This window comes from Setaria italica, chromosome III, assembly GCF_000263155.2.
Source record: "Setaria italica strain Yugu1 chromosome III, Setaria_italica_v2.0, whole genome shotgun sequence".
NCBI lineage: Eukaryota > Viridiplantae > Streptophyta > Magnoliopsida > Poales > Poaceae > Setaria > Setaria italica.
In genome coordinates this window covers 25561780-25632144 of record NC_028452.1, presented here as the reverse complement: position 1 = coordinate 25632144, position 70365 = coordinate 25561780, and the positions used below count along the sequence as shown (strand labels likewise).

The 70365-nt window shown below is 47.5% G+C and overlaps 7 protein-coding genes across 8 annotated transcripts; 4 read left to right on the top strand and 3 right to left on the bottom strand.

Moving 5' to 3' along the window:
- The first annotated feature begins 14409 nt into the window (after window positions 1-14409).
- On the top strand, window positions 14410-15201 carry LOC101764313 (uncharacterized protein At5g39865). The gene has a single exon (XM_004963803.2). It carries the CDS (start codon window positions 14410-14412, stop codon window positions 15199-15201), a length of 792 nt encoding a protein of 263 aa, XP_004963860.2.
- Window positions 15202-27065: 11864 nt separating this feature from the next.
- On the top strand, window positions 27066-30486 carry LOC101767561 (probable inactive receptor-like protein kinase At3g56050). Of its 2 annotated transcripts, XM_004962339.4 has the most exons (7): window positions 27066-27603; window positions 27763-27808; window positions 28093-28269; window positions 28353-28918; window positions 29034-29224; window positions 29357-29489; window positions 29607-30486. In XM_004962339.4, exons 1-7 carry the CDS (start codon window positions 27501-27503, stop codon window positions 30188-30190), a joined length of 1800 nt encoding a protein of 599 aa, XP_004962396.1. In that variant the 5' UTR covers window positions 27066-27500; the 3' UTR covers window positions 30191-30486. The 2 variants fall into 2 exon arrangements, with proteins under 2 accessions (XP_004962396.1, XP_004962397.1); XM_004962340.4 differs by lacking the exon at window positions 28093-28269 and having other exon boundaries at window positions 27073-27603.
- A 336-nt stretch (window positions 30487-30822) lies between these two features.
- Window positions 30823-35003, bottom strand: LOC101766888 (importin subunit beta-1). The gene is made up of 3 exons (XM_004962337.3): window positions 34783-35003; window positions 31358-33789; window positions 30823-31273 (listed from the first exon to the last, which is right to left on the bottom strand). The coding sequence occupies exons 2-3, from the start codon at window positions 33766-33768 to the stop codon at window positions 31078-31080; spliced, it is 2607 nt and encodes an 868-aa protein (XP_004962394.1). The 5' UTR covers window positions 33769-33789; window positions 34783-35003; the 3' UTR covers window positions 30823-31077.
- Window positions 35004-36841: 1838 nt separating this feature from the next.
- On the bottom strand, window positions 36842-40820 carry LOC101766468 (pentatricopeptide repeat-containing protein At2g30100, chloroplastic). The gene is made up of 2 exons (XM_004962336.4): window positions 39906-40820; window positions 36842-38033 (listed from the first exon to the last, which is right to left on the bottom strand). The coding sequence occupies exons 1-2, from the start codon at window positions 40578-40580 to the stop codon at window positions 37260-37262; spliced, it is 1449 nt and encodes a 482-aa protein (XP_004962393.1). The 5' UTR covers window positions 40581-40820; the 3' UTR covers window positions 36842-37259.
- An 18807-nt stretch (window positions 40821-59627) lies between these two features.
- LOC101766065 lies at window positions 59628-63277 on the top strand. Its single transcript, XM_004962335.4, has 4 exons — window positions 59628-59896; window positions 60176-60240; window positions 61187-61300; window positions 62804-63277. Exons 2-4 carry the CDS (start codon window positions 60196-60198, stop codon window positions 62912-62914), a joined length of 270 nt encoding a protein of 89 aa, XP_004962392.1. The 5' UTR covers window positions 59628-59896; window positions 60176-60195; the 3' UTR covers window positions 62915-63277.
- A 1175-nt stretch (window positions 63278-64452) lies between these two features.
- Window positions 64453-65949, top strand: LOC101763905 (serpin-Z2A). Its single transcript, XM_022825264.1, is given in 4 exon segments — window positions 64453-64675; window positions 64678-64877; window positions 65045-65317; window positions 65362-65949. Coding segments are annotated over 4 exon segments (1284 nt in total).
- A 1032-nt stretch (window positions 65950-66981) lies between these two features.
- Window positions 66982-68960, bottom strand: LOC101765650. Its single transcript, XM_004962334.3, has 4 exons — window positions 68877-68960; window positions 68150-68458; window positions 67145-68083; window positions 66982-66986 (listed from the first exon to the last, which is right to left on the bottom strand). The coding sequence occupies exons 2-4, from the start codon at window positions 68454-68456 to the stop codon at window positions 66982-66984; spliced, it is 1251 nt and encodes a 416-aa protein (XP_004962391.2). The 5' UTR covers window positions 68457-68458; window positions 68877-68960.
- Between the last annotated feature and the right edge of the window lie 1405 nt (window positions 68961-70365).

Here is a 70365-nt window from a genome sequence, read left to right as displayed (position 1 = left end):
CAAAGTTTCCTCTCCGAACTAGTAGTCAGCGCTAGAGTGTGAAAGAAATAGTAGTAGCTTCGATCAAAATTTCTAGCATACTCGCAAGTCACGTGAGAACCAATATCACCATCAGAAGTGCTTACCTGAGATCCTGAAACTGAAAGTAGCTCTCGTCCTCGTAACCGTATATAAATAATATGATATCATCTGAGGTTGAAGAAAGCTATTTGAGCCACGTGTGCATGATGGACCACAAGTGCAAGCAAATTGGGATGCTAGTTCAGCCCTATTTTTACTCTCTTCTAGATCCGCCCTTTGCAGCGAGTACTTCCTCGTGTCAGAAAGGCAAGAAAATGGAGGCATTTGTGATGGAATAATAGTAGAAGACGAAGTACGAATGGGGCAACATCTACCCCTAACATTTGATGCACGTGTGTCTTCTTCTTATCCATGATTGCGCACCGGTTTGATCTAATCCCATTGCAGAACACTCTGTGGGCGTCTTGTTAGTACCCTCTACCTTGTGTTAAATGTAGTCAGAATTACCGGGCCTACTACTAAACATTATTCTCTATCCTAACCACGGGCTTGCCGCGCCACTCCACCTGGCGAAGCAGCAATGCGCCACTCTGCCGCGCCAATCGAAACAAAATTTCAGTAGGAGTCGCTCCTTGTCGCGCCAGGCGGAGTGGCACGGCAGGAGTGCGCTCCTGTGCCAAGAGAATCGACGTTTCAGTAGGTTTAGCCCCCGGGGGGGGCCTTGCCGCGCCACTCCGCCTGGCGCGGCAGGAGTGCGCTGCCGCGCCAAATGAACCAAAGTTTCAGTAGGTCCCCGGGGGGGCGGGGGGCCTTGCCGCGTCACGCCGCCTGGCGTGGCAGGAGTGCGCTGCCGCGCCAAATGAAACAAATTTTCAGTAGGTTTCGCCTGGGGGGGCGGGCCTTGCCGCACCACTCCGCCTGGCGCGGCAGGAGTGCGCTGCCGCACCAAACGAAACAAATTTTCAGTAGGTTTTGTCGGGGGGAGGCCTTGCCGCGCCACTCCGCCTGGCGCGGCAAGAGTGCGCTGCCGCGCCAAGCGAAACAAATTTTCAGTAGGTTTTGGGGGGGAGGGGTGCTAGACTTCCGCTGATGAAACTTAAATAGCTTTTTTTCTGATTTTTTTAAACTAGTTTGAACCACGAATACGCGATAGCCTACCAGTGCGAACATTTACGAAAAAATACACGAAACACAAGTAGGTCATGGAGCAAACATATAACATTGTACGGACAGAAATAAACCTAACATCCAACTTAGTCTTTTACACACGTGACAGAAATAAACCTAACAACCAACTTAGTCTTTTACACACGTGACGGTTCCAAAAGTCTTGCACACACATATAATATAAATTGCACACCTAGTGCATCACACTTGAGACATGCAACGTTCAGTGTCGTGACCACCGCTCATCCGGAGGGCTAAAAGGATCTCTTGGGCGACACTCCCTCCTTGGATGTGTGCGCAGCACATTGGCGCTGCCAACGTCGGTGTGGTCCCGGGAACGACGCCGCCGGCGTGGCATCCGGGTACGAGGTGCAGGTTCCTATGGAATAATTGGGCACAAAGCATAAAATTTGTATGACACTTCGGGAGTGAACATTAAAATCTAGAATTGAATTTGGGGAAACTTGTGAATGTACCTGGCTGGACTGTCCCTGCGTCTGAGTCACAGGTGGAGCATCGATTATGCCGGAAATCTCCAGTTCCTCACCATATGTAGGGTCGTCATCCTCGGACTGCTCATCTTCAGAGTCCTCGCTTGCCTGAGGGGATGCGGGTTCCTTGCCTCGTGATCTCCTGCTAGGACCTGCAGCAGTGGACGGTGTTGCAGCCCTGGGGGGGAGTCGCAAATGGAGTCCGACGTGATCTCGAAGAAGTACCCTGCGTTATCTCGATGGAAACCGACATGAAAGGGGCAATATACTATGCTGAGAAGCTCTTCGAGGCACTGGCTATGGCCGCACCCAACGACGACGATGAGCGCCCAAAACAGAACCCACACCCTCCAACCAAACAGCGCATCATCCCCGACGATGCCACGCTCACCAAGGAGGTTAATCTCAGGGATAGCCTTGGCAAAACCGTCAAGGTCGGGGCCAAACTGGGTGACAAATAGGAAGACGTGCTCATCACTTTCCTCTAGGCAAATGTCGATGTGTTCACATGGGAGCCATCGGACATGCCTGGGGTCCCCAGGAAGGTGATAGAGCACATACTTGCCGTGCATCCCGACGCGCGTCCCATACAACAAAAAGTGCGACGGCAAGCCCCCGAGAGGTAAGACTTCATCCTCGAGCAAGTTCGCAAGATGCTGGAGGCTAGGATCGTACAAGAAGTCCTCCACCCAGAGTGGTTGGCCAACCCAGTCATCGTGCCAAAGGTGAATGGGAAGCTCCGGATGTGCGTCGACTACACCGACCTCAACAAGGCTTACCCGAAGTATCCTTTTCCGCTACCCCGCATTGACCAAGTTGTCAATTCCATGGAGGGGTGCGACCTCCTTTGTTTTCAAGATGCGTACTCCGGGTACCAACAGATAAGTATGGCATGGGAGGACGAGGATAAAATGGTGTTCACCACCCCGGTGGGCACATATTGTTACGAGCGTATGCCTTTCGGCCTGAAAAATGCCGATCCCACCTTTCAGCGGACTATGCACATCACGCTGAGGGACCAGCAAGGCCAGAACATCGAAGTGTATGTCGATGATATTATCGTCAAGACCTGGGACCAAGCCACGCTACTAACAAATTTGTCCGAAACATTTCATAATTTGCGAGCAACGTGCATGAAGCCCAGCCTGGAGAAATGCATGTTCAGGATCCCGTCAGGGAAGCTCTTGTGTTTCCTTGTATCCAACCGAGGAATCATAGTAAACCCGAAGAAGCTGGAGGCCATCAAATGTATGCAGCCTCCCTCCTGCCTGAAGGACGTGCAGCACCTTACCTACTGCATGACAGCTCTGGGGAGGTTCATCATGAGGCTAGGGGAGCGGGGGCTCCCTCTCTTCTAGCTACTCAAGAGACAAGGCATTTTGAATGGACCGAAGAAGCAAGCGAAGCCCTAAAGCAGTTGAAGTCGTACCTCTCAACACCGCCGATGTTGGTCGCCCCCGGAGACAAGGAGCCCTTGCTCCTATACATTGCTATGACCCCCCAAGTGGTGAGCGCAGCTCTGGTGGTCGAAAGGAAAGAGCAGGACCTACCACCTGAGGGGAGCGACAACATGACTACCGACACCCCTTTCCCGGGAACACCTGATGATGGTCCCAGGGGCACGGCTCTAGCTGAGGCCCCTCCCGGGACTACCAAAACCCAGGAGGTTGGAGAGCAAGTGGAGGGCTCTTTCGGGAGCTCACCTTCCCGAGCTCCCGGCTCTACCATCCCGAGGAGAGCTAAGAAAGTACAGCGCCTGGTGTACTTCATCACCGAAGTACTACGGGATGCGAAGGAGCGATACCACCAAGCACAGAAGATGTTGTACACCATACTGATGGCATCCCAAAAGCTAAGGCACTACTTTCAGGCGCATCTGATCACGGCGGTCACATTATATCCCCTCGCCTAGATCCTCAGGAACCAGGAGGGTACCGGGTGAGCCGTGAAGTGGTACATTGAGCTGGCCATGTTCGAGCTGCAGTTCGCCCCTTGTCACGCAATCAAGAGCTAGGCTTTGGCCAACTTCATCGCCGAGTGGACTCCCGTACCTGAACTAGAAAAGGAAACCATTCCAGGGTCCATCAACACGGAAGATGGAGAGCCCTGGACATTGGAATATTGGACAAGGAACTTTGACAGGTCCCTCACCCTACACAGCATGGGGGCTGGTGCGGTCCTCACGTCACCCACAGGGGAGGTCCTCCGCTATTCGATACTACTCGATTTTCGAGCCACCAACAACATCGCGGAGTATGAGGGCCTTCTCGTCGGACTCCGGGCGGCCACCGAATTGGGGATCCGATGGCTTCTTGTCAAAGGGGACTTGCAGCTGGTGGTCAATTACGTCTCCAAGGAGTACCAATGCGTGGACCCCCAAATGGCTGCATACATTGAGAGGTCCAGAGGATGGAGCGGCACTTTGATGGGATGGAGCTTCGAAATGTCCCCAGGAAGGACAACATGGACGCCAATGAGCTATCCAGGATCGCCTCATCCTGGGCACCTCTGCCTCCCGTGGTCTTCGAGGAATGGCTCACACGACCTACTGCTATGGTAGCCGACCATAGTGAAGGGGAAGCCCCGCCACCGAGCGGGAGGAGCCAGGCCTTGCTACAAGAGGGAAGCTCTATGCTCCCTGTGTGTTCTCAAGAACCATCGTGGATGGATGACATCCGCGGCTTTCTGAAAGAAAACATCCTTCCCGAGGATGATGCCATTGCGGGGAGGATCGCGCGATAGTCCAAACACTACGTCATGGTAGATGGGGATCTATATCGGCGCAGCACGGAGGGGGTCCTCCTAAGGTGCATATCCCAGGAAGAAGGCGGCGAGCTCCTAACTGAGGTGCACGAGGGTGAGTGCGGGAGTCACTCCTCGTCCTGCATGCTAGACGGAAAGGCCTTACGGCAAGGTTTTTACTGGCCGATAGCCCTAGAGGATGCAGCCAAACTGGTTAAGCACTGCAGGACGTGTCAATTCCATGAAAAGTAGATACATCAACTAGCATAGGCACTCAACACCATCCCCCTCTCATGGCCATTCACGGTCTGGGGGCTCGACATTTTGGGACCATTCCCAAAGCCAGTCGGAGGATACGAGTGGCTATACATCATAGTGGACAAATTCACAAAGTGGCCAGAAGTGGTGCTAGTCGTCAAAGCAAACAGAGGTTCAGCCCTGAAATTTATAAAGGACCTGGTGGCCCATTTTGGCATGCCCAATAGAATCATCACCGACAAAGGGACGTAGTTCACCAGCACCCTCTTCAGCGATTATTGTGAAGACATGAACATCAAGCTGAGTTTTGCATCCGTCTCTCACCCCAGGAGCAATGGACAAGTGGAAAGGGCCAACACAGAGGTGCTTAAAGGGCTAAAGACCAGAACTTATAATGAGCTCAAGAAGCATGGCACCGGGTGGATCGACGAGTTGCCAGAGGTGGTATGGGCCAACCGAACCACTCCTAACAGGGCCATGGGAGAAACCCCTTTCTTCCTGGTCTATGGGGTAGAGCTATCCTCCCCTCCGAGCTAACTATAGGAAGCCCGACGGTACGCACTTACGAAGAAGAAGATCAAGAGCTTATGTGCCAACAAGATGTTTTATATCTCGAAGAAGTAAGATGCAGATCGGCATTACAGGTGGCCCGGTACCAGCAGGCTCTACACCGCTACCACCAGTGACATGTCCGACCACAATAGCTCTAGGTGGGAGACCTGGTCCTGCGATGCTTCCAGTCTTGGAAAGGCAAGAACAAACTATCCCCCATGTAGGAAGGGCCTTTCTGAGTGATGGAAGTATGGTGACCAGCGGTAGTCAAGTTCATCGATAGAGATGGCATCCTAGTGCCCAACGTGTGGAACATCGAACACCTCCATAAGTTTTATCTGTACATAGTGTGGGGGTCCCATTGCTCAGGCATCAAGGACAACTACCTTGGGACGTTCATCCTCGGGATAGTTGCCCGGGGGTTCCTACCTATGTATCGTTTATCCATGTATCAGTTTAATGTTATCAGTTCATTGTTAATTCCAGTCATATGTTAGCATCTGAACATATGCCCTTTTTTAATAACAATTTTAAAAACTTTTATGCTAAATCCTCTAATCACGACAAACAAACCTCGGGACGCACCCCCTCAAGAAAAGCATTTGTGTCCAGGATGATAGTAGCTGAGGCATCAGTGGGTCCCAACAGTCAGCGCCTAGCTCCTGGCCTGGTCCCCAGACCCCAGGCATGGCAACCACCTAGCAGCTCTCGGCCTCCACTATCCTATCTACTGGCACAAGCATAAGTACAAGAAATAGCGCCTTCCCGGGAAGAGAAAAACTAAAACAAACACCTTCTTTTATTTCATGCTTCATGCATGGCAACCTCCCACAACACAAGGAGGAAGCCAAGTGCCCTAAAAAAATAAGCTTCTTTTGGAGTAGTACATAGGAAAGTACATGGTCACAGTGACCTAAAAGAAAAAGTTCTACAAGGATTAAGGAAGATCTGCGGTGTAGGAACATGAAGTTCCACACCATAGAGAAGGGAAGTCCACGAGCACGGAGCACCACTTGAGGACAGAAGTGCCCCACTATAGCTCAAGATGAGAAAGAGGGTGAAGGAGACACCTCCGATCAGCAACGGCAGCAGCAGCAGACAAGGCCTCAGTCCCGTGCAGAAGGAGCGCCTCCATATCCACCATGGACGCTCTGCTCGCCCGGGAGGAAGGTGACCGATGAGGAGCAGCCATGCCAGGCACCTGCGAGACGCGTACCGGGTATCTTTCCCTGGTGCACAACCACAGCATGCCTGACATCTCAGCCGCTGCAGGCATAGCACATCAATAACATCCCCCGTGGATGGAGATCTGAAGATGGGCCAGCCCTTTTGACCATGGCATCCACCATGGCCAGCCGGAGGTGCACGGGGACGATGGCGTCACTGCAGTCCAAGAGGAGGCTAGGGGCTGCAGCGCTGGGCTGTTCTTAAATATCTACCGGAGGCTGGCCCTCCAATTAGAAACCCTACAAGCATCCCCCAACTCCATCTCAGCGGCTGGATCAGCGGCCTCTAGGAGAAGGAGGACGTCAAGCCCACGAAGCAGCAGAGCAACCCCACCAGGCACGCCCTCACCACCAGATAGACCCCGGGAGGCACCAAGCCGGCTAACGTGGGAGCAACAACATCCACATGAGCCCTATAAAGGGTCCCTATGGGAGGTAGGCATCGATGGATGCATACCGCACCTGCTTCTGGGACAGTCTCGCCCTGGTCACGGGTGGCAGCCTTCATTGACTTCTCCACCCCTTTGGGTGGCCTACCTCATCGGCGAGGAGGTGTGAGAGCCACCACAGGGGCAATAAAACCCACAAGCAACCCTACGATGGATCCAGGGAGGGCCACCCACGAGGTCACCCAGCCACGTACCTCCCCACCTTTCAACCCAGCTCTGCTATGCTAGGTGAGAAAGGGAAATGGAGGTAGGATAGGTGCACAGACCTGAAGGTCTACACACCGCAACCCTGCTTGTTGCCAGTCCGCCGCACCTCCACCTCCGCTCCTAGAGCGCCACAACTCCCCGAGGTTGTGGTGCCCTTTCAACTCAGCTCTCCTATGCTAAGAATGGCAGGCTGCACGTAGCAGCAGCCTTTCTTTCGGCTTCCTCACTAGGTGAAGCAGCATGACAAAGATCAGGTCCGAGGCTAAAGCCACCGGATGCCCCAAGAAGAACTAAGCGGGCTACAAGTTCTATGGCATTGGTGTGAACAAGGAAGGCAACCCTATGAGCTATTTATAGTCGAAGAGGTCACGCTACCTGATAAGGGTGACCTATTCATGAGGTAGCCATTTGACCGGAGACGGTGCATGACCCAGGGGTCCGAAGGACGCCCAAACAAGCAGTCGCTAGGTGTCGCTCGCCCTCAAAAGGCGCACAAAGTGGAGCCAGCAGTCAGATGCTTCCGCTCGTGAAACGAGGACCATAGCGGGCGACGCAAGCAAGGCTGGGGCAACACGCGAGTTTTCTTGATAGGATGCACTAGCATGGGGCCATCAGGAACTGCCACCTAGCCAAGAAGTCCCCCAACTGGGACAAAGGAAAGAAAAAATCCGAATAAAGGAACAATAGCCAAATCTGGAAGCCAAAAGTAGAACTCTTGATTATTACAAAAGTGGGGAGCACACACAGTAGCCCAAAAGTTCAGGTGCCACACTTGAAGCAAGACGACGCAAAAGACAAGACAAAATAAGACATGGGCCCCGCCGAGGGCTGCTGACGTGCGGCAGCCGCCGAGGAGCCGTCGGATGCCTCGCCTGCGGAGGCCGCGGGAGCAGTGCCTAGGTCTTCTTCCCCTTCACCATCGGCCCCTTCATCAATCGGAGCTGGGGCAAACTAGCCCATCACTTCGACGACTAGGTCGTGGAAGACGGCACGAGCAGCTTCCTCCTCCTCGATGGTCAGGCCCTCGCGCAGCGCCTCCACGGGCAGATCACCCGACCGAGCCCTCAGACAAGCAAGGATGTGCTCCACGATGTTCTGTGCGAAGTCACGCGCTCCTTGAAGCGCTGCGGCATCCATGGCCGACCAGAACACCTCCAAGTGCTCCGCCAACCTAGTGAAGGCGGGAAGACGATGCTCCAGCCCACAGTCAACTGATAGGCTGCGCAGAGGGAACCACTCCCAGCCACCATCCGAGAGCACGTTGTGGAAGTGAAGGCCGATGGTGCGAAAGCCTTCGGCGGCCGCCTGGGAGGAGAGCCGAAGCCGTTGGAGCTCCTCCATGAAGCCGTGCAAGAGAGAGAGAGAGCATGTCAGCAACCCTCTCCTTAGCCTTCTTCGCCCGCTTCTAGGCCACCGCACAGGCAGTCTCGGCCTCCCTAACCTGCCGTTGCGCATCGAGAAGTTGGGCGCTGATAGTGTTCGTAGCTCCGCCTGAATCGCCTTGTGGGCCTCCGCCCGCACCGCCACCACCTGCTGGCTGATGGCGGGCGCCTCATCCGCCTATTGGGTCATCTCGCGCTCACGGCGGTCCAGCGATTGCACGCGAGGCTCCAGGCTTCGTGCAAGAGCGTTGAGCTCGTTGGCACGATGAACCAGCTACGCCTCCTGCTCTTGGGCGGTTGTGTGGGTGGTGGCCACCGCCTGCCTATGCTCCTCACGGCACTAAAGCTGGGCGGCACGCTCTTGCAACTTGATCTCACAGACAGCCATGACCGTGTCATATGAGTCAAGCATCTAAACACACATGGTGGCCGCCTCCTCATGGGCCACCAGGTCCACCTCCTAGAGATGGGCTTGCTCCTCGCGGTGAGCAAAATCGAGCACCACAAAATAGAGCTCCTGCTCGTGCTCTTAGAGCTCTGCCACACGCCTCCCCGAAAGTTCCTCACCAGGATCCACGGCAGCCTACTGGACATCTTCAAGGGCAGACTCTAGGGTGTGTCGCACGCGGAGAAGAATGGCGGCCGGCCTATCACCACTGGCGGCACCCACCGTAGGCGGTGCAAGCGCTAGGGCGTAGATGCCACAGCGAGCTCCACCAGGGAAGGGGCGTTCGTCTCTGCCACGACAACAGCCGGGGCAGTGCCCGCCACCATCGATAGTGCACCGATAGCCCCTGTCACCTACACCGCTACCCCCGTCAGGATGTCAGGAACCTCGGCTGCTACCACTATCACCGCCGCAGCCAGCACGATGAGCACCTCGATGGCCGGCATCGCCACAACCAAAGCTCCATGAACTCCGGCTGCTCCTGCCGCTGTTGCCGACAGAGTCCTGGGGGACCCGGCCGCCGCCACTACTCCTGTGTCATCCCACTCGGGGGAACAAGTGGGGCAGGGGTCAGCTCGCACAACCTCTCAGTGGCGCTCATGGCCCCATCCACAGGAGACGACAACCCCACGGGTGGGGGACCACCCGCATGGGCGGATAATCGGACGGAAGGAGGCAAGGATGGCAAGACCCTCCCGCCAGATTCCCCGAGTGGGATCTGCCCTGGCGAATCACTCATGCCCATGAAGAAGAAGCGGTGTCAAAAAATGGGGGGATGAATCAAGAAAAAGAGGAGCATGAGTCAAACCTGTGCCTGGGCCCCATGTTGTGCCACCGATAGGCCAAGGCCACAACAGCCACCCTTGCCCTCGAGTGTTTGGGCAGGGCAGAGCGACCAATGGCCACACTTGATGGTCTCGCCGACAATGATTCTTGCCTCAGGGCAGGCAGAACGTGCAAAGGAGAGGGCGGCGGCAACGACAAAGGAGAAGAGCCAATCGGGACTGGAGAGGAGGGCCACCGACGCTTCCCGTCCCCTTTGGGGGCCACCATCCCTGAAGATCCATCTATTCCTCCCTCAATGCGAATGCCACCAGGGGGGCAAGCACGACGCACCACAAGTTCATGCGCATCGGTCTCAGGAATCATCAAGAGGATAGCGTGGCACGCTTGGTCCTCACACAGGGGCACGACGCGCCCTAGCAGGATCCCCATCACTAGGTCCTACACCTTCGCGATCAGCATCAACAGCTCTGAGATCTCCATCTCGGAGAGGTTCGTGCCCACCCCCCACCGCGTGCGGGTCGAGTTGTCATCACTGGTGTAGAACCACGCCGGGCAAACCCACGCATGTAAGGGGGCAAGACGGCAGTGGAGGAAGTCCACCACCACCATGGTTGGCGTGAGCCCTGCCTGCCTCAGCTAGACAATCTGGTCCAGCACCGGCCACCATCCTTCTCCAAGGATCGACGAGGCAGACCATGTGTCAGTGACTGCGACCAGAGGAGAGGCCGGGAGGCAGAGGCGCTGGTGGGACACGATGGCCTTCATGTGAAACCACCACCGCTTCCAATCTTCCCACTTATCATGGAGGATCATGGAAATGTACTCCCCCTCGCACGCAGCCTGGAGCTTGAATATGCACACCCCCACCATGCAGGGACTGCTACCAACTGGTACTCTCAGACATTGGAGGTAGAAGAAGTGGCAGAAAAGCTCGATAGAAGGCCACACACCAATGAACATCTCACGTAGATGGGCGAAGATGGCCAGTGTGAGGATGGCGTTGGGCGTGAGGTGCACCAGATGCACCTGGTACTCCTCCAGCACACGAAGGAAGGTGGAGAATGGGGGAATGAGCCCGCAGAAGAAGAAAGAGAGGAACATGACCACCTCCTTTGGCTCATCGGGGGTCACCGGATCCGTCGCCCCACAAATCGTCGTGCCACCATCCGGCCTGATTGGAGGTAGCATCGCTCGGATCTTCTCCAGGGCATCTACGGTTGTGATCGTGGAGCACCTAAGATGGGTGACCCGAGGATCACACTATGGCAGCGGAGGCACGCGACAGCTGGAGGGATCACTTCTGGCCATGGCGGTGAGTGGAGGAGCAGGCAGGAAGATTGTGGTTAAGGAGACAAAGAGATGCGGAAGGTGACAAGTGGAGAAGGAAGCCCTAAAAGCTCACCCATGCGACCTAATAAAGCCACGAGCATGGTGCCTCGACTTTGAGAAACGGCCGCCGAAAAATAAGTACGGGAGAGACCCAGAATTTAGGGAAATCCCAACAGAAACATAGGCGTTAGGGCGCGAGGTGAAGACGGAGCATCAAGAAGTGACCCCCTTTTATTCTACTAGGCCCCACGCTTGGCCTGAGGAAGATTGTCCAGCATAGGGTCGGGGGCAGCTGTCAGCGCCAAGGGAACGAGGGTCCCTCGAGGAGGCACTTACAGTTGGGGCCCGCCTGCAGAAAAAGGCTCCCTCTTCATGGAGCCCACTAAGGGGATGGGCCCCGAAATACAAAGCCTAGGAAGGACCAGGAAAATATCATCTCCACATTATGGGACCCACCGAGGGCCCACGTGGTAGGAAAAGAACGCGGGCGAGGAGGCCTCTCGAGAAGCCTCTCGGGAAGGCTCGCTTCGCAACTAAGAAAGCGGTAGCGTATCCCGGCATGAGAAGGGTGCGGCAGTCGAGGTAGGCCATCAGCAGGCGCCTCGTCCTCATAAAAATACCATCATTACAGTTGATAGGACGTGCCTGGGTGCCTCGGGGACTGGCAGCCCCACCCGTGTCGTCCAACAGGCGGCAGGCACCGCCCTCGTATCAAGAGCGTCCTGCCAAGCTCCCGGCCACCCTCTGCCAAATAGGCGGGCCCACATTGAGGATCCGAGAGGTGGCAAATGGCCCTCCGGGGACTCTGACAGAGGGGTGGGCCCCACACTGTGGACCTGAGAAGTGGCGAAGGGCTCCCGGGAAGATCCTCGGGACCCAGGTTCAACGCTCCTCATCTCGGGATGGTGGGGCTGGAGTGATAAAAGCGAGGATTACCAAAGTAAGATGGTAAAATATGAAATTGACATACAGAGGATTTGGACGAGGTGCTCCGACGCCATGCATACCAAGGTAAGGGAGTGGCAGGGCAAATGGATGGCGTGTCAGAGGAACTATAGCAAGGAGAGCAGCCATTGGGTAGCCGCGTTCACATGCACAATGTAAAGAGATGGATTGGGGTGTAAGACTCACTCCAATCAGTCCCCTCCAATGGGCGGCAAAGGCCGGCTCTTGTACAAACACAACAAACAACTCTATGTAACAGAACACATAGGACGTAGGGTATTACGCTTCCGAGCAGCTTAAACCTGTCTAAAAAACTCTCTAAGTGCAATCAGCCACACCAACTCCCCTCAACGCCTCTCGAATATCTACGCATGAACTAACCCCCAGGCTGGATCTCAAAAAGGAGGTCTCATCAGATCCCCGCTCTCGGTGCTTGACCACCGTCAACACCAATTACAACCTATGCTATGTGTACTCCGAAGCTGCAGAAAGGGGTGATTGAGGTGATAGATCGTGCTAGAAAACAATGTACCTGGAGAGGCAGTGACCTTACTAGTAAAGGTGGCAATTTGGTTGCATGGACAATGGTTATGCTCCCAAAAGCAAAAGGTCGATTGGGTGTTATAAACCTGAGACTTCAAAATGATGCCCTGCTCCTGAAACATTTGCATAAATTCTATACCAGCCAGGGCATTCCCTAGGTACATTTGATCTAGGACACCTACTATACAAATAGGGTACCTCATGCAAGCAGAGAGGTGGGCTCCTTCCGGTGGAAGGATGTTTTTAAACTCAACATCTTGTTCAGAGGTGTAGCTAGATGCACTGTTGGTAACGGCTCCTCAGTTTTGTTTTGGGAGGACCTATGGGGTTCGACTGTTTCAGCTGATAAATTCCCCGGGCTCATTTCCTTTGCTCTGGATAGCCAACTTTTGATCCAGAACATAATGGAGATAGAGGATTTGGCAACCATTTTCAATCTTCCTATTTCTGAGGAAGCTTTCTCTGAATTACAAGAACTTCAAGCCCTACTGCAAAATATTCCATATGATCAAAATGCTCTAGATCAGTAGTCTTACATTTGGGGGAACAATCTGTACACTGCCAAACGATTCTACAACTTGATCTTCTCAAGCTTGCATGTGGCACCGACTTTCAACTGGCTATGGAAATCTAAATGCACCCGGCGTCTCAAATTATTCTGCTGGCTGCTCTTGGTTGACCGTTTAAACACAAGGAATATGTTGAGCAGAAGACACCTCAATGTGCAATCATGAGTGCAATGTGTCCTCTATGACAACGGACTGGAAGAAACCAAAGATCATCTCTTTTTTTACTGCCCTTTTTCACAAGCATGCTGGCTCAAAGTGCAGATCATCTGGACAGACGCAGATGTGCATGAGCGAATTGCATCCACACGATCTCTTGGAAATGTTGCACACGTCATGGAAATCTTCGTCATCGCCTCCTGGAAAATTTGGAAGATGCGCAACGCCATTATCTTCGACTCAGCAAGGCCAAATCGGCAGCTTTGGACCGTATGGTTCAAAGAACAGGCTCTCCTTCAACTTCACCATTTCAAAGAGTCCCACAAATCTTCTTTTGTTCAATGGCTAGAATCTATCTAACTGTGTAACCCCATCGTCTTCCCCTCCTCCTCTCTTTCTACCCTCCTTTCTGTAAGTATCTCATGTAAGTATGCCCTTGTCTGTACCTTTGTGTTTCTGTTTTGTTTTAATATATTTGTTGTGGGGAACTCCCCCAAAGTTTTCCTTTCAAAAAAAATGACTTATGGGAGACAACGTCAAATTTGAAGTGGCTTATGGGAGTGTTTGTGCAATTTTAGCTTCACTCGTCAAGTACTCATTTTTGCAAGTATAGCCCAAACTAAAAACAATTGTAAGTATACCTACGCACCTAGGTGAGGTGATCAAATCATATGTTTAACGCAATATGTCTATCAATGATGCAGCTGTATATATTGAGAGGTTCGATATCTCGGAGGTGCTCATAGCAATAGAGCTGCGTGTGTATTCCTGTCTCCTAGAAATATTAATATGTGTGTTTATGCAAGTGTACTGTAAGCATGTTGGTGTATGGCTATACTGTATTTTTAAATAAAAAATAAGAATGAAATGTATCATGGATCCTTAAATGAGCCCTTAAAAGTAATCAAGGTTCTGCACAAGAGGTCCCGTGTGCCATCCTCGTGTGTCAACACCTTCTCAAAGAGAGTCAACGTGTCGAAGAAAAGAGTACGAAAAATGGATCAAAGCGAAGAAATGCGCACCAAATGAAGGGAGACGCCACAAGATTTGGGGGCAGTTAAAGCCTGGTTAAAATTAGCATGCCGAAGGCGGGGGCAGCCAGACAACTAGCCACCAAGGCCATCACGCGCGCGCGCGCATGCACGAGCTCCCGACGCCCCTGGCATCCTCTCCTCTTGGACGCGCGCGAATCGGAGCCAAGAAGCAGCCGCCGGCGATGTGGTCGCCGTGGGTCCGCCGGAGCAAGGCCTCCGGGCGGCTCACGCAGTCGCCGTCCTTCTCCTCGCCGACGGCGTCGTCGCCGACCTGCAAGGACTACCAGGGCATCAGCGCCGTTCTCGACGACGCGGCGCCCGACGCCGCCGGCGCCGGCTCGGCCGGCAAGAGCGTCCTTCACCGCGCGCGGTCGGCGTCCAGGCTGCGCACGTGCAAGTCATTCGCAGCGGCCGCGGAGGCCGCGGCGGCGGCGGTGGCCGGGGAGCGCCGCGTCGTGCTCTACTTCACCTCCCTCCGCGCCGTGCGCGCCACGTTCGAGGACTGCCGCGCCGTGCGCACCATCCTCCGGGGCCTCCGCGTCGCCGTCGACGAGCGGGACGTGTCCATGGACGCCGCCTACCTCGCCGAGCTCCGCGCGCTGATGCGGCGGGACCGCCCGACTCTGCCGCAGCTCTTCGTCGGCGGCAGGCTCGTCGGGGACGCCGAGGAGGTGCGCCTCCTGCACGAGAGCGGGGAGCTCCGGCGCGTCCTGGCCGGAGCCGCGCAGGCCGCGCCCACGCCGTGCGCGTCGTGCGGCGGCTCCCGGTTCGTCCCCTGCGGCGCCTGCTGCGGCAGCCACCGGCGGTTCAGCGAGAAGACCGGCGGCTTCCGCGTCTGCGCGTCGTGCAACGAGAATGGGCTCGTCCGGTGCGCCGCCTGCGGCTCCGTCAGCTGACGTGCACGTACGCGTCCTCATCTCGGCGTCGATTCGGGAGATGGAAGAGGAAATGCTGAGCTGCTGACGGATTCCTAGATCAATTGTGCTGCATTGGATTGTAACCCTCAAGGATGGGTGCATCAAGTCAGAGAAGTCTTCGGATTTGACATTGTTGGATCGGATTAATTGTGTGTTCTCAAGTGTAGCCAACGCTCATGAATAGAAAGATTAAAAGGAATAAGTCTATTTTTGGCTCCTCTGGATCTGTGTTTATCTTGCTTATACAATTGCACCTCCTAACTCTAGAACCGTAAAGTTTCTGCAACCTTACCAGTTTTAGATAGGTTCAAAATTTTGCCGAAATTTCACGAATTTCGGCAAAATTTCACGAATTTCGTGCTTTTCGGTGGAGAGCGAAAAATGTAATTTCAGTTAGAAAATTTCATAAAATTTGAATTATGTATGTTTTATATAGCATCTACAACTACATAATGTCAAGTAGCTAAAGGTGGCACAGTGGTTGAAACACCAACCTTCTCTTGGGAGGTCTAGAGGTTCAACCTCTGCTTCATTCTAATCTAATTTTTCTGCCACCAACCGATCGCTAGTGCTAGTGACCACTCCTGAAGTAAACTTAGCCAGCCGTACGGTTGCGGGTTTGATGTCCTTGTGGATCCTAGAAATTGTGCTTTGTACCATAGTGTTGCGAATTCGCTTAGGTGGTTTGTTGTGAAGCCTGTTGTGTGATTAAGATCTCTAATCCACTCGTTATTTTCTAGCCCTTCGCGCTCCGTCCTCTTCTTCTTCCTTGTTTTGGCATAGAGTTCAGGGGCGATGTCTTTCGGTCAGCGTCCTTGGATCCACACGTCTTGCCAGAAGCATGTCTTCTCTCCGTCTCCAAGGTGGATTGTTGTGCATGCAACGAAAAGCAGCCTATCGCGGTCATCGCACGGTGTTTCTATTCCGGCCCACGTCTTGTTGGGGGATACCCATTCATACCATAGCCATCTGATATGCAGCGCCCTTTCAAATTTGTCGAAGTTTAGGATCCCCACTCCCCTACGCTCCTTTGGCAAAGTGGTCCTTGTCCAGTTGACCTTGCATTTTCCTTCAGTGAGTCCCTTGTCTCCCGCCCATAGGAAGCGTTTTCTTATTGTCAATCTCTTCCGGTACTTCTTTAGGTGTTTTGAGCGCCATTAGCAGATATATGGGTTGTGAGGATAAAACTGCTTTGGTGAGGCATAGACGGCCGGCCTGTGTGAGGTTCCGTCCTTTCCAGTTTGATAGCTTACTCGCTGTTTTGTCCACCATTGGTTGGAAATCTATTCGTCTTAAGCGTGTGACCATTAGTGGTAGCCCTAGGTATTTTATCGGGAAGTTACGTCGCGCGATCGGGAGGTTGCGTAGAACTGCCTCGATGTGTATGTCGGAGCAGCTTATTGGCGTGACACTTTTTTTGCATGTTCGTTTTGAGGTCGGTTGCTTCTCCGCATTTGAGCAATAATTCCTTTATGTTTGTGACGTCTCGTGTAGTGGGTTTGATGAAAATTACCGCGTCGTCAGCATACATGGATATTATCATTCTTGCCGCTCGGCCGTTAAGCTTGATCAGCAGACCTTTCTCCGTGGCCACTGCCATGAGACGTTGTAGCAGGTCTATTCCCAGGATGAAGAGTAGCGGTGAGAGCGGGTCGCCTTGTCGAAGTCCTTTGCCATGATGTATGTGGTCCATGGGGATCCCGTTTAGCAAAATTCATGATGTTGATGTGGTGAGAATGGCCATGATCCAGTCCCTCCATTTTGGTGGGAAGCCTCGGTGCTGCATCATCATCAGTAGATAGTCCCACCGTACAGAGTCAAACGCATTGGATATATCGAGCTTCATGAGTAAGGTCGGCCATTTGTTTCTGTGGAAGTGGCGTGTTAGGTTGCGTACATAAAGGAAGTTGTCATGAATGCTCCTTCCTTTGATGAAGGCACTTTGGCATGGCGATATCAGTTCGTTCATAAATGGAGCTAGGCGTAGGGCTAGGATCTTAGTTATGATCTTCGGAATAGCGTGGATTAGGCTAGTTGGTCTGAAATCTGTAATGTCCTCCGCTTCGTCCTTTTTTGGATTAGAATGATTGTGGCCTTGTTTAGCAAGTTTAGGTCTGCGCAACGAGAGTTGTGGAAGGAGTTGATGGTCGCCAGTAGATCGTGCTTGATCGTCTCCTAACAGATGTTGAAGAAAATGCATGTGTAGCTGTCAGGTCTTGGCACTTTGTTTCGTGGCATCCGTTTGATCACCCGCCGGATTTCCTCCTCCATGAATGGGTTATTGAGTAATAAGAGGTCGACCGTGGGTAAATTAAGCGCTAGCCAGTTTAGGTCGATCGTTCGCGGTGGTTGTTCTCTCATAATGTTGTTGAAGTGATCTTGCACAACTCGTTGTTTGTCACTGTGGGAGAAAACCCATCCGTTTTCTTTACGTAGCCTATAAAGTTCTTTCTTCATCTTCCAATTGCCTTTAGGTGGAAGAACCTTGTGTTGGCGTCTCCTTCTTTTAGGTATGTTATCCTGGAGCATTATTTTCTCCTTGCCTTTTCGATGACTGCCCATCCTATGAGTCGTTGTTTTAATTTTGCCCTTAACCATGTTTCTGCCGTTGACAGTGTCCTGACTTCTTGTGCCTCATTTAGACACAAAATTACCTCCTGGCCATGTGCATCTTCATTCTTGCATTAGATAATGTTGACGTGCTCCACTCCTTCAGAGCCTTCAACGTTACGTGTAGCTTGTGACCTAATTTGTGGAAAGGTTCAGTGTGTTGCATCGGAGCATTCCAAGCAGTGGAGACCACTTGTTGAAAATGGGTAGGCGTACCTAGAAGTTTTCAAATTTGAATGATATAGGGCGCCTAAGGTCAACATGGTTAGTTAGGAGCAAAGGGCAGTGATTGGAGTGGAACGATGATAGCGCGTGAAGGAGGCAATTGTAGAACTGGAGATCCCAACTTTGGTTGCAGAATGCTCTGTCAAGACGAACTAGCGTCAGCGTCCTTCTCTCATTACTCCATGTAAATTTTCTATTTTGTAGGTTTATCTCCTTTAGGCCACAGTAGTTTATGGCATCTCTGAACCTATTCATTAGCCTCCGGTTGAGATTTCTGTTGTTCTTATCTCTTGCACGGTAGATTAGATTGAAGTCCCCTAGTATTAGCCATTTTGTGTCATCCAGGGGTTTGAGCGTATGCATGTGTCGTAGGAAAGATTCTTTTTTGGGTCGTCTCGTCAGGCCATATACCGTGGTTAGCGTGAAGATTGTCATGCAGTGTTTAATTATTACGTCTACCGAGATTGAGTATTGTCCAATCCTTATGTTCTCAATATGTACTGTCGGGTCATTCCATAACAGGAGTATTCCTCCTTTTGTGCCTGCCGCCGGTTTATACACAAAGCAATTTAGCATGTAAGCTCCCAGGAATCGAGCCAACGTGGAGTCTTCGTTTTGGAGTTTCGTCTCTTGGAGGCACGCAATTTGGCATGGTGTCAATTTCATCGTCTCCTAAACTAACTTTGGGTCCGAAATAAAGGGGGCTGCCTATGTAATAACAAGGTGGTTTAGGGGCTTGTAGCACTCCACATCTTCCCCATCAACTCCACCTTCTCAAAACACTTTAGCTTCTCCCAATACAATTCGTCTAATAAAGATAAGCAGTCAAACTTATAAAACTCGCACATATCTAGATATTTGAAATGGCGCACCATTTTTTTTATTTATTCTAAACCGGTTCAATCTCCTGGGGGTGATCATGCATAAACGTGCACGTCTATACTATGATTCGCTGAAGAAGAAAGTAACGTGTGCATTGCGGATGAATCACAGTGCTCAAATAATTTTTTTTTTGAGTTACACAGTGCTTAAATAATTGAATAAAAAACAAAGAAGGCCGTTGGCACTTGGAGGTATAGGATTTCAGGCCCATCAAGCCCAGAAACCACTCAGAGCACACGAAATCCAGCCCTCGAAAGTTCTTGGCCTAACCGGAATTCCTTTCTTCCGTAAGATTTGAGCTTACACACCTTCCAATGCTTTGGATTAGTATTATAGTGGCAAAGATGAGGTATAAGGATAATCCAAGCAGCCACCTACATGATATATGGCACAATTTGATTGTGGAGAATGGATGGGTGATAAACTATTTTGAACCTTAAACTTAAAATGCACTCCTCCGTCCCAAAAAATAAGTTATTCTGATATTCAAAATTTGTCAAAAAAAAACAAGTCATTTTATCCTATTTTGTATATGCATGTGCATGTGGTTGTCAATTAGTGTCAAATATAGCTTAATAAATAGGGGCAAACAAAACCATTTTACTTTTTTTGTTAATAGTATGTCCAAAAATTTGTAGAATGACCTATTTTTTTAAGGACGGAGGGAGTATTTTTTTTTCTCAAATAGAGTGAGTTTATTTTGATTTGGTTTGAACTATTGTGTTGTTCAGAATAAATGCAACACGGTGAGATGCAATATATGTACATTGTAAATATTTTCTTGTTTTAAAAATTAGCATTCAAAATGTACTGCTTTGGCATTTTGAATATACAGTTCAAAATTTTGCATTAATTCATAGATAAGGCTATACCACAAAACGGCCCTTATTTGCACGTACGAACCACTAAAGAAGATTAGGTGTGCTCATGCCGTCGCTTGCACGTTTAGGAACAACGTAATGGAGATGCCCGATGATAGTATATGATTTTTGTTGAATGCATGATTGATCGCGCAGCACAATTCCTAAGCAAAGATAACTGAAGTTGTCGTGTAAACGTGATGGCTTTTTTTTTAATACTCGAATTTTTCATGCATGGTTCCAGTTAACCCTTTTTAACTTTGATCAAAGAATATCCTCAAGCTATTAGATAGAGATATATGGAAATCATATGAATTTTATCTTGAAGAGTAGTTTCATAGTGTAATAGTTTTTTTATTTTTTTGAACACATTCGTATCAAAACCAGTAGCTAAAATTGCATCTTGAAGGCCGTCTTGTTGTCGAGCATTCCCTCTCTTCGTCTCTCACAACCAAAGGAAGTACTCCCTCTGTTCCAAATTAATATTTATTTTGATTTTTCTAGATACAAAACTTTTCATATGGATCTAGATATATGTATACGTAGCAAAAATTATGTATCTAGAAAAGTCAAAATGAATAGTAATTTGGGATGGAGGAAGTAATAATCTTTTCTCTCTTTTCAAATTAGAGTTCACTTTAAGTTTGTCTTGAATCAAATTTGTTCAGTTTTGACCAGGTTTATACAAAAGAGAAAAGAGAAGAGCTTTGTTACAATACTTTTAAAGTACCAGCGGTACTTGCAGTTACTTTCCTTTCTCATCCTTCTTACCAAAAAAATTAAATAGATTTACACATAATTAAAAAACATCATAATAATTTCTCACTATTTTTGGTACTTGATCCCACTAAATTGGTACTTCTTGGTACTTCTCGTTAGCTACTTCATGGTACTTCCTTTGTTTCAACCGTCGATTTTGCCGGATGGACGGCTCTTATTTTTTCAAGCACTCTTCTATAGAAAAATATAATAACATCTACAATACCAACTAAATGCATTACCAAGAGATATTTTATGGTGGATTCACTGAAACTAATTTGATGTTATAGATGGTTATGCTTTTTTCTATAAACTTAGTCAATACTGGAGGAATTTGGAGTAACTAACAGACATAGAGACGGAGGCTTCTTCACTGTTTTCTCATATGGAATGATGCTCTCGCATGGATGGCTGGACGCATAATCTCGAGTCGTACGTTGCATGTAAGTGATGTGCATCCCCAATCGTAAAGTAGAAACTTTAGTTAGCCGGCGAAAATTGACAACCGCGTCATCAATTTGCCTTTTGGTCCCCCTGGCAGATGAGTTTTGCCAAACAATCAATGGTTTCACGTCGATGCTCTATTCACAAATAAGAGAGGGGTCCTTGAAATTTGGCTTGTAATTCAGGGAACACATTCAAATAAGTCCAACAGTTCTAGAGAAAGCAGAGCACCGAACCACCAGTACTGGAATATCCACAAAACAAAATAACTTAAGGTGCAAACAAGTGGGAAATCCGAATGAGTTCACACAAAGCCATAGGGATAATTTGATTCTGGATTAAACTTCCTATTTGAGTTTCACATAATTGCGTTAACAGGTCAAATCCAATTCTCCAATGCTGACAAAAATGAGATTACAACACAGCAACTTATTAGGTAGGCTGGTACTGTCGATCCATCAATGTGCTTCTTCAAGAACATCACTGGTAGGCAAGGGCCACAGTGCCATTGTGTTTTGTAAGGCAGTGTCTGTACTGAAGAATCTGCTAGACTGACAGATCGATGATAGTATCACCGTCGGAAGATGAATTTCTGAAGGTCACTGTCTGAGTTTCAGGCAATTGGTAACGTCAGAGGCTGTCCTACGACTCTGCCCCAGAAGCACGTCAACAGAAACAACGGTTAACTGTTGACGAACGCGTTGCTCAGAGAAAACATTCTGATAATGCTGCTCATCAGGAATGATGAGGATGCATGAATGGAAGGTTAGAGTGCATAATGTCGTGGGGTACCTTACATGCAAGTGTCGCACAATGGTTTGGTGCACCGAACCGTACGTAAAGCAGAGGGAAGCTCCATTTAGGCTGGCAGAAATTGGCAACTGCATCAACTTGATTCCTGGTCTCTTAAACAAAGAGGTTAATGTCATAGCATTAGTTTTTCAACTGTTCACCAGAACCTAAACTATGTCTTCAGTTTACTATGAAAGCTACTTTATATTCATGTGCTAATCAAAGAAGAAAAACCTTCAAGATCTCATCAAATTACGTTTTTTTGCTCACCACAAGAGAAAAATGATAGGTTTTTCTTTTTTGCTAGTACAAGTCGGGCTAGACATGCCAAGGTTAATCTGGCACTCAAAGTAGGTCAGTGCAGAAAGAAGAAAGGATAAGAATGCAATTACATGTATGATCCTGGTCTATTGTAAACAGTAGGCAGAAAAAGAAAGTAGTTTTCTTCCCGCCTCCTTTGAACTAATGGCCGCCTCGTGCTACATAAATGGTTAGGCAATACAGCAATAGGTTCATTGTCTTTGCATTATTCTCTTGTTTTGCCTTCAATCCATGTCATGCGTGGTACACTATGAAGTTGGCAGCCAACCAAACGATGCATACATCAACGTGCATGCATGGGTCCGGCTACTAATTAAGGTTCATTGACATACTAATTAAGTTGGTTGCTGATCGGTTGGTAACCTTACACACCTTACTCAGGGAAAAGCATCTTCATGCACAAGCCATTTGTAACATTGTTAAAATTAAATGTTTCTAACCCATCAATTAATAAGGAAAATTGCACAAACATCCTCAGATTATGTGATTATGTTAAGCATATACCAAAACACATGTGGTAGAAGTAGAACAATTCCATGAAATGATAGGGGAGATATTGCAATATTTTCTTAAGACCAATTGACCAAGTTAAGGCCTCAAACCACACCCATATATGATGTGTCGATCCAATCCATGACAAGAGAGTAGAAGACAACAAGTTATTAGGTATGATGGTCTTGTCTACCGATCAATGTGCTTGCTTGGTGGTGTCGTCCGTGCACTGAAGATAGTATCATCGTCGTCCATGAATGTCGTAATGTCACTATCACTGAAGATAAGCCAATTTTTTTTTTGCGAGGATGGAGATAAGGCAATTGACAATGCAAGAGGAGGCCTTATATTCCTCCTTCGTAACACCAAAAATAAATTTTCAGCTCTTCACTGTCAAATTAAAAAAACTCTGAAAATAATGTCGGAAAAAAGAAACTCTGATATCGTCCGGTCATTGTTAAGGGCAGCTCCAGTAGTATAAAACCAGCCGCTAGCTCAAGAGCTCATGCTGTGATTTGTGAGAGGCAGAAGAAGCTTTGGCACAGTACGTACCCCGGCCATAAAAAGGTTGCAGCCACCTCTTGCGTTGTCTATGGTGCTGATGTACTTTACGTCTTGTGGTTCTGATGTCAAGTCGTTACGGCCAAGATGTACGTACGTACATGTTGCCCAGAGAGAAAACATCCTGTAGATGCAAGATGGCATGCAGTCACGCACAAAAGGATGAAATGACACGATCCAGTCGGATCCGCTTCAGTTTTCCGTTAGGTGAGCGACGCATTCCACAGAGTCAATCATTGACCGCGACGCCATATACATGTTGTTCCTTGTCAGATTGCCCCTTTTTTGGCCAAGAAAAACTAGTCAGCGTGCATGAACATACTGTCACTCTGTCAGTGGAGTGATCATCGTCTCTCCAAGTACAAGTACTCGAATATCTGATAAGTACCGACAGGTGCGGAGGTGCTTAGCTACGACTACGACCTCCTGCATGTGCGCTGGTTGCTTGCGATCCAATTATTGCATTGGCTACTGCGATCGTTGATGATGAGGAAGAAGACGACGACAGATCGGAGTCGGAGTTAACATGCGGCGGACCGGGCGGGTAGGCGGAGGGCGATGGCCGCCATCCTAATCGTTTCACCAGAAAGAGCCTACCCTACCGTCCCTTCCGTCCATCGACGATTGATATCTCCGCTCCGCAACGAGGGAGACCAATCACCCGTCGACCCATCGGCCCCCTCTCTCCCAGTCCCCACTCCCCAGAGACCTCTAGTCACAAATGATCCGTCTGAGGTCTGTACTGTCGGCAAGAGAAGTAAATTCGTTACGATGGATGACAAGGAGGCATACACGACGCGCGCACAGCACGAGTGCACTGTGCACGCATGCAGCTGTATCTCTCTCTTTGCTCGACAAGTCATCATCTCTCGATGACCTTGTCAGACCTCTGTAATTTTTTCCCCTTCCTCTTAATAAAATACGTGTCTTTAAAATACGTGCTAAGACACGATCACTAAAAAGCTATGTTTCTCTCCTCATGCTCACACGCCTACAAAACTTACCACTAGCATCGTTCACAAAACTTACCACTAGCATCGTTCGTTCAACTCAATAGACGATGAGCATAAGATTTGAGCGTTTGCCCATGGATAGAGCCATAAGTTCTGTGCATTGAGTTATGGTTGAGTTTTCAGTTATAGCTATGGTTTTTTAACGAACCGCACAAGACAGTGCGAGTTTCTATTGATAGAGTAGAAAAAATACGATCCTAGGAGGCTATATGCAGGAAAAGGAAAAGAAAAGAAAAACTAAACTAGATTCGCTCGGTTAGATTGGGACATCAACGTGGGAACCACTCAACTCAAAATCGTCAAACCCGACCAGTTGGATTGGGACATCAACACGACCACACCACTGCACTCGACAATGGCAGCCGAACCGAAGCCTAATCGCGGCATCCACCAACATTCTCACTCCCATATAGTCGTCGAAACCTCCAGGCGGGATCCCGCATTGATAGAGAATCAAGAGAAACAGACCGCGCTGCACCGAGAAGGCCAACACTATGCGAGACCCTTCGCCGTAGTGCCGCTGCAACATCGCACTCCATCCGACAAAGTGATATTACCAGATCCATACCTCTCGCAGGCTGCCTCGCAGTCGCCACCATGATAACACAAACACGCGAGGCCTCGCCACATTCGCCGTTGGACTCCACCTCGCTCTCGTCGCCTCGAAGAAAGGCCTCGCCACGCCCGCCACAGTACTCCATATCACGGATCCGTTTCTTTTCTCACCATCAGAATTGTGAGCAATATTGCCTTGCTTGCCAAGGTCCCCATATAACATCCAAGTCATCGCCGCAAGTCGGCTTCGCCTCGTTGCTCCACCCGCGCAAATGGCCTTCGCTGCCGTATCAGCAAGCCAAAGTAGTCGCTTGTGTCGTCTTTCGATGATGTACCGCACCGGAGTAGCCCAGCAAAGCTGAGCAACCCGACACAGTCCGCTGCAAGCCTAGTCGTCCCACGATGTCGTTGCTGCAAGCGCCATCCTTCGACGCAGTCCCAAGCCGCACTGACAGTTGCCCAGCAACACCAGCCACCGCGGTCCGCTGCAAGCAGCCAGCCCAACAACAATGCAAAAACCCCTAGGCACCGCCAGACCTGCAACCGCCTCCACGTGAGCTCAGCAACCCCCATCAATCTTACCGTCCTGCACCATGCCGCCTTGCCGCCACCGGCTGCAGCCTCCCATGATCAACGCGTCACCAGCAATACCACAAGCCAAGTTGGATCTCTAGAGACGACGCCTCCAAGGAGGGGATGACGCCAGTGGCGCCGCCGTCGCTCGTTTAGAATTTGGACAGGGTTTAAACCCAGCGAACCCCATGCAGCAAACAAGGATGGAGCTCCAAGATGACGCCCCAACGAGGAGAACGACGCCCTAGGGCGCCGCCGCCATCGCCACCAAAAAGATCGCTGGCAAAAGCTTTCGCCCAGAGCATCCCACTCTTAGCCATTGCACGTACACAACCCGGCACTCCCTGGACAACAACCATGGAAGCCCTCCCAAGAGCGGCGCCGCCATCGTGCCTCCTCACACCATGCGTAGACCACCTTCGGTTGCCCTACCACGACTCCTCACCGCATCATCGGCGCGTGCGCAGCTACTGCCACGCGCGGTCATCACCTCCCGCAACGGTCAGGACCGTCGAGGCGTCCCCATGCGCCACTGCCAATAGGCCACCTCCACCGCCGCAGCCCGGCCGCTTGCGCCCCGCGCCACAGGGCCTCCTTAGCGCGCGTCCTCTTTCTGGACACCGCCTCCCATGGCCACCGCACAGCCCAGCCACAGCAAGCCACCCCTACCTGAAATCCACGCGGACCACGACAGTGCGCCGGTTACCCCCGCCGATCAGGCCTCGGGCGCCACCGCTGCTCCGCACGGCCCTCCATGCACAGCTTCGCAACCCGCCGCACTAGCTGGCCGATGGAGCATCTGGCCATGGCCTCACCGAAAGCACACGTCGCTGCTGTTCTCAGGGCTGGGATTGACGCCGCCGTGAGGGGTGCCCCCGCGTAGATCCGGCCACGTAGGCACTGGATCCAACCTCGGAGCTACCGGATCTCGGCGTTGATGGACCGACGCCGGTGGCAGCCGCCATAGACCGCCGCGGCGCCGAGCTTCGGGAGAAGCCTCACTGCTGCCTTCCGTGCAGCCTGCTTAGGCAGCAGCGAGGGGGGCAGGGCGGTGGAGGGGCCTGGCGGCGCGGTAGCTCAGGCGCTGCCCAAGTCGCCCACAACGAGCGACGCGGGGGCGGCTTCCAATTGGATGCCTATCTATTTTACTGACAAAAGGCCGCCATAGCTATGGTTGAGTGTTTTTTTTTGATAAAACACATTTACATACGCGCGAAATACAGCGCGCATTTGAATACGAAATATTTAGTGAGTCTAACTAGTGGGGCCAAGGGTACAATAAGTTCAAATAAGAAGCGGTGGGTCTATAAGACAACAACCCTAAGCATCATGCATATGTAAAATTTACTCTAATTTTTTTAATATAGGAAAAGACAACTTTGGTCATCAATATGTTTTTCGATATTTGGGTTTAACTTTTAGAAATGTCATAGCTAGATTTTTCCTTGAAAGGTACTTTGATAAGGCTATATTTTCCTATATATTTACATACATTATATGCTTATTAGTAACCAGTGGTCGAATCAGTGCGTTGGCGACCATACTCTGTCGCGATATGGTTTTGAGTAGCTTCTTGTAAATCCAGAGTCAGAACATACCAACCGCAAAAACTACCTGGTCCAAGGCCAAATTTTACTCTGGTGCTATTGCCTCCTTTTGACCTCGCGGCTCTCGACGAAGCCGTTGCGTTGGGCGTGCCATACACAAAATCGACACGTCCGGGCATCGGGCCAAGCGGGAATTAATTGCGGTGCCGCGGCCGGTGAGGCTCTGCTCTACCTCTGCTATGTTCTTGTGCTCCTGCTCGCACTGCATTGCTGCGGTAGTGGCGAGTGGTCACAACTCACACCCGAGACCGGGGACCCGATCGACCCCAAATCATCTCCACCTCCGCGTGGCCGTCTTCCCCGGTCTGCTCCCCCACCATATCTGGTGCCCTTCCTCCCCGGTCTCCACTCTCCAGTCTCCACCGCGACGCTACTACCTAGCCGAGGTGGAGACGACCTGGTCTCCTCCCACGCCATTGCTACCTGATTAGCTCCTCCCACCCCTCCACGACTGCCACGCTACCCAAGTCGTCGCTTCCCTTTCTTGATCTCTCTGCCTTTGCATAAAGCTGCTGAAGCATGTGGCCTTCCACGATCAGTGAGTGAGCGTTCCCGTGTTGCTTCGTGGAGTTTCGTCGGCGTCCATGGAGAAGATGCGCCGCCGCCGGTGGATGGTGGGTGTCCTGCTGCTGGTGGCGCTGGTCTCCGTGCTCCCTCATCTCGGCAGCAGCAACGACGCCGGGCAAGGTGTGTCTCTCTCTGCTACTTCCTTTTCTTTCAATTTTCCTCTTCGTTTGTCGGTGTGTAATGTGAGAAGGTAATTGGGCATCAGGGCATGAATCTTTGATACTCGGTTCACGTCATGAGAAACTGATATATGTTTCGTCGGTGCTAAACTGGTTGTAGGAACTCTGAACCCGGAGGAAGATATCCGCTCCGACTCCGAAGCCAGGTGAGATCTCTGATCAACTGATCCTGATGAGCCACAGCAATTCTTGTTTTCTTGGACCATTCCGTTTTTCTCAACTGTTCGCGTGCCTCAAATAATTGTTCATGATTGATCTCAACTTCCAGAGTTTTAGTGCCATTAGGCAGAGGCCCTGATGCTTTTCTGATGCCAATAAAATAAAAAGGCGGTACCATATTAAGCTTGACTTCATCCATGTAACCGATTACGCATCTTCAGCACCAATCCTTCACTTTCCACCTGAAAACAGCAAGCAAAAATCCATGCAGATCACCTAACGTTGTCCACAAATATTTGGCACACGTATCTACCATTCTACCTTCCTGCACCGCGTTGCACGAATTGTACGTAGAGTGGTGGATAGAGCAAGTTGAGCTTGGAATCATGCATTGGCTGTCAGAAAGACGGAAACTGACAGCTGAACCACCAAAAGCAGAAGCCCCAGAGTATGACGGTACATCATCCCTTGTCCGATTGTTCTTCGCCTCTTCTGCTCACTCTCCTTTTATCTCCACCCAACTATTGGCAGGATAACCCATGGAGACCGTACAAGAAAAATCCTGCAGGAGCAGCAGAACAAGTACTGGTCCGGGCGTTTCGACAGCAACAAGGCGGCATGGCCGGATTTCACCAACAACAATCCTTCAGCTGGCGGAGGAGGTTTCCAGGGCCCGCCGTCGACGTTCACGCCAAACCGGCAGCCACAGTATCCGCAATGGCCACCGTGGCCGTGGACACCGAAGGCTACGCCGCCGATCAGCTTTCCTCCGTCGCCTGCTCCGGCACCTTCGCCGGCGGTGTTCGCCAAGCCTTTGCCGCTGCCGGCGCATGATAGCAATCCTTCACAGAGCATCGCACTGCCCCCACAGCCGGCCGACAACGGTAGTAGGCCGGTGATCGCCGGCGTTGCAACTGGAGGGAGACACTCCAATCATGTCGGTAGGCCTGTCTACGTCATCGCCGCGGCGGGGGCATCCCTGCTCGCGGCCGTGTCCGTGGCGGTCTTCCTCCTGTGCTACCGGTCCAGCAAGGTGGTCACCGTCAGACCGTGGGCGACCGGCCTCAGCGGGCAGCTGCAGAAAGCGTTTGTGACAGGTGGGCCCAGTTCGTCCCCGACATACTGTTAATTTGCTAAACAACGGCCAACCTTCATTTTGCAGTGCACATATACAGCTTCTTGGAGATGCTTGACAGATGCTTCGATCTGCAGGTGTGCCGTCGCTGAAGAGATCAGAGCTCGAGCTCGCCTGCGAGGACTTCAGCAACGTCATCGGCTCCCTGCCGGATTACATGGTGTACAAGGGGACGCTGTCCAGCGGCGTCGAGATCGCGGTGGTGTCGACGACCAAGAGCTCTGCCAAAGAATGGTCCAAGCACTGCGAAACACAGTTCAGGAAGAAGGTGAGAAATGCTACTCTGAAACTGTCCCGATTTTCTCTGAAGATTCACCATAGAACTTAACAAATTGACATTAAGGACAGGTAGTGGTGTACAGTAAATCTTTCCCTACTAATGGCCAATGTATTGCTTCAGATAACAAGCTTGTCCAGAGTCAACCACAAGAACTTCGTGAACCTGCTGGGCTACTGCCAGGAGGAACAGCCCTTCACCAGGATGATGGTGTTCGAGTACGCTCCAAACGGCACTCTCTTCGAGCATCTCCACGGTAATGGACTAGAATCACTGCACTAGAACAGTAAAATTTCACGATCATATAAGCATATATGCATAAAATTTCACTGTAAAAGTGTGACACTGATGGTTCTGGCTATCTGCACTGCAGTCAGAGAAGACGGCCACCTGGACTGGCCGACGCGCCTGCGCGTGGCGGTGGGCGTCGCCTACTGCCTGGAGCACATGCACCAGCTGAGCCCGCCGGAGATCCTGCGGACGCTGGACACGTCCACCATCTGCCTGACCGACGACTTCGCCGCCAAGATCTCCGACGTCTTCTTCTGCGACGAGCCCCGGGAGGAGGAGTCCTTGCCCCCTTCCCCGGCGCTGGCGGACAGGGAGGGCGTCGTGTACAGCTACGGGATGGTGTTGCTGGAGACCATGGCCGGCCGGTTCACGGCGTCGGCGGGCGGCCTGCTGGAGGGCTGGGCAGCGGGGTACCTGAGAGGGGAGCGGCGGCTCAGGGACGTGGTGGACCCCGCGCTGCGGCGGTCGTTCAACGCCGCCACCGTGGACCGGCTCGACGGCGTCATCAGGGGATGCACCGACCGCGAGCCCAGGCGGCGGCTCACGATGCCGGAGGTCGCCAGGCGGCTCAGGGAGATCACCGCCATGCCGCCCGACGCCGCCACCCCCAAGGTGTCGCCGCTGTGGTGGGCGGAGCTGGAGATCATCTCCACGGAGGTCAACTGACGGGCATATGGGCATGTTTATTTTGCAAGGATCTGAATCCCTGAAGTTCCCAGAACAATCTCTCGCTCAAATGCACCCCCAAAGAGCTGTTCAGTAGATAATACACCGTTTTTTTTTTTGTATTTTGTTTTTTGGGTTTCAGTTTGTATTCAGTGAAGTTTGTGTCCATCTGTACATAAGAACAAGAAGAGAAACTGCAGCCTGCAGTGTGTGGCCAGAGCAGAGGTTGGATAAAGTCCAGATGTTGCAGGTGATGATGTGCTAAAGATATAAAAGGTCTTGCATAGTTAAACGTAGATGTGCACATTCACAAGGGGTGAACCTGAATCCATTCACAAGAAAATTGTCTCTAGCTTAAGACCTGCTTACCTGATACTAATTTTATTCAGAAGAACAAATTTCACGAAACGAAATTCTGGTGTGAGACCAACATAGTTCAAACCATGAACACGCGACGAAATTATGCATAACCCGCAGTTATGCTGACATGGGAATGGGATACTCTGTAGCAAAGCATGTACATCAGATCAAATTCTGGGAGAATGCATCCAGCTATGTGCGTTTGATCATCAGCAGATACATTCTCTCAAAATTTGATCGGATGGACATTGAACAGAGGACGCATCAGCAGCAGCATCGAATAATAACAGGAGTAAGACAAATTAACCAAGTTTTTGCTGTTCAAGACATCCACAGACAGAATCCACCCAGTCTAATGCGACGCACAACGGCTTTGACAGACCAACAACACCACGCGACTGCTACGACAAAGATCCTAGGACTGACGCTACATATATATTGGTATCCTTTCGTTCACCTGTGGCAAATGGACTTGGCACAGCCACAAAAGAAACCTCCCATAACCAACAGAACAAAACCATCTCACATTAAGAGACCACCGCTTGGTTTATCATACCCTGGGCCCATGATGCAGTCTCCTGAACTTCATCATCCAAGTCAAGGCACTCCCTCAAGAACTCAACATGGAAGAGGTGGGTCTGGAACAGATCCTTTGAGCTCGCGCCAAGTGTGTCTGCAAGATCCCCAAGGACAGCAACTGCAGCCTTCGTCACACTATCATCCCTGATTGCATGCAGATGCATGTAGCTGTAAGAAACAGGTACCAGACGACAATATAATAGAAATGGCAACGTAAATGAAGCATACCTGCTCCTATCTTTGGAAACAGCTTCAGTGAACTGCAGTAGATGGGTTGCATATCGAATCATCAGCTGCGCTTTTGGGCCCTTGATACCCTGGAGTATACCAGAGTATGCCTCAAAAATGCCCCGTCTGAGCTGGTTGCCATAATCAACCATATCATCATCACTCTGATCAAGAGTACCAAGGAGTTCTGCAGCTCCCTGAAGCATCGGCATAGCATATGGCAAGTATTTCTCAAAATTCTCACCAATAGCAAGAGCTATGTCTCCAAAGCATGAGAAAATCGGAGGCTTCACAGACCGATTGAGCATAGAGTTTGATAGGTCCTTGAGAAGAACAGCCATAATCCGATCACAGAAGGGCAGAATTTTATCTTCCAAGGCACGGCAAATATCACCCACCACCCCTACAGAGATGGAGCAGACTTGGTACTCTTCATAATTCTGCAAGCCAGCTTCCAGGTATGTGAAGAAGTTAGGCATGTATTTCTCAAAACCTGAACCAGTAGCATATGCAAGAGCACCAATTGCAAGCATTGCTTCTTCATGCACGGTAGAACTGTGGCAGGCAAAGACACGCAGAAACAGAACCATCAGCTGATCAGCAGTCTGGACAATTATGGACTTTGCATCTGTACTGCTCAGTTTCTGGATGATGACCTGCAGTACCCCACACAACAAAGCCTGCAGATCACTTTGCTTCTCTTTGTCACCAGAAGAAATTATATGGAGATCAAATGTAAGGTTTAACCTTCTCATGATCTCCTGCAATAACTGGCCAATAATGCCTGAAGTTTCAGGTATATTGCTGACTCTCACAATCTCATTTAGTGCTTCATAAGCAGAAGCACGGAGCCTGAAATGGGTGGTATCAGCACGATCCGCAGCATTGAGAAGAGCAGCAATAACATTAGGTAGATAAGGTGTGAGCACAGAAGACATGGACTCTGCATCTTCATAACCTTGGGCCAGAAAATAAATAGCACCGCAGACTTTCTCAGCCACATTTGGAACATCCTTACTACTCTCAAGCAACACAGCCATGATACGAGGGAGATTTGAGTTATTTATGATTGGGTTGGCACCAGCAGGAGAATGCAAGATCTCAAAAACCCTCCCAAGAGTCCAAGCAGTAGTATCTTTTACCTGGCTGTTTGAATCGTTCATTGTGTTGAGCAAGAAATCAAGACCAGCCTGGACCAGCGGAGCAAGTTTTTCAACAGAGGGGCCTTCAAGGATAGAACCAAATGCAAAGGTAGCTGCCTCGCGACAATGCCAATCAGGCTTCGTGATGTTGGCCTCAACAAACGGCATCACAAGAGGGACAATTGCATCACCAACAGTTCTAGCAATGAGTCCAAGGCACGTCCCACCACTCATAGAAATGTTCCATACATTATCATCTTGATCTTGGTCTTCCTCTTGCTTCAATAGAGTTTCTAGCAGCATCGGAACAAGTGAAGGGAGAGCCTTTTCAATAAAACGAAAATGTATAGTAGAGTTGCCATCATCAGATCCCTCATATTCATCTTGGAGTGCAATCTCTTCATCACAAATAGCGCTCCAGAACTCAACAGCTTGAAGTGCAACCTGTTCTTCATCTCCTTTCACTGCATTAGCAGTCAGGTTGAATATGGTTTGCATATAAGGATCTAAGTGCGAATAATATGTGGATGCAATTGCAACAAGGCATTCAAATGCCGCCTGTCTGATCTCCACTTCTTTAGACACAGCAGTATCGCAAATCACCTTCATTATGTAGTTCCTCTCCATTTCATTTGCAAAGTTACTCTCAGCAAAGTCAAGAGCATTATAAAGGGCTTTAACTGCTGCAAGACGAACTTCAGGGCTGAGCTCTGTCTGGTTCATTCCCTGGACCACAGCAGTAAGAACAGCATTCACTTGATCCTGCTCCAAGTGCTGCGGGGAAATCTCCTCACATACATACCCCAATGCCTCTAGGGTTGCTTGCTTCAAAGGAGCAGATGCACCCGGGGATGTCATGTTCCCCAGTAATTGGGCAATGAGGTCTTGCCATTCTCGACGTGGTATCTCAATCGATGCAACCTTGGCAATGACTTGTGATGAGGTATGCCTTGCATCATGGACTGAAGATCCTAGTGTTACCAGCAACGACTCCTTGATCTTTGATTTTATAGATGGATCCACGCTGACCCATTGCTGAGTCAGTAGCTCCTTTTTTGCAGAATCCTTTGCATCCAAAGAATTCTTAAGGATGATACCAGCAAGCCTTCTGGACTCTGGGGGTTTTTCATCATTCGAGAGCTCTATGGATAAGGAGAGGAGGAAGTTTGGAAGATTCTGCTCCTGGAACTGCGTGAGGTTGCTTTCCGCTACAGTTCGAAGGTTAGCATCCGGAGATTGAGCGGCTAGCAGAACCTGTGTAATATCCATGCCTGTAGCAAATGCCCTATCCTGCACCAAAAGGAAACAGATTGTCAGTCAGTAAGGAATCAGAGAAAATCAACAAAAATAGCATAATACATACAGACCAGATCAATGAGCCAATTAAATCTAGCTTAAAGCTTTTGCATTCAAAATAACATTGTCCACACCACAAATATTAGCCAGATAAATCATTTAACAAAGGCGCTGTATGATTGTGAGATATCAAATTTTTATAAGCACTACTAAAGCGCATACTCATAAGATAATCAAACATATTCTTATGTAGAAATTACTTTCCTCGTCAGCAATCAAAGATTATCAGTTAAACAACTAAACCAACCAATGCAATGAGAGGCCAGACAAAGCTAATGCGGGGTAAACATGATCCAAGCATCTAGATAATCATGTTACATCTCTGCTAACATGACTTAAAACATGAACAGGTGATTAATACCATAAACATTTTTCAACCTAATAACAGAAAAAGGAACACTATGGAGCACTACTGCCTATGGGTAATGAAGAAATTACACAGCATCAATATTCATAATAGAAGAAATGTAGAACAGTGCCACATGACAATGAAGAAACTACGAAACAAATATATTATTGGGTGAACAGATCGCTACCCTAATAGTATCAGCAGCCATATCAATCAACAGAGAGCAGAGATATACAGAGATATATATCAATCAACAGAACAAAGATACATAACTACACTACGTTGTATGAATACACCAATCCACCTAACTTGGACGCAACATGATCATTAGAGCGCCTATTACTGGCAACATCAACAAAGGAGATGGCCAGTGTTTGGACTAAGACAAACCGTGCCTCAGTTAAAATCCACAGAATAAACCAGGCGAACATGACATACAAGGCATACGCACCAAGGAGCATCACAGGACAACTAAGATCATGCTCAAACTGAATCACTGAAGAGCCAAACCAGCTAGACGCATGACCGCAACAAGCGATTCATCGGAGCAAAATAAGAGCGGGGTTAGGGTTCCTTACGCGCAGAGGAGAAATCAATCCAGGCCCGGACGAATCCCGCCCGCACGCGAGCACGCGAGATCCGGACGGCGTCGCTGGGGGCGGGGCCGGCGGCGGCGCGGGATGGAGGCTAGGATTCGGGGCGGGTCGGTGGAGCGGAGGTGTGGTTTATAAGATGCTTCCCCGCTCGCCTATTCAAATGAAAACGCAACTCCAGCGTGGGGAAGAGGGGGCATGAAAAGAAGAGTGGTGGGGGGGTGCAGGCGGCGGCTAGGGTTTAGGAAGGGAGGTGGGCTGCGGGCCGGGCCTTCTTGCGTGCTCCACGAGACCGTGCGGGATTTTGGGAAAGCGCTCTGTGTGATTGAAATGTTATGATGGATGTAAATGAACTTCTGGCAAAAAAATTGTAATCGAACTTTATAATTTCTTGGGAGACTTCTGCTTTACTAGCCCAACTAAGAAATTTGTTTTGTCCACTAAACCCCATATGAAATGTTGATTCATCAACTCCCTCAAGTTATCTATATATGTCTAATTTACACCCTAATGAAATTTATTTTCCTCACGTTTTAAGTTAAACTTTTTGTGGGTGATTTCTAGCGCCACATTGTATGTTAAACAAATCTGACTTTTGAAATTGTTTTCATAACGTGGAAATATCTTACAGTAGTCTCAAGGTCAAGATATGAAAATACAAGAAAAAATATTTAAGTATTTCTCAAACATAGGTTCGCAATACCAGCTAGGATTGCGCACAATTTTACCTTAAAATTCAACTGGTATGGGGAGAACAAAATATCATTTTGTTAGGGCATAAATCGATCTAATGTAAATATGTAAAATTAGTCAATAATTTTGTTAAGTGGACAAAGCTGATTGTTTTAGTGTAGGACATTTTTTCCCTTAGATTTCATATGTTGATCATTGATTATTAATATATTAGGAAAATAAAACACAACCATAGTTTGTATTGAAAATATATTTGTTCTTTACCATGTTTTGCAAGTATATTAGGGCAGTCCCAATGGGAGAAACCAACCTAGTTTCCATAGTCTAGGATATTGTATCAAGAAATCATCCTTCACAATGCAACTTTTTTATCTAGAGTCTAAACAAAAATCCAACAAGGCATTCTCCCTTCTAGTACCAGATCCTCTGTGCATCATGTAAAGGAGCTCGAGTGATGGGTAGCAGCGATGCAAGCGCAAAGGATCTGGCAATAAGTAAGAAGAAACTACTTGGGTCTCCCCAATGCAGATTCGCTGGTTTCTTGGCTCATTGGTGCGCGTGAGGACTTGGTTTCCTCTCTAATGGTTTTTCTCTCTCTATAATAAATCTAATGCCACATCAGCAAATTGCTTAGTTGGCATGACAATTAAGAGGGATAGAAACTATCATCAATGTCCCATTGGGACTGCCCTTACAAAAATAAAATGGATTGGCCAATATTAATTTTCGCATAACATCTTAACTCGGAGGGAGTGCACAATTTAGTTCATTATAAATGGGAAACATGCTTGGGAGTATAGCGACTGTGTATAATGATGGGGGAAAAAGGAATTGTAACGTTAATACATGACTTGAGGGAAAAAAAATTATTCATGCAAGACTTTAGACACTCTTTAATCATTCACTTTTTTTCAAAAAGAGATCCCAACAATTCAAACTGCCAACTGCTTCTTTCTAATTTTTAATTTTATGCGGCCTCAGTCTTTCTGCGTTTTCCTGTTTTGAGATTCATTCAAGGGCAAAAAGCAGCCAAGGCGTCAAAAAACGATAAAGTAGGGACATGTTTGATTATTTGTACGAGATGGGGCGTTCAAGAACTTTTATAATGGATTGCTGATTTGCTGGTGACACATTATTAGATGTGAAAAAAACAAAATCATCACCAATTAGATCTAGGATGGCAAAGAAACAAAGGCCAGGTTCGTTTCATGAATTTTTTACAAAGGACAGCACAGACGAATTAGCTATCCTACAAATAGAGATGTTCATCCTATGTTCATACCTCATGCCAAGCTTTCAGCTCTTGCTTTTCTCCATTGTTTCTCGTTCCAAAAGCAGCCAAACCACAATCAACGATAAAAAAGATATGTATATCAGTACAAGTGTACACTTTACAAGTTCAGTTCCAATAGAAATGTACATTTAGATCCCCTAAAGGCTGCCACAGCCCCCAGCTTTCAACTTAACTGCATATGGTAACAGTAACACAGAAAATTTACATGTACCATATGGTAACAACAATAACACAGAAAATTTACAAGAACCATATGTACTCTGTTCAATAGTACAACAATAGCCCTGCTTGAAACAAACAGCTAGTCGATAGCTCCGTTTCAGTCAAAAATATACAGGGAACCGTAATTATGTACCAGTTGGGTCACCGTAGTCAGAGCTTCTCTGTCTTGTTCATCAGGGACTTGAAAGCATTTGAATCACCCGCATTTTGTACTTGCTAAGTGTGGATATATGATGGAAAGGCCCAGCAGAGCCTAAAGCATGTGCATCATCCACAATTTGAATTTGCGGACATAAAGATAGACAATACAAGGTCCAATCAAATCTGTCTCGGAAAGTCGCTTGCAGAGTTTCATGTACGATTCTAAGCTGCCAGATTCCTGTATGTTTCTCCGCAGTGCAGTCAATACAGCAGCTCTATCCAGGTAATCAGGAAATATGCCCATGTCAAGCATCTGCATGAGTGTTTCCGAGGCATCTAGAATGAAGCCACCTTTGACATAGCCTCGCAGGAGCCATGACATGGACTTCTTCCTTCTTCCAGCACTGGTTGACTCAACTCCTGCGAGCAATCGGCGTACAGCAGCAGCTTCCCCTTGAGATGCACAAATTGCCAATACAACATCATAGAGCTGTGTATCAGGTTCTCTACCAAGAAGCTTCATTTCCCAAAGTTGGTGCTCAGCTTCTAAGCCACAACCAGCACAAGTATACAATGAGAGGAGCCTTTCATGCACAAGTCCTAGCACTTCTCTGCTGCCTTCCTCTACTGCCCAGTTTGACAAAAGAACACCATCACTTAACAATTCTGATTGATACTTTTCAATACTGTGCATGCTCTCAGCATCCAGTTTAGAAATAGAGCCATCCTTCACCGATGAATTTAATTTACGCAGAGCCTTTGAGAATTCCTTTTGCTCTTTAACCAAGGCAGTCAACCCAATTAGATAACTATACACCTCAGGTTTCAGGCCACTCTCCTTAAATTCAATGACCAATCTCACAGCCTCCCTATAGTCCCCATCCATCTGTCAGATAAAAAGTATCTCAAAAGGTTAGAACAACCGGAATTAATAGGCGTCATATTGATATGAGATATGGTTTTTATGTGCAGCTAAAATATGTTGGAACAAATGAATGCCAAACACATTTGCAGTAATCATAATTTTAACTTAGTAGTGTCAATTATCTGAAGTTCAATTGGTATACTATGAATGCCATCCATCCATATGATCTAATTTTTAGCATCCTCGATCATCGCAACCTTGCTACTAATGCCACCAAATTTCACGTATACACAGTCCAGACAAAGAAAAAATTGTCTTACTGAAAGTATAGATATCCATTATACTAATAACAAAATATCCAAAACATAACAGAACATGCTCTAAGCTAGTAACTGTATAATATTCTAATATCAAGATGAATTTGTCATTGCAATTCATTCTGTCTTCTAGGTATTTTTCAGCAAAATCAAGGACCATGAGAAGAAGGATCACATAGAAAATGCTGTTGGCAAGTATAAAATACGTATACAGCAATCCTTGGAGAGCCTTCTGGAACAAGTTACCGCTGGCTTCCTTTGTATGGGTAACTATAGTTGATTTACTTCAGTTTTTTATTTTTTTGGTCACTTGTACAGAAAAGAGGATAGATATCGTATGGACTGCAAGCTGCAGCTACAAAACAGAGGATTTGGGCTTGCTATTTGATACCTTATATTGGTATATAACAGGAGGAACAACACACCAGAAACCTTGCAACATGGTATATGGGCACACACTTACACCCAAATAACCATGAAACATTGAACTTGTCAAATTTTTTGCTAAAAGCTCCCTGATATGTACAAGCAAGCCCCACAATAGCTCCCCAAACTTTATATCCATTCGGTTCATAACAAGGGGCCATGCAGCGTGCAACATCTGGTCATGCTAAGTTTAACAGAATAACTATTCTAGTACAAAGTATGCCAAATATGAAAACCAATACTCCACATTGTCAGGAAGAAGGATTTGGCAACAGTATTTAGCAAAAAATTGGCAGGAATCCTAGAACATAGCCAAATTCCATGGGGCACTCCAAATAATAGCTTAATTTTTTAAAAACAACCTAGGAGGAGCTAGGCAATTATGAAGAAGAAATAGGCACCCAAATTCGAACTAGAGGGGACTCGAACCTAGGTGGTTAGAGTGCACGACCACACCTCCCACTCTAACCAGTTGAGCTAGGCTCACTTCCTAAATAATAGCTTAATCATTGAAAGATAGGCCTCCAGAGCCACAAACTGAATACCAAACCCCAAATTTCTGATTCTTAAATGGAAAGCATGTTCTACATGATTAATTTTTTTATAGTAAAGAGGATGATACATGTGTTGATTAAAAAAACTAATACAACCGACAGAGAAGACTAAACTAATGACAAAAAATCAGCAACACGATACATGCTGAATATTTTATAGCAGAGCTCATGGCTTGCAACTAGTAACAGAATTGGTTTAGTACCATACAGAATATCCAAAGACGATTTGATAAGACCACGCTACGATATGATTGAGTCTGCTGCAAACAAAGATCACTTTAAACTTTTGAAGGGACATACACGTGCACAATAATAATCTACAAACAGTCAAAGACAAAGGTTTTACACTAACAAGGCAACAACCCAATGCAGCTGTTTAGAAATCAAAACTAAATGATGCAATAAGCACAAATCACGTTAAACTTCAGAACAGCAGAAATCTTTGTTTGTTTCAGCATACACTTAGAAGACCAAAATCCAAGAGTTGATCATTTTGTACTAGCAAAGCTACACTGCAGGACTAACAATTGCACAAATTTGAATGTTTATTAAGACACGACAAGCACAAATTGAAACGGGTAGGAACTGCAAGTTACCATCATCTTCCAGGCGAGGTAGCCGACAGGTCCTCCCCGCTCGCCGTCGCCGTCGGCAGAGCCGTGCTCCCCTCCCGCACCAAGTCCCCCTCTCCTGAGCACGTCCCTGACGAACTCGACGGCGTGCTCCCTCTCGCCGCGGTCCCAGTAGAGCGCGACGGCCTTCTCGACGAGGCTGAACCCTGGCCTCAGCCCGACGCAGTCCATCTCCCCCAGCAGCGCGGCGACGTCGGCGACGTCCCCGCCGGCCCCCACGAGGCGCTCGATCCATCCGCAGGCGATGGCGGCCATGAGCTCCATGGTCTCGCCGTCGACGCGGTTGGCGCGGCGGAGCCAGTCGAAGACCTCGAGCGCGCAGTAGGCGTCGCGGCCCTCCTGCGCGAAGTAGACGAGCACGAGCTGCAGCTCCCGCGGGGACAGCGCGGCCAGCGGGGCCTCGTCGGCGGCCGCGGAGGCCGGCTCGCGCTCCAGGTGCTCGATGGCGGCGGCGAGGAGCCCGTCGGGGGCCGCGGCGGAGAGGGGCGGCGCGGCGTGGTCGAGGCGCAGGGAGCGCGGGGGCGGCGGGGGCCTGGGGGAGGCGGAGGACCCGGGGAGGCGGCGCGAGCGGGTGGACTGCGGGAAGGTGGCGACGGCCGCTGCGGCCGCCGCCGCGGCGGCGTGGGAAGAGAGCACCATGGATTGGGGTTGGGGTGAGGGGTGCGGTGGGGCTAGGGTTGGGAGGAGGGCATGGAACGGGAGTGCGGCGGAGGATTTGGAGGCTTGGTTGTTGATGTGTGTGGGAGGAGATGGGGAGACGTGGCCCAAGCCAAGGAAGGGATGGTGGATCGGCGATGGCGACCGGGGGCGGAGAGGAAGAAGAGAGAATGTCTTGTCTGCGGATGACGGACCGCCGAACGGTTGCCGCTTCTCGCTTTGCTGGTGGACTGGAGTTGGACTGCAGCAGCCTGCCGCAATGCCGCGGCGGACGCCGGACGCCACGACGCCACAACCGTATGCCGCCGCTACCACTGTACGGATGGAAATTATCCGTATTCAAAAATGCTAATCTGAATATCCATATTCATTTTCAATATGAATATCAAATGGGAATATCCGATTTTTCTATCCGGTTTATTCGTATTCAACAAAAATATGTAATATCCGATAATATTCGTATCCATTTAATACCTAATGAAACCATCAAAAATGTATTTTTATGACTGATTACTAATTACAAATGATGTTAGTTTAAGAAAAAGTGTATTTTTCACCCCTCAAGTACTGCAAAAGTGTGATATCCATCCCTCATATTTCATTTGGTGCAAATTAATCCCTTAACTAACTAAATTGGTGCATCTATCATCCCCACCTTAATTTAACAATGATCTAGTGTCATCTAATAGCGGTTTATGTCACGTAATCATTTGACTAATACCTGTTTAGCGATATAACATGCTCAGTCAAAGATATAATGCTCATAGAAAACATAAAATCATCTAAATTGTCTATCACATAAAAATTTATCGGAAAAATTAATAGAACCGATTCACACCAACTATTATAGTGATTGGCTCAACATTAAATGTGGTTGAGCAATGATTAGTAAGATGATTACATGACCTAAACCGATGTTATTGACACTAAACTAGTGTTAAACTAAGGTGGGGATGATAGAGGTTTATTTGCATTAAATGAAACATGAGGGATGAATGTCACACTTTTGCAATACTTGAGAGATGGAAAATACACTTTTTTAATAAAAATAATGATGTACACCATTTAAACCATTAAAAATTATCTACATGACAAATGAATAATTATGTTAATCTAATATTACTAGTGATATACAATAATAAAGTTTAATTAATTCTAATATGACTAATAATATTAATTTTAAATACATTATATTACTTATTTAATGAATAAATTATATTTATATGTATTAACATACTTATTTTTATTGTTAAAGGATATATATTTGTGGAAATATTTAATTATTTAAATATTTTTTAATAAATATGTTATTTTCAATAAGCTATATATTATGCACTGTACTCATAATTTACTACGTAACATGATTTTTTATCAACTGTAGAACCATCAATAAACCAAATTGATACACATTATGACATTATGTTCCAAGTCAAGTAAGTATTCAAATTCGATTTGAATAATTTGTTTTGTATTTGTATCCGATAATATTCATATTTGTATCCAAATTTGAATTAAAATATGGTAAATAATGATATCCGAATTCGATTCCATGCGTATTCAATCCGAATCCATCCATAACCGCCTACCAGCAGGCATAGCGGCGCTGCCTTATGGGTCCCGGGCATCGGCTGGGTTTGGGTTGAAAAATTAATCCTACTGGTAAAATACATGTTGCTACCGTGAAATGCTAATTGTATTTTTAGAACTCGTAATTTTTTTTCTATTTGTATCACTATATTTTTATTGCATTAAGTGGATCTCTACGCATTTGCTTAGGGATGGCAATTCTACCTGTAGGCATGAATACCTGTGGGTTTTGTATCCGATGGGCGAGGGTATGGGCATTAATTCTTGCATGCGGGCGAGGGTACGGGCACGAATTCTTACCCGCAAGCAAAGCGCGGGTAAGAAACCTTACCCGCAAGTACATGCCGGGTTACGCAAAACCCAAAGTAGTAAATTACCACTCATCAAGGTCCAATTACATACATATAGTTCAAGCTCACTAAGAAATTCTAACATTTATGTTGTAGTGTTTACACATGACTAGCGAGATGGTCGGATGAAATATATCGTTATATTTATAATATTTAATTCTTATATTATAATATTTATTTGACTTGTGTGAGTGAGACTTATGCATGTTTGTACCATTTTGTGGATGGATCGATCATTGGTTGTAAACTTTGAATTGTGTTTGTCGCTTATATGGTATTATGGCTGTCAAATTATTGTTGTACTTGTTGATATGAGTTTGTTGACATGTTTTTATTATGCTGCCCGATGAGTGCCCGATACCCACCAGGTACCCTACAGGCACATGTAGAAAATTTTACCCAAAGTGCCTCACGGGCACGGGTAAAATTAGGACTGTCGGGCATGATGTCGGGTGGGCCCCTGTTGCCATCATTCATTTGCTAGGAAAAATAGATTGTTCACTTATTATATATCCTTGTACTCAAATAATCATACATTTCTATTTTTTGTATTTCTTATGGTCTAAAGATTAATTCTGCAAGTGCATGGAATCACCGTTGTAGCATTTCACCCGGGAGTATTCCTGAGTATTGTATTTATATTTTCCACAGGGAAGCACTAGTGGCGTAGACGATCGGTAAATAAATCAATCGAACGTTTCCACAACTTAACGAACTACAACTTAGTGGGGTAACGATAGATAGGCGTGATAACTTGTGACATAGAGGAGATCCAAGATAAAATATAGATAGAAAGTGGACTAGCTAGTTGGGAGGACAACGAGACGGGACTAGGTTTCTAATATGAACTATCTAATCGGGTCAACTTCTAATAGAGACTAAACCAGATATGACAACGGCTAAAGAATCCTTATCCTAATTCACTCTCTTAGCTTCGGGTACCCGAGACACACCACCCCGGAAAGGGATGAGAAGGGGGATGATCGTGCCTACCCCTAAGTCCTACAGTCCAGAACTAAAGTGGTGGACTACGTAGGCCGAACAGGGCTGTCACCACCTACTGGCTACCACAACTATTCTGTTGAACTGGGTGTAAATCAAGTGAGAGACAGTTCTAGGCACCACACCTACAACTAGCCACTGAGATATCCTTCGGGAATCCGATAGAGGAAACTTCTTGTCCAACCACAACAATTGGACTCAGACGTGAAACCCGCTAAGAGAGATTCTAAAGATAGATCAACTAGAGCTCAAGCCAACTCACTATAGTCTAAACTAGAAATATCGTAACTAGAATAAAGTAGATGCTAAATATGAATTGACTCAATGAAAGATAGAACTTGAACTTATATTAATAACTCAAGTCTTACAAAAAGGATAAAGAAAAAGATACAAGAGCTTATACCAGAACCTTCGAAGATTTCTTCGGAACCCGAGGCGAAGCTCGACTCGACTATAATTCCCAACTAAACTATCCTAACTCTACTAAGTAGCAAATGGTAGTGGAGAGCTCCTTCTTGGTGTCTTTCTTCTCCTAGCGCGAATGCCTCTATTTATAGCACTATTGACGGCAGTAGGCAATTTAAGGGCACGAACACAGGTAAACATGTCTAGCTACCAAGATGCGTCAACATACTAGATCTAATCACCATGATTACATAAAGTGTGCTATGTAGTCTAATCTAGAATTAGACTAAGGAAAAAGCAAATTCATGATAGAGAGAAAGCATAAAGAAGGCATTGAGTCGCTAACAGATCGGATGACATGAAGAATATTCCTCACATAATAGATGTATTTAGATCTTTACCTCCGAGTACATACCATCAACGATCCACTACTTGCTCTTGAACTCCACCATGGCACAACCGCGTAGGGAGGCCATGACGGCTAAGGTTTGGCCTATGCCATCTCCTAGACAACTACGAAGACTTGCGGTGGCCATCAGCTCCCTCTGGTGAATGCCTTAGGTTTCGTCATGTTCTGGTGGATGGATGCGTGTGCCGGCGGAGAACGGGGATATTTATAGTCCAGAGGTGCAGTTGGGCGAAGGGCACGTCGATCGGGGCCAGAAAAGGGCCAGGTCAATTGGCCTGGACCCACATAGGCTGATCGATCTACCCTCTGTAGGCCTCCAATGCCCGATCACTTCATACAAAAGTTGTAGATCTTTTCAAGGCATGCATTTTTCTTGTAAATTCATCCCAATCGGAGTTCAGATCGGGAAGATATGACTCGTGCAAGTTCAGCTCCTCCTGCGCGAATGCAATTCAATATTTGTGTTTGGGCCTTCTAATATCTAAAGTTTAGGCCCCAATCCAACTTGTAAAAAAACCCTTCATTTATATCGTATTTCCTGCCATTTTACAATGTAGTCCAAAATACAACACATATGCGAATATGGGGTTATTTCAAGTGCCAAGTGGCGGGTTAGTATAGGATTTAGTCCAAAAATACCACTTAAATAGCACTAAAAAGGTGGCAATAACGAGCGCCAACAAGCATCCAGGAGGCAGGGCGTACTGGTAGGGATCAAGCAGAGGCGATTGGAGGTGGGCCCCTAGGTCGGCCGAACTGACTAGGTCAACCGACCCTAGGATCCACCACCTCAGCCTGATCAACGCCTTAGAATAGCTCCTAGACATCAGTTTCTTGCATGCAGTTAGGTGGTTGTGCTCCGTGGCGGCCAAGTGTTGGTTCGGCCGAAGTGAATAGGTCGGCCAAACTAACAACCCATGCCCGAAGTCGTCCGTTGCACCACCTTGTCTTGTGGACGGCTTGGATCAGTCAGTAGGTAGGTTGTTCGGTGAGAATTGCTTGACTTGTGGGCCCATGGATCCAAGGGAGTTACACCGAGTCCATAGGATCAAACCGCCATTTCTTCAATGCATGGGATTGGTCCTAGGTGTGTTTCCTCGAGCATGTGCGAACCTGGACCAAAGTGGGGCAACATGGTTGGGTCGGCCCACCTGGTTGGGTCGGCCGACCTGGCCATTGTGCCCAGATTTGGTCCAGAGTTCGTTCTCCTGCTTCCTGCTACAAATAATCACCAAAGCTCATGGAACTTTGTTATTCACATAAAAATGTGCCTATGGATTAGTTCATGCTTCATTATTTCAAAGAATTTGATGGTTGAATATTGAGTATAATTTTGAGAATTTTACCAGAAAGGCCTCACGGGCACAAGTAAAATTAGGACGGTCGGGCATGATGTCGGGTGGGCCCTGTTGCCATCCTTAATTTGCTAGGACAAATAGATTTTTTGCTTATTATATATCCTTGTACTCAAATAATCATACATTTCGATCTTTTTCATTTAGATTTGCTAGAGATAAAAAATGGGTATAGCGATATTGCACCATACAATACGAACACATCTCTAATTGTACTCTCTTCTTACCCAAGTTGATGAGGACTATATTTCGCATATGATCCAACCTAACAATAAAAATTATCATTTACTTTATATGTAGATGCATGTACTACCACCGGATTGGAGGGGAAGGGAGAGGACATGAGGGAGTGCCACCGGATTGGAGGGGGAGGTGAAGGAAGAGGACGGGTGGCCGGGTAGGTGCGCCAGCAGATTGCAAGGAGGGCCTATCGTACATACATCTATGGGTCCACCAGGAGGTTTGACAGTCCTAAATATAGGGTTGGACACCAAGACATGTCAGACATGAAGGCTACAGTGTAGGATGGTGTATTCTACGTGGCAAGATAGGAACTAGTCGAGGATTAGGAAACTACTCGTAGCAATTAGAGTATGACTCATCTCGTCGAAACCGACTACTATTCTTGTAAACATCCGACCTTTAACCCTACCCCCGGCAATATAAGGCGAGGCAGGGACCCCCTCCAAAGCAATTCAATCCAACCAACATATAGGATGTAGGGTATTATGCAATCTAGCAGCCCGAACCTGTCTAAATCGTGTGTTCGAGTTCACCTTCGAGTTCCTGATCTTGGTGAGCCCTACGCACTAAACACTACCTCGGGCACCCCCCCTCAGTAGGTTATCAGGCCTAAACACCAACAATTGACGCGCTAGGTAGGGGTTCTCGTTGAGAATCCACTGGCGAACTTGATGGTCCAAGTCATCATCAAGCCAACCGTCGCATTCAAAGCAGGTGCGATGTTCATCTTCAGCTCCTAGGTTTGCATCACAAACTGTGCTGGAAACTTTCACCGCCACATTCCGCTGGCCTCGGAGAAGAAGAAGCACAACATGAAGCTCCAGCGTCAAGCTCTGGAAGAACTCGTCGAGAAATTCGGCGAATTTTCAATTTCTAACTTAGTCAGAGGTTGGGGGGACGAGTTCGAGTACAACTCGACTTCTCCCGCTAGTCGGATTGGTTTTCACGAGCCGACATTTAAGCCATCGTGCGAATCGGACTACGATCCAAGTCGATTTCCATTCAAACAACGAAACACGGGTGCTATTTACCAAGCTACTCTATCCAGATTACAGTCCGACTCGAATATGATCGAGGACCCGACTACTACTCGGATATGGGCGAGGAGACCCCTTTATCAGGTCCGTAGCAGGGCCTGGTAATCACATCAACTCCACAAGGCAGATTCATCTACTGGCCCAATATGAAGCCACCCGCTCTCACCAAGAACGACGACTCACGCCTAATTGCTTACCTTGATACCCTCCCGTACCAGGAGGGAACTCCCCTGTCGCCCATCTAGGAAGAAGGCGGCTCCACGGAGGTCATCACGTCAAGTTAGGGAAGCTATTGTCCGGAACTAGAACTCTTTGCTCTTATCACTGGACAAGAAGGTGAAGAGGAAGAGCAACCAGAGAGAAATCCGCAACATGAACATCACCCGGATGATGTTTCGTAGGACAAGCTCACCGTCAACGTTTCCGTAGAAGAAACCGAAGCTCAAAGAACTCGACGGAGAGCAAGAAACACCGCTAGAGCAGAGCATCGCTGCTGCCTTGCAGCAGACTTGCCAATTATGAACCTGGACCACGCGTTTGAAGTAGCTCAATTGCGTCAACATCGTACTCCTCTTGCCACCATCGCATCCATTGATCTTATTACTCGCGCAATGCCATAGGACAAGTACACTAGGCAATTGGTTGAACTGGCGAAGCGCGCATACGAATTGGTGGTGCTACTCACTATCAGTACAGACGGCAGGAGGAAACAACGACACCAAGGTCATCTACTTCCCCATCTGCATGAAGGCAGCGCCACTCACATGGCTCGAGCATTAGACAAGAACTCCATCGACACGTGGAAGGATCTCAAGGTGGCGTTCACAAACAACTTCGCAGGGGCAATGTAGCATCCTATCAACAGGATCGACTTGTCTCAAGTCAAACAACAACAAGGAGACCTTACGAAGTTACCTACGTCGTTTCTTCGACAAGAAGGCCACAATCATGGACATCACGGAGTGCGATGCCATAGATTGCTTCTAGAAAGGTCTCTATGATCGCCAGATGTTCCAGGATTTTGGCAGGAGACGTCCTGAAGATATCAAATCTATTAAGATCATGGTACAGGTGTGGGAAGATGAAGAAGATAAGGAGATCGAGAGGTTCGAGTCTAATCGCAACAAGGCCAGAACAACAATAATCAGAACAATGGACAACGCAACGATAAGAACCGCAATGATCGCCTCAAGAATGACAACCGAAATAACTACTCAGGAGGTCAGAATCACAAGAGGAAGCCAGACAATACCATCGCGGCAATGTCACAGTCATCCAAGAAAGGTGGCAGGAATCAAGACAGGACTCTGTTTAGCGAGCTCCTGAAGAAGCAGTGCCCATGGCACCCGTACCATAAGTATTCTGTGATGGATTCCTATAGTCTACGCACAGTCATGAAAGACCTGCTGGAACCTTTTGGAACTAAAGACGAGGGCAAGGCGAAGGAATACGAAGATGATGGTGACAATGGCAAATTCCAAAACCCATCCAACACCATCAATGTCATCTTTGGTGGCACACTGCGTACTGCTATTAAGCGATCCCAGAAGCTCGCCCTCCAAGAGATCATGTCCATTGAACCATCAACACCTACGTTCCTCAAATGCTCCGAGGTGCCAATCACCTTCTCCAGGAAGGACTAATGGACTAGTTTCTCAGACCCAAGATAATATCCTCTCATTCTGGATCCGGTAGTTGCTGGCTCAAGACTCACCAAAGTACTCATTGATGATGGTAGCAGTCTCAATGTACTCTTCGCCAAGACTCTGAAAAAAATAGGCCTCGACATTACTGACATGATTACCCCAATGAACTCTCTGTTCTATAGGATTGTCTCAGGCAACGCAGCTATACCCCTTGGACAGGTGGTTTTGCCAGTTACCTTTGGGAGCAAAGAATACTACCGAATAGGTTCGAGGTGACAGACTTCGAAACATAGTATCACGCTATCCTCGGATGACCTGCATTGGCCAAATTCATGGCCATCCCGCACTACATGTACCTAGTACTCAAGATGCCGGGACAAAAGGGAGTACTGTCCCGGCGCGAAGACTTGAAGAGATCATACGACTGCGACACGGAAGCTATAGAGCTAGCAGCGACTACTTAGATGCCAAATTCGATGATGCAAGTCTACACCGCTTCAAAGAAACTATTCTCGTTAGAACTCGAGATCCCACAGAAGAAGTCAGGGGCAACAAGGTTAAACCGGCAAGTGAAGTTGACATCAAAGCCATTGACCTTGAGACTGGTGATAGCTCCAAGACAGCTATGATTGGCTCAGGGCTATATCCTAAATAGGAAAGCATGCTCGTCAGCATCCACCGGGCCAACCGTGACATCTTCGCATGGAAGCCATCAGATATGCCGAGGATGCCCAGGGAGTTGATCGAGCACTCACTAAATGTGGATCCAAAAGCTCCGCCAAAAAGACAACGACTACGTCATTTTGCCCAAGACAGAAGGGAGACCATTAAGAAAGAGTTGGCCAAACTACTCACGACGGGCTTCACAAAAGAAGTTTATCATCCAGAGTGGTTGGCCAATCCCATCCTAGTGTGAAAGAAAAATAACAAGGAGTGGAGGATGTGTGTCGACTACACGGACCTCAACAAGCACTGTCCAAAGAATCCCTTCGGGCTCCCTGGGATTGATCAAGTTATCGACTCGACAGCTGGATGCGCCCTACTCTGTTTTTCCCGATTGCTACTCGGAGTATCACCAGATAGCTCTCAAGGAAGAAGGCCAAATCAAAACTACGTTCATCATCCCATACGGAGATTTTTTCTACACTACAATGTCCTTCGCGTTGAAAAACGCAGGCGCTACCTGTCAACGGGCAATCAAGGAGCGTTTCAAAAAGTAGCTACGCCGCAATGTAGAGGCGTACGTGGACGACATAGTTATAAATACTAGAAATCCTGACGACTGGATTGCGGATCTAGAAGAAACCTTCAAAAGCTTGCAAGAATTCTGGTGGAAGCTAAACCCAACAAAGTGTGTTTTCAGCGTACCCTCCGGAAAACTACTCGGGTTCATCATCAGTCACCGAGGGATTGAAGCCAACCCCGAAAAGATCTCAGCCATCACCAATATGCATGCTCCATCATGCATCAAGGACGTCCAGAAGCTGACTGGATGCATGGCGGACCTCAACAGATTCGTCTCAAGGCTTGGAGAATGGGGACTACCCTTCTTCAAACTACTCAAGCGGCAAGACAAATTCCAGTGAACTAAGGAGGCAAATCAAGCCCTGCAACAGTTAAAGCACTTTCTATCAAAGACACCAGTCCTCACGGTGCCAAATCTCAACGAAGACTTGCTACTCTACATCGCTGTGACTACCAATATCATCAGCACGGCGATCGTGGTTGAAAGACTAGAACTAGGCCATGTATACAAAGTACATAGGCCCATCTACTTCATCAGTGAGGTGTTGTCAGATTCTAAAGCCAGGTACCCGCCAGTCCAAAAATTGCTATATGCAATACTACTCACCTCGTGGAAGATACAACACTACTTCAAGAAACACAACATCTCGATCGTTACAGATTTCCTCTTAGGTCCTACACAATCGAGATGCAACAGGAAGAATATCCAAGTGGGCGGTAGAACTAGGAGCATTGTCCCTGGAATTCAAGTCGAGGACTACCATCAAATCCCAGGTACTAGATTTCAAGGCAGAATAGCGAGAAAATTAACTACCAACTCGAGTAAAGCGACCAGAACATTGGGTTATGTACTTCAACATATCACTCAAGCTTGAGGGCGCCGGCGCAGGAGTACTCTTAATATCTCCCAAAGGTGAAAAACTCAAATATGTCTTGCAAATCTTCTGGAAGGTCTCCAACAATGAAGCTAAATAGGAAGCACTTCTGCACAGGCTTTGCCTGGTAGTTTCACTGGGAATCAACCGATTGTTGGTCTACGGTGACTCACTGGTGGTAATCAATCAAGTCAACGACGAGTGGGATCACCACAAAGACAATATGTATGCATACTTCCTGGAAGTACGCAAGCGAGAGAACATGTTCTCCAGCCTGGAGTTCCACCACGTGGCCGCGAACGTCCTATCTAAGCTGGGATCTACTCATGTTTAAGTTCCAGCTAGGGTCTTCATCCATGATCTAAACAAGCCATCCATAATGGATCCGGCGCCATCAACAACCACCGATCGAGGTCACGATGCACCAGACCAGAAAGTTATGATGATCGATGTAGACTGGAGAACCCCCTTCATCGACTACATCAAAGAGCACAAGTTACCTCCAAACAAAATAGAAGCAAAGCAAATCTCACGGTGTGGCAAGAACTATGTTCTAGTCAGGGACAAACTCTACAGATGAGGCGCATCATCAGGAGAACTCATGAAGTGCGTCTCACGATAAGACGATAAGGACATACTGGAGGAAATTCACAAAGGCATCTGCGGAAACCACACATTCTCACGAACGATCATGGGCAAAGCTTTTAGAGCAGGGTTTTATTGGCCTACAACTCTCGTTGATGCCGAGGAACTAGTCCACCGATGCCAAGGATGTGAATTCTTTGCCAAGCAACAACACGTCCCTGCCTACAAGCTGATCACCATACCGCCCTCTTAGCCCTTCGCATGCTGGGGGCTAGATATGATTAGCCCACTACCTACGACACCTATAGGATTCAACCAAGTACTGGTGGCGATCAACAAATTCACCAAGTGGATCGAGGTGAAGCCAGTAACCTGCCCCAAGGCAGACAGAGTACTTGACTTCCTCGACAAAATTATCCACCGCTACGGCTTCCGTAACCGCATTATCACAGACCTGGGCTCCAATTTCAACAACCACGAGTTCCGGGAGTACTGTGAGAATAGCGGGATTAACATCCGGTACGTCGTTGCTCGTCCACGGGCCAATGGCCAGGTTGAGCGCGCCAACGAGATGGTACTGGAAGCTCTCAAGAAGAGACTACACAATATTCGAAATACTAAAGGGGGAAAGTGGTTCAATGAACTACCCAATGTCCTCTGGGGGCTTTGCACCCAGCCGTGCAAGCCTAAGGATAATTGCCCTACTTCCTGGTCTACGGATCAAAAGTCGTCCTCCCTGCCGCATCATGTGGAAATCTCTAGTAGTTGAGCAGTTTGAGGAGGGCACAGCAGAAGAAATAAGGCATCTAGACCTAGACAGCCTCGAAGAAGCTCACTGTGTAGCACTCATCCAGTCTGCAAGGTACCTTGAAGGAATCCGCTGTTATCACGATCGCAACGTTAAAGAACGTTCGTTCAATACAGGCGATATGGTCCTCAAGCGTATCCAAGACACCAAGGGACTGCACAAGCTAAACTTACCATGGGAAGGACCATTCATCATTTCCAAGGTCACTGGACCTAGGTCGTATAGGCTACAACACCTCTCTGGTGAAAACATCAACAACTCATGGAACATTAAGCAACTTTGTCAATTTTATCCTTAAAGTTTACATGTTTGTGTAAATTGGCCATCGACCTCAGTTGTATAATTACAATTCAATAAAGCAAATTTATTTTTCATCGTACAACGACTACTTATCTCTGCCTGATTACAACTTGCAAAGGCAAGTTCGCAGAGCTATTTAGCTCCCTGGGCACTATCGCCCAACTCGCAGCTTGTAATAACAAGTCTGTACAAAGCTATTTAACTTCCAGAGGCAAAATTGCCTACATGCGGCGTGTAATAACAATTCTACAAAAATATGTTATTGAGTTATTCAACTCATCGGACACAATTGTACAAAGCAGCTTGCAAAGACAAGTCTGCAGTTAAATTCGTGAGTTAATCAACTCACTGGACAAGTCTGTCCATCGGCGGCCTTCAGAAAAGAAGTCGTCAGCAATTTCGGAGTCCACTAAACTACCCGAGTTCCTACTAGACAAGTATGTCTAGTCGTGGCTTGTAATAACAAGCTTGCAACTCCAGGTTTTTGAAAGCACAACATCTGAACAATCTAGAGAGGTTACAAAGATAGGCTCCAGCCGAAGAAATCCTGAAGAGTCTACTCGTCTAAGAAGTATGACTACCCAGATGCCATGAGTACTCGTACTCCGTAGAAAGGAGTCGCATCCTAAAGTACTATACACCGTGTATCTGAAGAGGCTCATAATAGTAGCCTTGTGCACAGACACTTACTACTACTGTACGAGCAACTATCAGGGTACTTCGTAAGACGCACTAAAAACAAACAAGTCGACAGCAATAAAAATTGCAACAAGACTTTGAATAATTTACATTTCATTCATATCATGTTTATATTACAAGGAACTAATGTTCACTTTTTACATAGACTACTCAAGGTCTAAGTGACTAGCTACTTCCTTTGCGATAGGGCTCATCTCTTGCAGGTATTGCTAGAACTGCTCATCAAAGCAGTCCTCTGTGATCCCTTCCGCAACTGGAGCCAGGTCCGCCTGTGGGTAAAAGAACTTCACAAAGGCCAGAAGCTACTTCGAAACCGACTCTGCTATCTTCTGGACGTAGCTGGTGAACTTTGCAGGCACCTCCTTGAGTATCTCAGACAGAGGGCAGGGCTCCACACCTTTAGGTAGGGGCTCCACCATGTCCGCTATGGGCTGAGCTGCTTTGGTTAGCTCCTTCAGAGCAAGCTTCGTAGCTACCAGCTCAGCCTCGTGCTCCTAGATTGTCTTCATGGCGTTGACCAAGTCAACCTCCCCGTCTACACGCATCTTCCTCTCCTTCTCCAGGTGACGTTCCAAGTTCTCGTACAACGCAGACAACTTGTCATGCTGGTCCGTCACTCGGTAGTAGGAGTTCTGCCAGTCAACAACTCGTCCTTGGAGATCTTTCTTTGTCTTCACAAGCACTACAGGAACAACATAAAAGGAAATTCAATATCGCAAAATGGAATCAGTACTCAAAGACTAAAGGAGAAGATTAGTTACCTCTCAACTGTTGCTTCAAGGATTTGTTATGCTTTCGGAGGTGGTCCTTCTCGTCCTCAAACTGCTGGACAGTATTCTGGTACTCGGTAGCTTGGCCGTCGTACTTCATCAGCAGTCGGTAGGAGTACTCCCGCTCCTTGGCGAGCGCCTGGGCGAGTCCCTCAGCGCAGATTATCGTTTCTCTATAGCCCTGGAGCATTTGGGACTTTTGCCATGAGCGCTTGATTACATCCTACAAAATAGAGCAAGTACTCGTGTCAGGATATGGATACTAATTTCAAAGCTAAGGAATCAAGAGGATCAAAAGCTTGCCACTGCATATTTGCCCACACGGCGGTACATCTCCATCATCCCCACCTCCAGCTCTATGTTGAGTAGCAGGTCGTTGATTAACTTAATATCTTTAAGACTAACTCCTTCAGCTAGCAATGGTTCCCTGTCCACTTCAGCTTCTGCTGCGCCAAGTGGAACGCTGGTCGGCGGGCCTGGCTCGGAAGGTGGGATGGTCACCATAACTTGCAGCCCCTCCATAGCTTGGGTCTCTACTTCCGGCTCGGGGGCTACAAGAGTAGCCACGACACCAAAGATAGTCGCCACCGTGGCTTCGGTCTCTACCTCCGGCTTGGGGGCTACGAGAGTAGCCATGACACCAAAGGTAGTCACCACTGTGGCCTCGGGCACTGTGGCTCGGGGGCTGGCACTAAAGCATCATTCAGCGAAGAAATCACATCTTGCATTAACGCTGCTACAAGTGATACGACACCTAGATTTGTTGCGAGCACAAGTTGTTCCTCTTGCGGCAGACTTGTTGGTGCCGAGACGATATCCTTGACCGAGTGGCTACTCCCATCAGTCATAGGCTTTGGGTTTGGACCTCCAAGCTCCACGCTAGAGGATTTCCTACAAAAGACAAGTGTTAGAAGACATACTACAAGTCAATAACAAGCTATAATTAGTACTCGAAGAGAGTATTAGTACTTACTTTGAGGATCTGCTCAGCTTCAGAGAGGGCTCCCCTGCCAAGCGCATTGGCTTGATAATCGGAGACGGCCTCTTTGGCGCGGCTTGTTGGATCACAGTGCGATCCTCGCCAGCCTTCGGTGCCACCTCTGCCTCTCGAGTAGTCTGTGCGCTGACAAGGTTCACCCTAGCAACGAGGGGTTCTGGGTCGTCTTCGATATTGATGACCTCCTCGATCATTGCCAACTGCTGCTGCACAACTTCAGTAGTCATCCTCTCCGCCTTAGTCACCTCCCCGACTACCTGCAATCCACCAATGCCGTATTGAGTAGACATGGTGGTAAGAGATTCACTTACTAGTACTCGATCCTGAGGATCTTGCCCTTCTTCGAAGGTTATTACTGACGAAGGCACATCTTCGGTGATGAGAGGCTTCTTCACCGCACGCTTCATAACAACAGTCCGCTTCTTCTTTGGCGGTGGTGCCAGCCCAGTCTCCAGATCATCTTCTACCACGCATTTTGATGACCCGGAGGATGACCCAGCCTTGTCAGACGGTCGGGCCTTGATCACGAATTCCTCCACAGCTTCCGAGTCAGAGCTGCTATAGGACTCAATTTTATCTTCCTCCTCCTCCTCGGCTTCACTCTACACGGTCACAGCCTTATGGACGTGCGGAGCAGCTTCACTGTCCTCTGATCTAGGAAGAGAAGGAGCACAGCAATACAAGTGTACATCTTCCTGCATAGGAAGACAAGTAAGTACATCATAAATTACCAAAATTAGTACTTGGGGGCTACGGCCACGGGTACTTACACTTGTTAGCGGGTTGGCGGCGCCGAATTCCTGCACAATCGTCGGGATCTCACTTGCATTCTTGAATAGGCGCCTCAACCATGCCATAACCTGGTCCACGCTAAGCTCCTCCGGTGACATCCATGACTGGTCATTGATGCCAAGGTAGTCGTAACCCCAGGTACACCGCAGTTGTAGGGGTTGAACTCGCCTCTTCATGAAGCTGAAGGCTACCTCAACTCCTGGTAGCCTCTACTATTTCAGTTTGGCTATCCTGTCCAGGAGCTCCAGGAGCTCGGGTAGCTGTAAGCAGTCTCCGTGTGAAGGCTCATCTAACCATCTGTTATTCCAAGTCGGGCGATGGCCCATCAACTTCGGGAGCTTGGGCTCGTGGTTGCCGATGTAGCACCACTTCTCCTTCCACCCAAAATGCGAGTCAATCAACTCATAGTCCAAGTACAGGCCCTTCACTTTCTCCCTCATTTGGATTCCAGCCCCGTCGACTACTTCAGTGTGTTCTCTCTTGGGCTGAGGCTTGGTGTGGAAAAACTTGCGAAAAAGCTAAAAATGTGGCTGAATCCCCAAGAATACTTCACATAGATGAACAAAGATCGCAGCATGCAAAATGCTGTTGGGGTTGAGATGCACAAGCTCAATCTTGTAATAGTCCAGGAGGCCGCGAAGGAAGTCGAACTTAGGCAAAGCAAATCCGCGTTCAATAGAATGGGAGAAGATTACCGTCTCATCGACGTACATCTCTAGCGGCCACGGATTGCTGAATGCAGACCTCCAGTTGATGACATCCTTCTCCTGGAAGAGGTTGGCTACCACAAGTGCCTTGATGTCATCTTCCTTGAGCGATGATCGCTTCCAGGCACAAGCAGGAAATGGCGGGGTAGTCTGGTCAGTCTTCCCATACTTGGGAGCTGGTAGTTGGATCTCCTTTTTCTTGTCCGCCTTCTTCTTCCCGCCTTCCGCCACCTTGGATGCAGTTGCCTTCTTCCCCCATCCTTGTTGCCATGAGGCTCTTCTTTCACATACACTCAAGGGCTAAGTGGCGGTGGCGCTAGATCTCGAGGATCGGGCAGCGGCAGCGTTAGGGCTACAGTGCGGAAGATGAACGAGCAGATGGCATAGGTAAAATGGAAGGGATGTTATCCTCCATTATTTATAACCGCAGCGCAGTAACAACAGCGAGATTAAAGGGAATATTCTAGTTTAATGGCCCAAAGATTTCACACCTGGTTGATAGTTTCCATTTTTTTCGGAAGAGATAAGGTTACTGTTGACGAACGGTCATGTTGACCAGAGGTTAACCTTTATACCACTAGTCGTGTAACGGCTCGGGGGCTGCGGGTCATGTGCCTATCGGCTAAAAAGTTTTTTCTTTGGGATTTAAGGAAAAAGATATGCAAATTACAGATTGACCTTCAGCCTAATTCTTCGATTCAACCTAAGGTTCAGGGGCAACTTCATATGGAGTGCGACTTTCGCACTTCCATATAAACTTTAAGATTGAAGATTCAAGATCAAGTTAAATGAGGCTTGAGCACAATCTAGCCGCATGGCAGTACTCAAGTACGTTTGAAGACTCAACCCGATGGAGTACTCAAAGAGCACCAAAACTAGTCAGAGAAGCCTACAAAAATACTTGGAACTGCTGCATTTGACTAAAAAGTACTCAGAGGCTTATGATACATACATCTATGGGCCCACTAGGAGGTTTGGACAGTCCTAAATATAGGGTTGGACATCGAGACGTGTCAGACATGGAGACTATGATGCAGGACGGCGTAGTCTACATGGCAAGACAGGAATTAGTCGAGAATTAGGAAACTACTCATAGAAATTAGAGTAGGACTCATCTGGTCGAATCCGACTAGTATTCTTGTAAACAACCGACCTGTAACCCTACCCCCGGCAATATAAGGCAAGGTAGGAACCCCCTCCAAAGCAATTCAATCCAACCAACACACAGAACGTAGGGTATTACGCAATCTAGCGGCTCGAACCTAGCTAAATTGTGTGTTCGAGTTCACCTTCGAGTTCCTGATCTTGACGAGCCCCATACACTAAACACAACCTCGAGCACTCCCCTCGGTAGGTTGCTGGGTCTAAACACTGACAGGGACAGAGGGGAGAAGATGAGTGGGGCAGCTGCTGGTGGGAATGATGTGCCTAACCTGGTGGGGAAGTCTTATATGCTTAGGGCTTGTTTCGTGGGCTTGGGCTGTATATGTTGTTGGGCCTGTTTGAGACACATCTCGATCTTTTCGGTCAGCTGACCCTAAAGACGAATGAACCGAAGTTATTTGGGTTAGTAGGAACCTTAGATTGAACCAGTGACCAATTTTCTCAATTTCGGGTAATTCAGTTCGGTCTTCGGTAATTCAGTTCAGCCTTCGGTTATCCAGTAATTATGCCCTTCGGGTAATTCAGTTCAGTCTTCGGTAATTCAGTTCAGTCTTCGGTTATCTGGTAATTATGCCCATCCCTAATACCACCATGTGTCCATATCCTTATAGCAATCCAAGCAGGATCATTTAGTATGCTTAGCAACTTCTGCAACCATATATTTCCATTCAATGGCATGTTTTTAAAACACGTGTGGTTTGTTTGTTTTTAAGAGAGTGATGTGAGTTCTAACAGGATTTTTTTTGAGGGAAATCATCCGGCGAGGTACACATATGTAAAAAGAGATATGTACTTGTACAAGGCTGCAAGTCCAAAGACAAAGGGGGAGGAGATTAGTTGATAGACTACTCAACCAATTGGTGATTTAACCACTAAATTCTGGTTTCACTCGAAGAGTTACCAGATTCATATCCCTCTTAAAGAACTGCCGCCATTCATAAAGGAGAGTGAGCCATTGTAAAAACTGACGCTATTTCTGTGACACCAAATGGAGCAGTAGGCTATAATCAAGACTTCTCTAAAAATGCATGAACGTAAAGCTTAACGAGCTCTGATAATCATCTTCAGTGGCCTGCAGAGAAGTGTCCCAAGTGCTGTCCAAAGAATATACAGCAAGCCTAAGGGCACTCAAAGAAAAGATGCCACAATGGTACAATTGTGGCCATTATTTGAAGAGAGATGGGAGTAGAGTGGTATGTATAAAGTTATTATTTCTCTTTAGATTTTGTTAAATCAAATCAAATGGGTGGATCACCGTTGCCGCAAATCTCAAATAAAATAATATTGCCATTATATTCAGTTTACATGCGTATACTTGGAAAAAAATGCATTTTTAGTTGAATGGTGGAGTTACTAAGTAAAATTCAAATTATTGTGTCCACCTATTTATATTTTTTTAAGTTTAATAACTATGTGCATTCTTAGTTAATGAAGAGACAAAAATTAAACTTCTTTTTATTAAATATATGTGCCGCGCAACCTTCCAATGCTCCTCGCATCCTTCTTCACCCCTCTGTATGGCACCCCATCATTACCTTTTTTCGCCGACCATTCTTTGTCACCCAACCATCCTTACTATCTCTTCTCCTCACAACCACCACAACCAACCATCATTTTAACCTGGCAATCTCCTTACCACTGCAACCATAAACCTTAAACCTTGATAGCTCGCCATCCACACATGACACCTAGTAATATTTTAAGCTTTCAATATCATCACAGTAAAACTATGTACCGCTCAAGAAAACACTTTAGGTATTAATCGAAAAATACCATGCTACGTTGACTATATATATAACTACGTCTATACAAAACTATGTACTCCCTTAGTTCCAAAATGTAGATCGTTTTTGCTTTTCTAGGTACATAGATTTTACTATGTATCTAGGTATAACCTTATATATAGGTGACTATGCATCTAGAAAACCCAAAACTGACTTTTGGAATGACAAACAGTTCATCTTTTATTTTTATGATTTTAGCCGGTCGGCAAATACTTATGGAAAAACATTTGGCAAAAAAAAAGAAGAATTCGGAAAGGAAAAAAATAGAGAGCGAGAGAGGAAGAACACCGATAGCCAAACGAAACATCAGGAGGGAATCCCCTCTGTCTCAACTCTCACGCCTCGCGTCTCCGCTCCGCCGTCGCCGGATCGGCCACCGCCCTCCCTGCGGTTTCAACTGTTCACCGACCACCGTCCTCCACGCCTCCATCCGATCGAGGCGGTATTCCACCGTAGCTGCTCCCCTCTTTCTTCCTCTCGTCGGCGCCGTCGTGGAGCAGGATCCGATCCGTGCCCGCGTTGATTCCATCTCTTGTCGGTAAGGAAATTCTACCCTAGATTGCTTGTTTATATTGCTCGTTTGGCTCCCCAGGTTTTGTCTTTGCTGGGAGCCCTCAAATCCATTCCCGTCCTCTCCAATCAACCAATTTTGTTGCTGATTTGTTGTCTGCGTGCTGGAACACTACTGCTAGCAGTTCATTTATTTTGCAAAAAAGAGAAAAAAAAGTCGCGTGGGGTTCAACTGAATCCCCATGCCTCATATAGTCATATTAAACCGGCCCTTGCCTAATCCGCTTCCATCTCCTTCTCTTGGCAGAGTGAGAAGATAGATTAAGAATGGCTGCAGGGAGCAGTTCCATGGCCTCCGAGGATGACTATGAGGTAAGAAACAAATGAGTTCCAGTTCTCTTCTCTCTTCCTGGCTGTTGCTCTGTTTCCCCATTTTCTATTGGGATCAATCGTACTAGTTTAGACTTTAGACACGTATGGAGGTACAGCCTTACTGATCAATTGCTAGACAGTGGATGAACAAATGACATGTTTAACTACTTTATAAAGTAAGTTGCAGGCTGTCAAGCAGAATTGGAGTAACTTTTTTGTTGGGTTTGCTTCTAGCTATGTAGATTTGTCGTGACGACTTCATGTATTACTACATATTCCTAGGTTACAATTGTTCTGACAACGTCGAGTAGCTTTGTACCATTTTGGGTGTGATTAGATTGAACAGAAACATATCAATTGTCAACATATTTTTGGGTGGTAGTGTGAACTTAGGGGATGCTTGGTTCCCTGCCAACGTTTGCGACGGCAGAAAGTTCGGCAGCCACAAAGATTTAGGGTGCTGCTTGGTTGGTTGTTATGTTTTGGCGTGCCACAGCTAGTTGGCAGTTTTCCGTTGTATTTCTCGCTGCAGCAGCTCCGCACTTCTGCAGTTTAGTCGTTGATTTTTTCCGCCGCATCTTTGGCGCAGCCGTACCTTTGGTGTGGCTAACTGCGGCCAGCAACCAAGCACCCTCTTAATGCCTCATAAGGGGATTAGAGTGGGGATATATAAATTATAAAATTATACTCTGAAAAAAAGTAAGAGTCTATATAACTATAAGCACCAATTTGTTTGATTACAGAGGAGTGTGAAATAGATCATGATGTAGAGTTTTGGTTAAAAAAATATCGTGATGTAGAATCATGTGGCAGCAGAATACAGGTTTGAGTAGAGGATGCAATGCCATCTACAGACTAACATAGCATTTTTTGTCACATCCAAATATATCTAAATTTACTCTGTACTGTGATTGTATTTGTTCTTATAGTGAGTGATGTGATACAGACTGAACAAAAGAAGCAAGCTGCTGCAGATGTTCTTTTCCACTATTCACAGTTTGTTATGGTCTGCATTGGTGAGGATGTTCGCCCTACTGATCTCAGGTTGCATCTTATGAAGGTATATTTATTATATGAGATTTGTCATCTTTTTATCAAGGTTGGCCTTTGTGATTCATTCATCTTTGTTTCTTTATGAAGAAGTGCTCCCTGAGCAGATAGATGCTTTGTTCTAGTTAGTTTCCCTCTTATTTTCGTTTAACATTTGCTGGTGCAAGTGCACTTTAATTTTTTAAATACTTAAGTTGAGAGGCTTTTTACTAGAGTAAGCGGCAACAATACTCTACTAGTCCAATGCAGGTAAAAAATGTCCCAAAAATTAGGCATCTATGTTTTAACATGGTTTGCTATGTCTTCTAGACTCAACTTTTGGTTGCACAGTGATGGGTCTGTAATTTGTAAAAAATATCTGTGTAAGAATCAGATGAACAAATGGAAATTTTTTGCTATGGCTTGGAACTATTATTTGGTAGTCCCATTGTCCTCACCATCTCCTTCTGATCCTAAGCAGCTACCCCTGAATGTATACTTGTTGCAATCAGTAGTAATTTCACAAAATCAGCTGGCTCTTCTAAGTTGAGAGGTCAAAATTAAATCTACAGATAGCATCCTATTAATTATTTTAAGTAACATCAAGAAGGGTTTAGGAGTTCGATGACATACGTGATCCTATATGACAAGTTCGGTGACCTTTGGTACAATTTATGCTGTTTTCGTATTAAACAGGTTCTTTCCTGATTCCATTTTCTTTATGTAACATTACTCTACTTGCTTTGAATTGTCGGTACCACATTAGTTGCTTTTATGCTGTTCCACTATCCGCATATGGTTTGCCCCTTGTAAGATCGCTTACACTCTTGCCAGTCAGTTATGCTGGTTCTTGTATGCAGACCTGAGACAGAATTAACTGATATGTATGTTGATCTAACTTTCTCAAACTCAAGTTCAGATTTATACTTCAGGTTATAATTCTTAGCAGTACCTCACCATATATTAAGGTTGAGTCTTCGAAATAATAAGAAAAGAGAGACTAGATTGTGAGGTTTATGTTTTTACTGCCACTTCGTTAGAAAAACACTGAAATAATGACCTTGTCTGACACAGTGCAAAAGGGGGCTATCCTGTCTAGTAACTTAAGCATCTAGCGTATTTAAAGGACTCAAATGAAAACGGGTGGTACAAGTGTCATATTTGTGTGTCTTGGCTTACATGCTACTCCCTCCGTTCCAAATTGTAGGTCGTTTTGGCTTTTCTAGGTTCATAGATATTACTCAGCTTGTAGGGCATAAGGTGAGGTGCATGTCTCTAGGGTCTGCACATCAGTGACTGAGGCAGTTTGTAAACTGCATGATGGTTTGGGTTTTCCAAAACTGTACGGGTTTTAGCATAATGGCTGGGGTATGCAATATACAGTTTGTGATTAATATGCATTTTGTTTCGTAAATAATAAGATTCAATTCCATGCTGTTATTCCTTTTTCTGTAATGCAGTTTTGATCTTGAATCTGTGTCCATAAGGGCTCATATGAAGCTAACTTGCATCATTTGCTCTTTATTTGCTTCAGGAAGTTTCAGGAATGCCCACTTCTCTAAAGGAGCCTCAACAGGCTGCTGCCTCACCGGATTCTAGCGGTGAACCATCTTCCTCTGGAACAATGAAAACAGAAATCTCCTAAGCTTCGTAAATTATCCAGCTCTGATCTCCGGCTGTTTCTTGTGCACCGAGAAGAAAGTGATGTTCAGATGTGAGGCCTACTTTTATCATAGGAATGTAAATATGTTAATACTTAATAGTCGCATCGCTACCTAGATTTTGTTTTTGTGACAATGCAGAAGGACCATTTGGTCATCGTCATGCCCTTGCTGTTCTGGAGCTTTGTCTTCTGTCGTGACAGTGGTAGATGATGTTTGTGATGAGTATTCGTACCCATCTTCATGTTTGAATTCGTTTATATTCAGGCAACAGTTACGTAAATGCTGCTGTATTTTCGTTAAAAACGCAAATGCTGTGATATAAATATGTGCATGTTGTATAGTCCTGTCTGAACTGCTGCAGTATAGTACTCCCTCCGTTTCAACACGGTGAAATCTCTATAGACTTAAAACCGTGTACTTTGTCTCTATGCAAAGTTTGTTTTTTAAATTTTCACCTAACACTATATCATTCATTATTTTAATTCGCAGTGTAGGGAAATAATTTTATAAGACTCACCGTGGTGAATTTAAAGAAAAACTTACATTCACTACAACGTTCATGGTGCGTACGAAGTTTGTACATTTTGTACATTCTATAACACGAATATTTCATAATTTATTTTTTTCTACTAAAGTGCTTGAGACAGGAATAAAGTAATAATTTATGTGGATACTGCATCTGTGAGCACATGAACAATTTTATGCCGGACAAGGTGATATCGGACAATATAGCTGTACGTAAATTAAAACTATTAATAATTAATCATTTTCTACATTATTGTTAGCGTAACATTCCTATATTTTCAAATTACAGATGATGCGTATCAGAGAAGAACTCTTGGAGAAGGAGAGGCTTTTGGCAATCCAAGAAGCTCTTATAGGATCTCAGGTGGATAAGGTGATAAATCCCGAAGGAGAATTTTATTATGATGGACATTCAATAGCCGAACGGAGCAACACCACGATGGGAGGATCCTAAAAATGAAGAGGGCAAATTATTATATATATAATAATTGTATAAATACTAGTTTGATGTGTATAATATACTAAGATTGTATATATATAGTACTATTATGAAATATATATATATATATATATGACTTGCATACAATACGAGTGTAAGTAGTGTACGCTAAGGATGCATATATATATATATATATGAAGCAACAATTAGTATTAATATGGAAAAGAAGTAAAAAAAAGTCTTAGTACTAAAGAGGGTACGTGCTTGCGCCTGCATGGTGGTCCCTTTAATCCCAGTTGATTTTTACCAACCGGAACTAAAGGGGTATTTAGTCCTATATGAATGACTCAGAACTAAAGAGTCTCTTTTTATTCCGAATAGATAGTCCCCGATCCAATCGGGATGTGAGTTTTTCGCCGGTGGATCTTTCCTTGCGCCGGACGTAGAAGCGTTTCCGTTAGAATCCTTACGCGTAACGCCGTACCTAAATTTCCTATTGAATGAATCCTACAGATAATTTGCTTCCATCCGAGAACTTATTAGACGCACGGCGCCATGGAAGAGGAGGCGAGGCCAAGCAAGAAGGCGCGCGGGGCCGCCGGTTCCGGCCTGACTGCGTTCGCGCTTCGCCTGGCGAAGCATCTCACTGAGGACGCCGATGGCGGCGGCCAGAACTAGAACCTCGCCTTCTCGCCGGTGTCCATCTACGACGCGCTGTCCCTGGTGGCGGCCGGGGCGCGCGGCACCACCCTGGACGAGCTCCTCGCCCTGCTCGGCGCGGCGACGAGCTCGCCGAGTTCGCCCGCGGCGTGGCGGAGCGCGCCCTCGCGGACCGGTTCGGGTCCGGGTCCAGGGCGCCGCTCGTCGCCTTCGCGTGCGGGCTCTGGCACGAGAAGACGGTGGCGCTGAAGCCGGCCTACCGCGCAGTCGCCGTCGAATCCTACAAGGCCAAGACGCGCGCCGCCGATTTCAGCAAGAAGGTCACTTCCCTCGTTCCCGTAGGCATGCAGATAATCAATGCGTCGGTCGTATCAATAATAATTCATCTAATTCCAACAACTAGAAATTAGATCGATCTGAAGATTACTTCATCTTTTGCGTTCCGCGCGCTAATCAATCTGCACATGTAAACATTTCATGCATGCAGCCAGAGAAGGCAAGGAAGAAAATCAACAGGTGGGTCTCGAAGGCCACAAAGGATCTCATCACCGAGGTCCTTCCTCCGCGTTCCGTGCACTCCCCTGACCGGCCTCGTGATTGCCAACTTAACGCCATCTACTTCAAGGGCAGGTGGTCCATGCCCTTCGACCAGGCGGCCACCGAGACCGCGCGGTTCCACCTCCTCTACGGCAGCACAGTGCGCGCGCCCTTCATGCGCAACCGGAAGGATCATGCCATCGAGCGGCACAAAGGGTTCAAGGTGTTCAAGCTAGCTTACCTGCCGTACCGGCTCCCCACTCGCAGGACAGTTATCTCCATGATGGCAGCGGCCAAGGCTCAGGCGAGCAGCCCCGGTTCTCCATGTGCGTCTTCCTACCGGACGCCCGGGACGGCCTGCCGGAGCTCGTGGACAAGATGGCCTCCTGCCCCAACTTCCTCTGGGACCACCTACCCAAGAGCCGCATCGAGACTAAAGAGGTGCGGCTGCCCATGTTCAAGCTCTCGTTCTCCAGCCGGATCAATGGCGTTCTCGAGGCCATGGGGATGCAAGCCGCCTTTGACCCAGGCGAGTCCAACCTGAAAGACATGCTGGAGGGCAACCAGCCTCTGGTAGTGGAGCATGTTTTCCACAAGGCAGTCATCGAGGTGAATGAGGATGGGACGGAAGCAGCGGCCTCTAGCGCTTGCACATTGCAATTGCTATGTCTATGTACTAGGCCCCCTGTGAACTTTGTTGCCGACCATCCATTTGCGTTCTTTGTGGTGGAGGAGGTGTCGAGTACCATCATCTTCATGGGGCACGTCCTCGACCCGACAAATTCAGAGCGAATGTGTCATTGTGTGGGGGGAAGTTCTACTGTCACCTCGGTAAGAATGTTTCATGAAGAATAGAAGCTCGATGTGGCTAATCCTATCTTATATGCTGTTCCTTTGATAATAGACCCTGTCCCCTAGAGTTGTGCAAGTGGTCTTCCGTTGGATAACATTTTAGTAAGCAGTGTTAGCTTGGATGATGTTTCAGTAACCGGTCTTCATCAGTATCGTATTAACTCCATATAGTAGCTTTGAGTTTTCATTGCGTTCAATTGATGTTAAGGGATGGCATGTTTCATCCATATAGTCCAACCTTTCCTTGCTTTCACTCGCTGGTCGAAGTCTGTTTTTTTTTGGAAAAAAAAAATCCTTGGGAGGTGAGATAACAAATCCAGTTACAAGCATGAAGCCCATCAATAGCAGAACAAATAGATCGAAGTAAAACAAGGAACACGCATAAATTGCTGATCATAATAGTAAACAGGTATTGATGCAAACTTGGACAGAGCAAAAGATGTACCGCTAGTTCTGCCATATGCGACAGCAGAAGGGAAAAAATTACAAGCATTTTCCTACCTTTCAGCTCCAGGTTGTCATGTTATATCTTCTTCTCAACCGATGCAAATAAGACTGCGAGAATCACAACTGCATACATCATACATCACTTATTCCAACAGTATGCTTTACAACCAAACAGCTTCAAACTGAACATTTACAAAACAGTATTATCATACAGCTTGGTTACAGCAACACAGATTACAGTTCAAGAACATATAGCATAATATATGTTTCTGTCACAGTGCAACTAAAACCAAGCATTTCCAAAACTAACACTCGATATGCTATGTAGACTGCCGTCGACGACCGAAAATACTAAGAACAGCAGCGAACTTCTCCTATCCTTCATTTTCGTGCTATCTGGTACACAGTTTCACTTGTACTGAACCATAACCTAGGATAGCCAGTGATCTGAAAAAACGAAAGTGAGCTATACCATGCAGAACGCTGTAGCATCTATCTGTATCTCCAGATCAAAAATTAATGGTACTTCTGTGCTTTGTATGAAAAATTGTATTCCTTTTCTTGTTTTAGGGAAAGCTGGACGATAGCTCAACCTGCAAAGGAAACAAGGAATTTTATTCAGAAATTCAGAAGAACAAGACATGAAGTTGATAGCACAACCTAACTAAATGCAGACATCGGTTGCCAATGAAGAACAGAGTTCAGCACAATATTCGTTGGCATCAATGAAGGTGTTCTATTATTTACTTGCCTGAGCTTCTGAAGAACGATCTAGCATATTCATAAAATGATGGCCTCTCGGGTGTCACCGTAGCAGCCTCAAGATCCCACCTTCTGGACCATGAGTCGGTGATACTGTGGCCACTTGATGCCAGGGTCTCAGTTACGTGCCTTGAAGTCACTGGCAAGCCCATTTCAGCAGAAAAGCTGCTGGAGCGCCCGTTCCAGCTTCCAGGGAGTGTGGCCAAAGATCTCAGCCACCCAAGAGAGGCCCTGACAGCCTCTGGCCCCTCCTCAGAGGCAGGAACTGGCAGTGGCTGCTGTGCCTTAGCGCAATCTAAGCCATTGCCAAGGCGGCCACTCGAGCCTTGGCTCGGGCTCCCAGTAGTGCGCCGTGAGGATACCGGCACCACCGCTGCAGTGGCACAATTGTTGGAGCATCCTCTCCAGCTGCCAGAAAGTCTGTCCAGGGAAGAGCGCAGCCACCCATGAGATCCTCCCACAGCCTCTGCCACCTCCGCTCCAGGCGGGGATGGCATTCGCATCTGAGACTCAATGTCATACTCATCAGAGCAGAAGGTTGGAGCAACTTTAGTCTTGTCAGGGACGGGGATGGTGATAGAGGCATAGCAGGACGGGCAGCATGATGGTGTGGTGCAGCGGAGGCACTTGACAATGCATGATTGATGGAAAACGTGTGAGCACACCGGGAGGACGAGGAGAACATCAGTAGGCAGAAACTCATGTTTACAGATGATGCAGACCATCCTCTGCCCAGGCTTCATCCGCACTGCAGGGAGCGCGAGCAACTCCAGTATCAAACGCTCTTCTGCTGGAAGAGACGGTGCTGATGGCACCAGCGTGTCCACCCCACACATTGTCATCACAGCCGAGACAGGTGAGGATGATACCAATTCTGCCCCCTTCACTGGCCCTTCTGCAGAATGTGTCACGGACGATGCAGCTGAGGCTGTACCGGAATCCTTCAGAGCCAAAGACACCATGGTCATGGCAGCCCTGTCCCTAGGCGAAGCACCAACAGCTGCTGATGCAGCAGACCGCATTCCAGACTCAGCTGACGAGGAAGAGACAGCCATTGGAGAAAAGCTGCGGCGAGGGGATAATGATGAGCAGGACAAGCGGCGACGGTGACAGCCTCGGCGGAGGATCACAATACAAGTGGTAATGGTGACCGTGGTGATGATGATGACGATAATAATGGCGAGGCTGGAGCTGATGGACGAAGAGCGCGGGTCTGACGGCGACGGGCTTGGCACAAAGGCTGATCCTATAAGCACCAAAGGCGGCGGAGGTGGAGGTGGGACAATGGGACCTGGAAGCATATCTGCAAATGGACAACAGAAGCGCTTAATTAGGCCAAAATGTTCAGCTAATTCGGCAAAACCGATTAAATTGAGATCATAGAAAACATAACAATCCAACACGTACTGGAAGATAAATTGTGACCAAGCATGTTGCGGGCGCATGAGCATAGCAGAAAATTCGAAATTCAGCAACCGGAATTCACCCCCACAATTCCCCATACAAATCAAATTTCTCTTTGAGCAAAGGTGCCCCCAAAATAATTTACCCCTGGTCGTGACTTGCGACGACTAATCGCAAATTGGCGTAACAGAGTTCAATCGCGTGACCGCGTCCTGCTTCTAGCCCACAGCCGGCCAAATCGAACCAGTTCAAGTTTCTCATTTGCAGCAAGCCGAGGTGGAGGGACCCTAGGAAGATGAGGAGAAACCGACACGCACCTCGCACATCAGCGGCGGAGGTGATGACGAGGCGGAGACGGCGCGGGATGCAGCGGAGGTGGCGGAGCCTTCTAGTTTCTCGCGAGGGACCTGTAGGAAGAGGAGGGCGAGGATGAAGATGATTGGTCGAGGGCTAGGGTTTGGCAGCGAAGAGAAGCGGGGGCGGAGGGAAGCATCAGAGCGAGCGCGCGGGACGGGGACATACCTCAGCGGCGATGTACGGCGGGGCGGAGGCGGAGAGCCGCACGGGTCGCCGGAGCCCGAGTTCCCTCCGGCGAGGTCGCGGAGAAGAGGCGGGCGGCGCGAAGGCAGTGGCGGTGGTGGGGAATGGGAGGCGGAGGAGGGAGAGAGGTTTGGGCGTGGGGTTTGGAAATGGTGGCGGTGGCGGTGCGCGGGAGGGAGCGGAGGCTGGCAATGAAAAGGCGGAGGAGCGCAACGTCAGGTTCAAGGGCCCACAGGTCAGACACACTGAACGTGCTGCTGGCTTGCTGCTTTGTTTGCTGCTGGGGCGCCTGCCTCGGGGGAGTTTTTATGGGCTATTTGGCTTGGCATAGCCATTCGGCCCAGAATGTTTTTGATCCTCTCCTCCACTTAGAGAGAGAGAGAAGATATCTAAAAAGATGAAACCTGGGGTAGCTTTTTTCTACAAGGTCTAATTCGTCTTGTTTGGAAAATATTTTGGGCGATAATTACTTCATTAATATTTCATTATGTAATTCAAATTTATAACAATATGAGTTTTTCTAATACGACCCTAATAATATCAATTTTGTATAAAAAATGTATATTAGAATAAACAAAAAAATATTAGTAGAGTAAATCATATAATTTAACATCCATGTTAAATTTAGCACTCCAGTATTAACACACAAGTACGTTCCGTTTGCAACTTTTTTTCATGTGTTTTCTCATTGCCGATCCACTAAAATTAACAAAACGCTATGGCATTTGCGACATGCGTGAGGGATCTATTGACACATAGATTAAGAAGAGGTGGGAAAACTGTCGACAGAGGGACTAATTGGTTGCCCGCATACAGCCCCAACCAGCGTGATGCAAGGATGTGATGATTAATTGCATGTGCTCGTAGCTGGCCTGGCTCATCAGGTGCAAAAAGGCTCCTCGAGCCTGGCTCCGCATATACGCAAGCTGAGCTCATTTCCTCGAAGCCAGACTCTGGCGGTGCAGCGATAAGCTCTTGGGAAGCATAGACTCACGAAACACATCTAGATAAGCAACCAATCAGATTCTCCAACTAGCCTAGCTCTATACAACCATCAACCAAACAAAGACTTGTTGCATCTAGGGAGCCTGGCCAGCTGGAGCCAGCATCTATGAAATGAGCTAGGCTCGACCGGTCCTTAAACCAATCACGCCCCAAGGATATGTAATACTCGGGTGTGGCAGGTTGCAGGCACAGATCAATAGCGAGAACACCACTATATAAAGAAGAAGATGGATAACAAAATAACACGTCATGTGCCTATTC

Coding starts and splice junctions, on each gene's coding strand:
- LOC101764313 (XM_004963803.2), top strand. CDS start 14,410: ATGCACGAGCTCCCGACGCCCCTGGCATCCTCTCCTCTTGGACGCGCG.
- LOC101767561 (XM_004962339.4), top strand. CDS start 27,501: ATGGAGAAGATGCGCCGCCGCCGGTGGATGGTGGGTGTCCTGCTGCTG. Junction 27,604..27,762: donor CAGCAACGACGCCGGGCAAG/GTGTGTCTCTCT, acceptor AACTGGTTGTAG/GAACTCTGAACCCGGAGGAA. Junction 28,270..28,352: donor CCAAAAGCAGAAGCCCCAGA/GTATGACGGTAC, acceptor AACTATTGGCAG/GATAACCCATGGAGACCGTA.
- LOC101766888 (XM_004962337.3), bottom strand. CDS start 33,768: ATGGATATTACACAGGTTCTGCTAGCCGCTCAATCTCCGGATGCTAAC. Junction 31,274..31,357: donor GTTTCCAAAGATAGGAGCAG/GTATGCTTCATT, acceptor GCATGCAATCAG/GGATGATAGTGTGACGAAGG.
- LOC101766468 (XM_004962336.4), bottom strand. CDS start 40,580: ATGGTGCTCTCTTCCCACGCCGCCGCGGCGGCGGCCGCAGCGGCCGTC. Junction 38,034..39,905: donor ACCTCGCCTGGAAGATGATG/GTAACTTGCAGT, acceptor TTTATCTGACAG/ATGGATGGGGACTATAGGGA.
- LOC101766065 (XM_004962335.4), top strand. CDS start 60,196: ATGGCTGCAGGGAGCAGTTCCATGGCCTCCGAGGATGACTATGAG. Junction 60,241..61,186: donor CCTCCGAGGATGACTATGAG/GTAAGAAACAAA, acceptor GATGTGATACAG/ACTGAACAAAAGAAGCAAGC. Junction 61,301..62,803: donor TCAGGTTGCATCTTATGAAG/GTATATTTATTA, acceptor TATTTGCTTCAG/GAAGTTTCAGGAATGCCCAC.
- LOC101765650 (XM_004962334.3), bottom strand. CDS start 68,456: ATGCTTCCAGGTCCCATTGTCCCACCTCCACCTCCGCCGCCTTTGGTG. Junction 68,084..68,149: donor TGCTGCATCAGCAGCTGTTG/GTGCTTCGCCTA, acceptor ATTCCGGTACAG/CCTCAGCTGCATCGTCCGTG.